At 41.8% G+C, this 72,089-nt stretch overlaps 2 long non-coding RNA genes across 6 annotated transcripts in view; one reads left to right on the plus strand and one right to left on the minus strand.

Moving 5' to 3' along the window:
• Window positions 1–13,006: 13,006 nt before the first annotated feature.
• Window positions 13,007–21,623, minus strand: LOC109022705. Its single transcript, XR_002001903.2, has 3 exons — window positions 17,802–21,623; window positions 16,304–16,377; window positions 13,007–16,182 (listed from the first exon to the last, which is right to left on the minus strand). It is a non-coding gene; the product is annotated as an uncharacterized LOC109022705 (long non-coding RNA).
• A 47,626-nt stretch (window positions 21,624–69,249) lies between these two features.
• The window catches only part of LOC107201832, a 339,704-nt gene continuing 336,864 nt past the window's right edge, over window positions 69,250–72,089 (plus strand). For all 5 annotated transcript variants that reach the window (XR_001520413.2, XR_004496131.1, XR_004496132.1 and 2 more), the window contains exon 1: window positions 69,250–69,321. This is a non-coding gene — a long non-coding RNA (uncharacterized LOC107201832). The remainder of the gene's footprint in view (window positions 69,322–72,089) is intronic.

Below are 72,089 nucleotides of genomic sequence, written 5' to 3' on the forward strand. Positions count from 1 at the left end.
CAAAACAACCTTCCTTGCTCATCCCTCTCACCAGCAAGCCAATGTTGTTTTGTACAGACCTTTTTCTAAACACCAGCGCTGCTGGAGCAGCTGGGAAATCTACTGCTGTGTTCAGCAGAGCCAGGAACTTCCCTCAGGTGCTCTGAATGCAATCCTGCAGATGCAGACTTTCTGCTGTGGGAGAAAGAAGACAAGAGTCTGACCCAGCTGGGCTGCTCTGGATGCTGCGGGCAGGGCCTGTGGGTGCTGTCACCCGTGTGGACACCAAACACCACTGCTTCCCCGTGACCTGCAAGCCCCAGCTCTCACATCCCTCTGCCTGGCTAACAGACACATCTTCCATCCTGGACTTTCCATGGTAGGAGTGAACTTAGGGTGCATCCTTCTTTCCTGGACAGGGGCAGTGCGGTTTAGCTCATACTGGCAGGATGCTCTGAACCCTCTCTGCCTGATGGGAAACCCTGGAGCCTGGGAGTCAAGGTCCGTTTTGCAGCAAAGTCAGTCTTGTGCTGCAAGAAGGTTGTTACATTAAGTAAAAGATCATCAGATATCTCAGAATGAACCTCTCCAGTTAGATCTCTTACATAAATTTAATGAGGAATGGCTGGTGGTTTTACAAAGCCAGCTGATAATTATCAGTTGAGTCTGACATTTCTGCTAATGGATTAATACAATTTATTGTACTGTGGAGAGGACCTTCTGTGTAGAGAAGCCAATTTCACTTTTAGTTCTTTGTGAAAGATAATACCCAGCATTATTTCTAGAGACATCTTAATTTAAAGTCACAGATAATTTTAAATGAAATTCAAATTCTTGCAAATCTTTGCTCTTCTCCCTAGTCAAAAAATATCGTTATTTACTTAACTCCACAATTAAGCTGAAAGAATTTCTTCTTCTCTTCAAAAGACTCACTGGCCTTTAGAGGGATAAGATTTGAATTCTGACTTCATTAATTCTTCTTATACACTCTCTCCTATGAAATACATTTGAAAAACACACACATTGCACTTTTTTTTCCTAGCTATTATATATTCTACATGCTCTGGTCTGCAGTTCATATCTGGTCTCTCATCTTCCTTATGGAATGGTGTGCTGATAGCTTAATTTTGAACCTCCCTTCAGTACTGGGAAGAGAAGAAAACTCTTCTAAAAGGTTAAAGTGTTGCCATAGAATGTATTTTTTTTCTTGTAACTGTTAGTGATATTAAGAAAGATCCCAAGGCTGTGGCTGCAAAGGAGTTTTAAAGTTCAACTTAAGCAGATTAAATGTTTCAGTGGGAAGAAGGTTTTGAATGGAAGTGGATAAAAACCTGTCAAATAATTATCAAAAAAAAATAAATAATAGTTGTCCTATGCTCTTATTAAACTGCTATCTACTTATACCAAGTGATGAATTGCCCTTGCTGGAATCCCAAGGCTATTGAAAAGCAAAGCCCAAGGAGTCTCAGCAAAGCATTAAGTATATGGTTATTCTTAAAATAATTGAAATTAAAGCATTAATGTTTTTAAAACCTCAATTAACCTTTGATACTCTAAGATATCTTTACTAGGCTGTTAACACCAGGTGCATTTTTCTCTCTGTGGGCAGTTATTTTTGCAATGAGTTTTCATTGCTGTCATGTTCAGATGCTGTGGAGGACTTTTTAAAATACAGTTATTTCCTTGAAATTCCTGCTGGCTCACACTCCACAAGCTTTGTTGCACAAGTTTGTATGTAAGGACAAATTAGATTTACAGTACTTAAAAGCAAAATAAGCAGTCCTTTTCTGTTCACATACTGTGTTTTTTTGCCAGACTATGTCTACTAAATGGGCAGATTTACTTGACATTTCATGAAACCAGGCAACTGGGCAGCAAATGATGAGTCTATGAGTCTACATGAAACAAACCACCCCTTTCTTTTTCTCTTGGAATTCCTACAAAGCACATACTTGAATGGAAATGCCTTACCTGTTTGTGTGTAAAGACACATCTTTTTCTGGGCCATCCTGGCTCCTCCTGCTCACCCTGCCAAGTTCTGTGATGAAACAGCACTGTTCTGAATGTGAGGTACATGATACAGGTGCACCATGTTGGCAGAAGAGTTGATCCAAAAAAATATGCCCATATAATTCAAATTAATGCTTTCATCCAGATGTGGCTGGTTGGCCAGATGTCCAAACACTGTTTGTCTAAGAAAATATCTTTTTTGTGAGACTCAGAACTATCCTGAACATCTAGCTTCTGGGACTGTAGTTTCATATTTTGAGGGTGACAGATTATAAGGGACTCAGATGTGAAGCCCAATTTTTTTTTCTCAGTAAAGAGGATTAACTAGAGGAATCAATGAATGAAAGGAATGATGGATTTGCCATCCCTTGATATCTTCATAGCCAGTGTGAGTGCCCCTCTGAATGCTGATCAGAGATGGGTTGGTTGGGTCTGTGGAGGGGTAGCTGCGTGACTCTTGGTTCTGTCTCATGAATAGGCTGAGCAGAGCTGCTCCAAATGCTTCTTTTAGCCCTGAGATGCAGGAGCTAAGGACAAGGGTCCCTATTGTCCCCTTTTAGGAGTGTCACTTTGCTGGCACAGTGCCACCAAAGTCTCTGGGTGCCCAGCTGTTGGGGGCAGCCCTGGAGGCTCCTGGGCCAGGGAAGAGAGGTGAGTCAAAGGACTCTGTGCAGCTGTGACTGGGCTGCTTCTGCCTGCTCGGATGTGCTGGCTCTCTCTGTGGAAGAAGCTGTGTCACCTATCTTCATTGCCCTTCCAGCTGCCTCCACACTGTCCTTATCAGTGCCCTTTTGTCTTAGTGTTTTCAGTTCTGTCCTTAATCATCCCATTCTCCCAGCTGATACAGCTTTCTCTTCCTGCACCTTCCACACTCCACACGTGACTCACCACTTTCACCCTCCTGTTTCTGTCTGGACTATCTGGACTGTAGATTCCCCAGGGTCCTGATACTTTGAGGGTATCAGGGAGGGTTGGCTTTTAGGTTAGTGCTCTAGGAATTCACAGAAATATATATTATCTGATGTATTTGCTCCTGTGCAGAGCATGTAAGTGCTTGAAGTACAGGTAGGTAGATCTCATTTATCTATATTAATGCTTGGTCATCTGCTCATTAATCCTTGATGCCGTAGCTCCTGCTGTAGAAAGTGTGATTAATATAACAACAACAATGATTTGCAAAGATTTTTATTTTAGGGAGAAAAAACAGTGAGAATCTAAAACTGATAGAAGTTATTGTTCAGATAATAGGCTGAAAATTACATTGAAATTAAAGATGTGATGAAAAGTTTTTTACCTCTGTACTGCTCTATCTTTGTTTTTTCTGGGGTCACAGTTTAACACCTGAAGCCACCACCATGTGAGGACTGTTTCCTCACGGCCATACACTGGCCTATTTACCTAGCAATGAGGAAGGGAACAGTTTTCAATATGATGCTTCATCCTGCAAAATTTCCTTGCTGGACCAAAAGGAGGGACCAAAAAGTATAGCATCACAAGCTGGGATCCAGGGCTCCTTTTGTTGTGGCAGCCTGACTACAATTTCTGCATCCATCAGGCAGAGAAAGAAAAACAGCATCACTGGTGCTCCACAATCTGGTCTCACCCCTGCCAGTCCTGGGAATGAGGGATCCTGAAATGCTTTCTGAAGCACAGTGGTGATTCTCTGCTGCCAACTTGAGCAAGAGAGGCAGCATGGGTCACTCTGGTGTGCAGGACTTCTGAGGATGTGTGTGAACCCTTGCTGAGAGATGAGGGAGAGAGAAAATCAGATGCTCCAGCAACAGTGGCTATATTTCCATTTCCTGCTAATGTCCTCAAACAACAGCAGTATTTAAATATTAGCTGCTCAGTCAGAGTTTTTTATAACCTCAGTATTTTTCAAGCTGCAGATCAGAGCCAGAAGACTTCTATTGTTTCTGAGCTGCTTCTGAACTATTATCTAAAGTAAACAGTGCATGTGTGTCCACTGCTTTGGCCTCTTCCTATCCCACCTCTCCCCCTCTTCCCCCACCCCCTTGGGTGCCTACTGGCTGTGTCTTATCTCTCACTGAGGGGGACAAGGGACTTGCTTTAGTCAGTTTGGGAAAATAATTGACTTTGGACTCATGACTGGCACTGTGGTGATCATGTTTGATCAACTTTCCCTTCCAGGAAATGAACACTGTAGAAAAGATGTGTAAGAGTTATTATTTTAGCATTTCAAATGTTGATTAGAGAGTGAAAGAAAAGGGACTGGAAAAAAGAAGAAAATTACTGCCCTCACAATATATATATTTTCTCTTGTATTGTTTGCTATGTGTTTTGGAAGCTGGGGGATTAATTTCCTTTTTCTAGTGCTGTTTGCCAGAGTGAGGCAGGTTGTGCCTGGCTTTTCTCCTGTATTTCAGTGGCACAGCTGCCAGTGTATCCCTAGTTTCCTCAGCATTCACTTTTCATGCAGTATCCTTGATAATACAAACAGTGATGTGTGCAGCTCTGGAATACTCTCTTACTGTGGCAGGTAGGAGATTGCATGTCTTTGGGAGAACACAACTGCTGCTTTCTTCTTATTTATTGATTTATTTTTCTTTATTTTTTTTAAATGCTCTTATCTCCATGTATTGTTAAATGTATTTTCTTCTTTAAATGGCAAAAATTTAAGAGAGGATTTGGTTCAGATTCCCAGCCAAATGCAGTTCTGACGCTGCAGTTGTTTAAATATGTGTACCCTGTGTGGGTACAGTGATATTAACAAACACTTTGAAGTTAGTGAAACTTTCTGTGCATAGTTGTAAATTGGTTTAGATTCTCAGAAGATTTTTGATGCATCCTATCTTTAAGTCTAAATACAGTCAGGGTATATGAACTGTACAGGAAACAGGGGTACACACCAGCTAACTATAACTAGCTGTGTTCAGACAGAAATTTGCATCTCTGGGGTCTCTCTGTAGTCGTTGAAGACAGAAATATTATTCAAGAGATGTTTCAAAGCACTTACTTGATTTAAGCACTTTGGTAGACACGTTTTCTAATTCAGGTGCAATAACACAAATGAGGGTGGCACGAATAGCCCTGCCTTTTTTAACACCTGGATTCAAGTCATTCAGAAGGTTTTTGGCAAGTAAATTAATGACAGGAGTGGTAACAACACCGGTGGCTCCAACAAGGACCTCCCACCCCCCCATGATAGCTAACCTCTCCATCTCCATCCTGCAACGTGAGCGCTCCGGGCTTTGCAGGGCTTTAATGAGCCGTGCTCATTAATGTTGGAATGGCATCTCAGACCCTGTGCGGGAAGGCACAGGGGGAGAAGAGCAAGTGTTACTGGCGGTGGGTGGTGAGGAGCATCATTTGGGGGCAGGAGCAGGGCTGTGCATGAGCTCAGCCTCCCTGCCAACAAGGAGAGCCCTGGCCCCGGGAGGTGATGGCTGTGGTTGTCCTGTGCAAGGCTTTCCTCTACAAGGAGCAGGAAAATGCAGCCATGCCCCAGCGTGCCAGACAAAACCTGCCTCGGTGTCCCTGCCCCACCCCAGACAATCCCACCTGGGTGTCCCTGCCCCACCCCAGACAATCCCACCTGGGTGTCCCTGCCCCACCCCAGGCTGGCCATGGGCTGTATCCCGGGGGAGCCCTTCAGCACGCCAAATGCCAGAAGTGCAAAGAGATGACTTTGCTCTGCAGCTGCATCTCTCATCCAGACAGGGACAACTCTTAATGAGTTTGGTGTCTCTGATACAGCCTCTAGCATGAATTTTTTTGTAGCAGAAAAATATGGTGGCTGCTGTCGAGCTGTCACAACAATGGCACTGGGGACCAAAACCTGCTGGATGAGGGGCACAGTGAAAGTTTATTTCTTAGTGCTGCAGACATACAAATTAAGTATTTTACTCTTGGAAGTCCCCTGAGCAGAACAGGCAGGACTCTGCACCCAGCAGTGATCCTTGCTGCAGAGCTGAAGGTGAGTTGCATTTTTTTTCTGTTTTCAGCCTCCCAAACTTTCATTTTTGTCAGCTGACTGTGGAAGGTGTTGGTTGTCTCTGAAGCAGCATGGGCAGGCTCACGCTGCAAGACTTTCTCCTATGAAAGGATGAGTGGGAGGACTGGCACAGAGTTGAGCTTGATTAGTATTGAGTGTAAGTTTTTCCTTGACAAGTTTTTGGCACATTTCTGATAACTTACCTCTTCTCTGTGCCAAGTCCTTGCAAGACATGTACTGAGTGTCCAGTGCCAAACAATCTTTTTAAATATTAATCACTAGGAAAGCAGTAAATTATGTGGTTCAAAAATTGTGTAGATGTCATTTGATCTAAACCAAAACAACTTTGTACCATGCTTGGTTTCAATTTATTGTTTTTTGTGGTTTAGAGCTTTCTCTTCCTCTGTATAAACCACTTATCCATGCAGACCAGATTAATGCTGGCCCTTGCTTGTCTGTAAACAAATGCAATTCTATCATTAACCTCATGCTAAGGGCAGCTTAATTCCCAAGCTTTATGTTAGGAAGGATGGCAAGATTGAGTGGAGCTGGATCAGGGCTTTCAGGGGTCACAGGGTACCTGCTCCACAGGTAACTTCACGTTTCCACCCTAGCCCTGATGAATCTGACCCCAGATGACAAAGCTGCATGAGACCCTTTCTTTGTGGTAATATCTAAACAGAAGCAAGGATGTAAGGGATGCCTGTAGTCTTTATTTTGATGCTGCTCTTAGGGATGAGGTTTGACTGGATACCTGAGCAAAGATTTAGATGTGGCAAAAAATATAGGACTCTTTTGTCCTTTCCTGTCTCAAACAAACAGCTTTCAGGCTTCACTTACCCTGCCCCAGACTCTGATCTTGCCTGTTGGCGAATTGCTTTGCCTTCCTAAACTGGCTTATTAAAAAAAAGAAAAAAAGGAAACGCAAATAATGTTTTCTGCTGTTTTTATATGTGAGGGAAGAGTCATCTTGTGAATTCTCACCGTGAACCTTACAGCTGAGCAAGGTTTACTCTGGTCGGGTTCCATCATATGCTCTTCAAATCTTGATGTCAAGTCTGGGGGAACAGTTTAGAGAAAATCTCAGCACAGAAATCAAAGGATAAAAGGTTGAAATGGATAAGGTGAACCTTCCTGCATTGGAAAGGAATGCATTCACTGGGTATGGTTGGTAAATAGAAGATGCCAGTGTTTTCACTTCTCTTTTCATTCAGATTGATCAACTCTCTAGTGCTCCTTGAGGATAAGACCTGAAGGCAGTGGCTCCACCTGACCCGAGGCACTTACAGCCGCAGCTGTGGAAGGGGAAATCAGCAAGTAACTGGCCCAATTTGGAGAGTGGCTGAGCTGCTGCTCCCTGTTGTGAATCATCAGTGCCAGGGCACGGTTCTGATGCATTCTCAGAATTGGGTGGCAGGCACTGAAAGTTTCAGAGCAATGGTGTGCTGCCTGCACAGACAGTGAGTGGAGAGATGTAAATTAGCAGTTCCTGTATCACTTCTCATGTCTTCCTGTTCTTCCTATTTCAAAGGCATTATTCAAACGTATTTCACAGTTCCCCATGCTCTTTGATGCCCTTGGATCCACTTCCTCTAGGGACGCTACAGAAATCTATAGCCTATTCCCTTTATTTCTGCTCTCTCATATTATTTGCCTGTAGATAATAAATTTTTTCAGCTTCTCTGTGTGGGCAATGCCTCTCATAAAATGTGAAATAATTTCAGCCTAGTTTTGCAAGACAAGTGCAAATTATGTCACTGAAAAAGAATATTGATTCCCCCACCTTTGTTGTCTGTGTCTGGAGTCTTCTGTAAAAGACTCAAAACTTCTCTTTAAGTTGGAGATTTCATCCTGATTAAAACATCCCTTTCCGCTATTGACCCATAAAGCCTGTCTGGGAATCTCACATCAGTTCACATTCATCTTGTAGAAACTACTGCTTTCAGGGAATCACCTTGTTGTCAACTTTCAAAATCTGCACATATTGAAATTAAGTTTTAGTTTGGTCTTAGAACAAAATCCAGGAGTTTCAAAGTGTGACTTTTAAAAAAATTTGGGGTGGGACAAAGTTTCTAAATTTTTAATTTCAAAGTCTAGAATTGTGTTGTTTAGTTTTTTTTCCCTATTTGATACTTTCATTTGTACTTTGTTTTGATAATTTTCATTGTGATCTGCCAACAGTGACAGTGAAATATTGTGTCAACTTGTTGTAATGTCATAGTAGAGACGTTCTAACCTTTTATTTTTTTTTTCCTAGGGATAACGCCACAGGTGAACCTATATGCAACTGAAAATATATAGTAAACTTCCAACTATGACTCATAATTAAAGTGTTTAATTTGAAAATGGCAACTGGGAATTCAAACCAAAAAGACCATGTTTGGTGGATGGGTTTGTTTTTGTTTTTAGGGGTTTTTTTTCCTAATGGACACTTCACAGTTTTGATTTTCACTGAAGCAGCCAAAGAAAAGTGCAGATAAGTGGAAATAATGCATATCTATTTTGGGCAAAATTTGACTGGCTCTTTCCAGCCAGCCCACACAATAGGTAACTCTACACTTGCTTAGCTCTGTACAGTTGTTAAAGTTACTATGATAGCAAGGTGATTCTTTTAAAATGTGGTAACCATGGTGGGATAAGAATTCCAAATGAGTTCATTATGGAAATTCAGGTGTCCTATTTGTTGCCAAGAAATTTATCCTGACTTCTGTGTTGTTAAGTGAGCTTAACTCACGTTCAGGTTTCAAAGTGAACTTCAGGCTGCCGAGTTGATGGAGTTTGCTAATACTGTGGATCAGCAGTGGGATCCAGCTGTTCTATGTGGAAACCCAGGAGCAGATCATGTCATATTGTATTTGGGTCTGCAGAGCTGTGCTTTTATTTGGGACTGACACAGTGTGTAAATGGAATAATTGTTGAAAAAACTTCAGAGTGCCTTGCTGAGTCTAAAGAGCATTACTTTCTTGCTAAAATTAGCTGTATTTGAGGGTAAGAAGGGGAGAAAGAAGTGGAATTAGTCAGAGTAATGTCAGCTTTGGGTTAAATCCAAGGGAAATTCAGTGAAGCATTTCTGTACCTTTGTGTTTTCCAAAGGCTGTACACTACTTCCTCGGAGAAGTTAAGTATTGTAATTCTTTGACATCTCCAAGATGCAGAATTAAATTAAATCCATTCATCTCCACTGCTGAAGACATTTCCCTTCTTGACACCCTTCCAGCTGCTTGACCCTGCACCGTGATTATGGGCTGAGTCACTTCCCTGGGAAGAGAGGTGGCCGTTCAAGCCACTGGCAGAAGAGGAGCTGGAAATTTTGGGAGCAGTTGTCGGTCTCTGCCTCCACATCACACTGAGGATGGCCATGGCTTTCGGAGGGCTGAAGGTGCCCAGCCTCAGCCAGAGCCCTCGATGGGGTGCCCCAGCCTCAGACAGTCCAAGGCTGTAGGGAGAAATCTCACTTTGAGCAGCAATGTGATGTCAGGGAAGAGATAAACCACCCCCTCCTCCGCCCCCTGCAAGTAGGCTGAGTGCTGATCTCTTTCATGTCTCTGATGTCTTATCACATTTCAGATGCTGTCACTACACCCGGCTGGGATATTTTCAGTGGAAGTACCTCCAGAGAAGTGAGAGCAGTTTTGGTAAAAAAACAAATATCCTGAACTCAGCCTCCTTTGCATTGCAATGTGATGGGATTTGGAAAGAGTAAAAAGATGTGTGAAAGAAAGAGCTTGTTTATGCAGGAAGCTGCTGTGAAACAGGACAAACCAGGCCTCATAGCTCTGTGCTGCCGTGCTTGAGCTGTTTCCAGTGTTGGAGTTAGTCATTTGGAAACCACCTGCAGTGTAAAATAACATCCTTTCTGCTGGGGCTTTCTGAGCAGACCTCTCACCGGTGCTGCCACGAGACAGGCAGGCAGCACCGGTCCCCAGCCGCTGCATGTGGTACTACAGACTTTCTCACTCCTTTAGCCAATGTCTACTTAAAGTTATTGATCTTTGCTCTACTACATGGCTGGACTAGGTATGCCCCTACTTTGCAAGTAGTTTTCAGCCTATAATGATTCACACAGTGAGGATGCTGCTGTATATGCACAAAATGGGAATATAGTCCCTCATAAACAAGGCAGATGGAGCTAGGGCTCTGCAGATGGAAGATTGTTTGCACCTATTGGTGTACCTGCATCCCTCAGAAGGGGCTTCCTGTTGAGAAGGATCTGCAAAAAAGGCCTGGTGGCCACAGCTGGGTGCATCAGCTGTTCTCAGGAACAGTCTCCTAAGAGGAAGCATAAACACTGCAGTGCGTATAGGGGCTTTTTTCAGTCTCCATGATACTTCACTTGCTTTCCCTGATTGTTCAGAGCATTGTGAAAATGGCTAGTGCTGACTATCTAAGTAGGCACTTGGTAGAAAATACTCTCATCTCCACAGATACCTGTTCCGTTTGCACCCTTTTCAACCTTCCCATTACCTTTGTGGCATTGACATGTGCACATGGCCCCAGTGATCAGTGGTATTTGTGCTCCTACTCTTGTGAGCTAACTTCTTTTGGACGTGGGGGCACATCCCACATTTGCTACAGCAGAAGATTTTGTGCCTGCCAGTTGCCTGAAGACCCCACATGCTCTGAAGTCCCACCGTAGCCCACCTAGAGAGGTTGGTGTTTGCTGGCCGTGGTGAGGTGAGGTCTGTGGTCACCTTGCAGAGGCAAACAGATGGTGAGCACAGCCCTGCCAGCTGCTCTGCTGACTGGCTGTGTGTCTGTCCTCCCAAACCACTGTCTTTCAGACACCAGTTATGGAGTTATGACTTCCAGAGATGCTGGCCAGGAGATGGTTATACAAGAGAGCTTGAAGACATCACTGGGAACAAGGACATGTTCTTCAGAAAGATTGAACAACTGAATAAGTAATAGACTTTTTTAATATAAAATGGCTTTCCTTCTCCAGGTGGTTGAGTGTCTTTCAGAGAAGTTTTGAGCTTTGTCTAAGCCTTGCAAACCTGGTAGAAACCAGACCAAAATATTGTGTTGCACTTAAGAAGCAAATCAGCAGCACCAGTATCTGCCCTCTTACTGCAGCAGTTTCTGTAGGAAGCTAAATAATATTTACCAGATTTATATGTCTGTCTCTAGGGAATTCTAGAAATGCTTTCAGAAGTACCTGTCCCTGTTTCAATTATCTCTGTTCAGCAAGTGGCACTATTGCCACTCAGTGGGGTCTGAAACATTAATGACATATCCCAGCAGGGGCCCAGATGGATAAGACAAAGTAGAAAGAATTAGTTTTGTCACAGAAAAAAGCATTAAAAACAAAAAAATATCAAATTTATGCTATGTTTTTAAATTTTATTAGTTAATTTAACAGTTCACTTAACAAGTATTAATAATTTTTAAAACTAACTGTTCTCTCTAATTAAAACCACTTCATATTATATTGGTATTCTTATTTAAACCTCATGACTATCTTTCAGTTCTGAAACTGTAAATTTAACCATTCACATTAACCTAAGATCTTCACCATTTTAAAAATAGTTTTATAATATGCTTCTTAGATGTGCTATGTAATTAATATTCTTGAATGGACATGATCTTAGATTTATCTGTGAACCTGAAGAAGATCTTTAAGGTATGTGTCATTGAGACAAATTACTCATCCTATATTATTTTAACTGGAATGAGCTTTCTAATTGACTCTTCCAAGTTTCAGTTCATGTTAAGACTTTGGAAGAGAAGATATTTATCTGTTTTTTCAACTGAAAGTGATCCTACTGCACCCTACCCTAGCCTACTTCCTGGAGTCAGGATGTAATACCAGAAGGATGTTGACAGTACTCTGTTTACTAACATAAAACACTTACTGTAAGTTTGTTCTCTCTCTTATCCCCTCTCCCCACAGGGAGGATTGTTTGAGTTATTCACTTTCTAAATTACAGCAGATTTTTTCCCTTCTATTATAGGTACTTGTCACTTGGTTCTTAGGGAAAGGAAAAATAATGATTGCAGATTTGCACCTTGCAGTAGAAGCCTAATTTGATGGGGTCTTCAAAGGTCTTGGATTTGGTACTCACACATAAAACAAATTGGAAAAAACCCTTTATCTTCACATAAGTCAGTCCTTGTCCTTGTGCAACAAAGCTCTGCTGTGCCTAGGAGCTGGGTTTCCTGACCTAACAGTGGCAACCAAGTCTTTAAGAACTTGATTGTGCAAAATACTGGTTGTCCTGAGCTTGTAGGGAAGGGAGCAAGTTGTAGATGCTCAGTATTTAACAGGGTGAACACTTTCTGCTTTTAAAGCAACTACCCATGTGGTTGTCTTTTTTCTTTCCCTGGTAGTTTTAAAGGCTTTCTGTCTCACTGTCATAAATACATTATTGAAAAATCACTGTCTTTACACTGATTTCTCCTGGATTACTGTGGAGAACACAGCATACTGATTTTTTGCTGCTGCACAGAGGAGGGCCCAGAGCCATCCCATCCTGTGGCTCTGATCACCTCCTCATAGAGGATGAAAAAACAGAGGTGGGAATACAGGGTCCTGCAGTTCTGTCCAAAGCAAGGAGGACTGAGGGAAAGGAGCCTCTGGCAGCACTAAGCTGAGATGTGCAGTCATTGCTTGCTGACCATTTCATTCTTTACTTGACAATAAGCCTGAAATTACTTAGGCTTGGTGCTGAATTGTTATTGAATGTTCACTCATTGATGTGAAGTTAAAAAGATTTGAAAAGGTGACATATGGACCAAGAAATTATAAGGACAGGATGCCTCTCACTTACAGAAATACTAGGGAATTGTTATAACACTCAGAAATGACATGGAATTTCTTGAAAACATGCCTTGTCTTTTTTACCACCTGCAATGGGGGTCAGGATAATACATCCCAGGGAAACCTCTCCTTCCATCCCACTACTTCGCAAAGGGAATTTGGTTGGAAATGAACCAGTTCTTGGAATCCCAAAGTTGTCTTGGCTCCCAGCTCTCTGGAAGACTTCTTTGCTTAGATATCTTATCTCTGTGGAAGTGCAAACACGCCACTTTTTTTTTTTTAGAATCATTGCAATCACTTTGAACACTAGAGATGCATTCAGATAAAAAAATAGTAATTCAAAGGGTTAAGTTCTTGATTATTTACTGGCAGCAAAGTTAGAATAGAGAAGAATGAAGAAATAAATAAATGCAAACTTCAAATATACTTCACACCTACAATTTCTCCATCTGTCACACAGGATTTCTTTGTGAAAGCTGGAGACATTTCTGTTCCTGTTTCAGAACTGTTCCTCAGGCAGGGCTTCTCTGTGTCCCTTCCCCCTTACACTGCAGGCAAAACTGTTTGTTATGTCTGCTGATGAGTGCAGAGGAGGGGCAAATAATTCCCAAATACTTCTGAGCCTCTGTAAGGTTCACAATTGCCTGTCTCAAACACGGTTTAAATCACAGAAGGACTTTGCCCTGACATAAACACAGAATGTCTTTAACTCCAGGCCTGGTGAGGTTGACTAACACATCCTGGGTGATGAATCCAGACAAAGATTCCCCAGTTGTGACAAAATGTGTGGAGGGACAACTGCCCCTAAGCATGTTGACAGTCAAATGAATATCAGCCCAAGGTATAGGACAGCTGAGATCTGTGACCACCAAAGTGTCCCCCTGGCCCCTGAATATGCCTTTGGATTCCTGAAACTTGGACTGTCACTTAAGGCACTTGGTGGGAACTTGAAACAAGATAAAAGTGGTACCATTTTCTGCACATTATCTCAGGCCAAGAGGGGAGGTAAACAAGCTGTGGGGAGAGGAATTAATCATTGCAAAGAATCCCCAAGGGAAGAAAACTCAGCAACTGCTGAGGGCAGCTCCTCTTCCTGATACGTAAGGCTTTATAAAAGAGAGGCCTTGTAAAACCATGGCTCAGGCCTGTTCCTTTGGCTAAGTAGAAAAGGACTATGGGAAAGACACTCAGCTGAATTAGGGCTACACAAACAAGTTATGTAACCATTCTGTGTTCACATCATGGTGTATGGTGGTTGGTTGAATTATCTTTGTTATGACTTAAAACCATGTGGCTAATGACCGGCTACCTGCCTAAAAAGGCCAAGTTTTTCCCATAAGGGGGCTCTCCTTTGCACTGCCTGGGGACTCTGTCACTGCAGACCCTCACCCCACAAGCTCCCGCTGGCTGGAGGTGCTTCTGGCAGAGGGAGATTGTGCACAACCCACGGAATCAAAAAACCCACCTAGTCAAAAGAAGAGAAAGGCTGAGCGTGGGACTGATTAGCATTGGAATTAGCAAGAGAATCATTTGACTGTTTGAATCAGAGAGCTCTGTATCCACTAACTCCTTTGTTTGCTAAAATGTGTAAGTAGTGAAAAGTTTTGAAACCTCAGGAAGTTTTGCAGCTTTGTGAAACCCATTGCTGACAAGACCAGGGTGAAGAAAGACAATGGGATGCTGCTGGATCCATGGGTGGACTCTCTCTCTTCTCCCCTCCTCTCTCCCCATCTGTTTTTTCTATTTCTTTCTACCTCTCTCTACCTCACATTTATGAGTAAATAAAATCTGTACTATTGACTTTGGCCTATGGTCTTGTTTTCACCTTAATTTGAGTGGAGGCATCTCTCTGGTAAAGGGATCATAACATCCCCAGCCACCTTCTAGTTTATTTTGTTTTTAACTTCTGATCTTTTAGCTTAAACTGCTCTGCATTTAAGATATACAGAGAAATTTTGTAGTGCTTATTTTTCACACTTACCCCTTCCTCACTTGCAGTGTGGCTATGCATCTATAACATCTGTTACAGTTGTCCTAAGGCTTCTCAGACGGGGTTGGGTTCTTTTGAAAAAAAATTATGTTTATTATTTTTCCTTAACCTTTTATGACATTAGGTTTGACACAGATGCAAGGAGTAGGTGGCATAGAACAAGTAGCCATCTCCAGTGATGTTAAATTTAAGACGTGGTTTTTTAAAATCTAAAGTGGCTCAATAATATATTATTTGCATGTTTTGAGGATATTTGGATCTTGCAGAGAAATCTTGTTCTTTATGATGATGCCAGATCCTGGTACCTTTGTGATGCTATCATAGCATTACAGATATTTATGGCCTAAAAAAGTATTTTTAGCATTTCATGGACCTTGTAGGAAACAAAATATTGTTCTGGACTTCAGTTAGAAATCCTGATCGCCAGGAAAGCATTTATTTCATTTTCTTCCTATGTCTACATGGCTTCCTACAGTACTACATCTCTACTATATCTGTAGTTCTGTAAAAAGAAATTTACCAATGATGTCACCAAAACTTTGTTAATTAATACATATTCACACCATCTTTAAGAGCTGCTAGTAAATCTTTATTCCTTCAGCACATAAATTTGCCACACGCTATGTAGTTCCTTTCCAGAATAGCTCAGACATCTTGCTTACAACTCACTTACAATCACCCTTCCAGGCTAGTTAAGGTAAGACATTTCAAGATATGATTCATCATGATATATATGAGATTATGCTTTCAAATTTGTCCTTGGCTCTGTCTCTTAACATTTTAACTAAATGCTGAGCTGACAGCTGGTGTCAATGCACAAGCTTAGCATTTTTCCTTGCTTTTAGGAGGCTTTACAAGATCTCTGCAATAGTAATAGTATTTTCCTCAAAAAAATAAAAATAGTGAGGGAAGGTGATGGAAAAAGTAGTGTGTTCCTGAGGGGTCAAAAAATAAATGTTGATAGAAAAAGGATCTGATGTGACATGTAGACCATTCTGCACAAATCAGCTGTTACTTATCTGTCAGAAATAGTCCTTCACATTGGAGAATGAAGCCATGATTTGGGAAAGGTGGAGAGACAGGTTATCTGATTATGGCATAATTCCTTCCAGGAGGAAGTGTTAAGCCAATTTTAATATACGTGTGCTCCCAGAAAATTTGACCCTGTTAATAACATGTTAATGAAGAGACAAATATGAAAATTGAAAAAACCCACAATAATTTGGAGACAAAATATCTCTTAGAATAACAGTTTTGGTATTATTAATAAGTGATTACATCTTGGAGAGGCACAAATATACAGAAAAATCAATGATAATTCATTTGGATCACTCAGCGACATTAAATATGATAGACTACAAATCCATGCTGGGCTCCTGGTGGCTCTTCAAGTGGCAGATATTTCTGTGCTTCAGTTACTCTACTGATTCCTTGAAATCTCACCAAAACATAATCTGAAGCAAATGGGGATTTTGACGTGAATTTTTATTTCTGGTAAAAAAAAAAAATAAAGACAGTTTTTTATTTGGCTTTCACAGGTACTTAAAAGTTGATAGAGAAAGAAAAATTCTCTGTGCTCTCTTCAGTAGGTTTATTTGTCACATTTCCTGACCTTGGTAGGGCTCTGTGCCATGGGTGGAAGTTCATCAAATCATTCAGCATGCTGATAGCTTCCCAGTAAGGGACCTGGAAATGGCAGAAGATTTCTGGTCTTTCTGCTGAAGTGGTTTGAAGCCCTTCTTTCTCTGTGGGATTGTTTGCTCTTTTCAGACACAGTCAGAGGCTGTTGCTTGTCTGCCTGTTGATACACGAACTCACAGCTGTTCTTTTTTCTAGACTGTCTTTTCTATATTTAGCCATGCATCAGTAATCCTCAAAAAGATTGGACACCACCATAGCTAGTGCTGAGGAAAGCTTAGAAGATTTGACTAAGCAGGATGTGGGTGGTAGACTTATGTGAATACTTCTCAAATTGGTTAAGAACAGATTTGGCATCTGCATTTTCTCATGGATTAGTTGAGCAAATATCTTTGGCTTGTGAGGTTGTTTAGGAATGCTTCATTTAAAAAATTTGCACTGGGTGCTTAGGTCATATGACATTTTATTTCCCTTAGGGGATTACTGAGATGTTGCTGGTTTAAAAACTGTGAAATGAAAGCCCAGTGACAACTGTTAACAACATATTAAACTCAATAAATCCTTATGAAAAAGACCTTGCATCATGTAAGTTTTACTCAGACTGACAGATCTGTCCTTGGTATCAGTTGTTATAATTCTACTGACACCAGTGTTGTTATGCTCTTCTATACAATCTGAAGATCTGCCCTTTAGAATAAGATTGGTGTGGTGTGTTTTCTCCTTTTCCTAGCCATAGTTTTTCTGTTGTGAACACTGAATTGTCTGTATGAATTTTTTAGTTAACTATTAATCTGTAGCCAAGCCTGTGAAACCCCTGGGGGTTTAGTTACTGATCCTGCTACTGACACTGACTCAAAGACCATGACCCACTCTAGCAGCTATTACACAGGCTTATGAAGAGTTTGCAATGGGAAGAAGGAGCTTGCAATCCTGGGCTAAGATGTGAGACAACTGATAGCATACTGAGAAGCCCAGGGAAACAGGCAGGCAAAGTGGCTCAACAGTGTAAGTGATCTCAGCACATACAGAACTCAATGTTGACTTATTTTGTAGACATCAGGCAAGAGAGTGCTTCAAGAAGGCATATAAGCTTGTCTTTTGTTGCCTTTTTTTTTTTTTCCCTAGCAGCAATAGAAGGTGCCTTGCTGAAAACCTAAGTGGAAAACAAAACTGGTATCTTGGATGAGGTGGTGGTAAGATACAGCTATTGATGCAAAGATAGTGGGGAAGGAATAAACTGAAAATGGTTTAGAATTTTTCCTGTATTTGAGAAAGCTGAATTTCTCTTGTATTTGAGAAAGTTGATGTTTAGCAAGACCCAGAAATAGCAGCTGGCTGAACACAAGGGCTGTGTTAATTAATTAATTAATAAATACATTAATGAATCATATTTCATTAAACCCATCTAGCTCTGTCCAGTGATAAGAGTGAGGCAGGAGCTTCCAGCATTGATTCTGCTTAGAGAGACCTACCTTCCAGATGACTTGAAGATGCAGTTCAAGGTAGTGATTTGATGCTGACTGTGATTAATGTGTTGGTACTCGTAGATCACCCTTCCTCCCAATTTCACGGTTGAAATAAGGAATGTTTCAGCTGAGGTTTGAAGACTGGTATCCAGCATTTGAAGTCAGTTCTCTATAGCTCTTACTGCAGAAGGTTCTTCCTGCTGTGCTCTGGCAGAGCACAGCTCTCACTCTTGAGGCATAAGGCAAACTTCTCTCCCCTGAGGTTTTTCATGTACTGTCAACTGATTGAACTCCTACAAACGCTTCCCATATTTTGCTCTATGTCAAGTTTTTCTGGAAATGCTCCGAGTACATACTTATCACAAACAAAACAGCTATGAGAATTTTTAAAATAAATGACGAAATCAATGCTTTATGAAGGCCATTTACATTAGACAAGCACTGACTGATCTTATGCCAAAGCACTCTCTTTTGGACTATTAGCAAAATAAAAGGTTCATATGTTTCAATATCTATGGTCTAGCTAAAGACATCAGGCTGAAATATGCTGGAGTTAGATATAGCCATAATATTTTCATATGGGATACGTCAGAAAGTGCAAGGACTTCAGGAAATGAAATAACAAGCTTAGTAATGGTGGGAGATTAGAGGGAGAATATGGTTAATGTAATTAGAAATAGTTTCAATCAAGGAACGAGTTCATCATACAAGTGTTCTTCCAGAGAGAAAGCACTTTCCATGAAGGACTTTTGCTGCCCTGGCTTCTTGATCTTCATGCAAAATTAAGACTCATCAAAATTACATGGCCTATAAACTAAGCTGCTTCAGTTTAGTGTCACCCAGATGAAACACTGAAGTGTGACTGTGGCACTTGGTAATAAATTAATTTTAAAAGAATAGGTAGGCAAATCTGTGGTGCTGAGAAAATAAAAACCAATTAAAATCTATATATAAAAGAGGAATCAAAAGAAGGAATCCACTGAATGACAGGGAAATTCAGGGATGTAAATGAAGAAAGAAATGTCATTCTAACCTTTAAAAATATTAAGAAATTAACATATTTGAAATATAATCAACCCCCAATCCTGTAAACAGATCTATATTTATAGGCCTTCATGTTTGTCTTCACAATATTCCTTAAATGTGCAAAGCATCACTGTGGTGGCCTAAGGAGGACCTAAGAGATGATGTGAGATGAAGTTACAACCACTGGGAAATGGATGCTGAAATTTCCATATCCTCTTTTCCTTCTGGATTACACTTTGGATTACATATAATTTATAACCTAGGATGACACCTGGGAAATGCTTCAAGAAATTATACTCTGAAAAGCCTCTTTACAGCTGACACAAATCTGTTTAGCAGGCGTGTTTATCAGATTTACTTATGTTCCTGCACAACTCAGAGGTGTTGATAGATGTAATAGAGCTGGTAAGTTCCAAGCTCCTGCTTTTTGCTACTGTAGCAGGCATGGATGGTAGCTGGTAAAATGGAAAGGACTGACTGGTTGATCATCAGATCTGACTATTTCAATTTTTTTTAATGTGAATATTTATGAATATAACATTATCTATGTGATCATCTTTGAACAATGGTCCCAAACCATCAAATACTGCTGGTGCTGTCATCTGGCAACTTGCAGACAAATTCTGTTGAAAATCCAGTGAAAAACAAGTTTTAAATCCCTAGCTGATGCTGTGAAGTGTCATGTGGCATTTGCAGTAGTTATGGATGTAAATCATTCATAATCCAATATCAAACTGAAAAGAGCAAATGAGTTTGCCTCTGTGGTTAAAAAGAATAAGGTATTGATTACCATAACAAATTAGCAACTTGAAACCTGATATATACCCTCTGAGTGGTGAGAGCTGTGAGCTGGAACAGTCATGTATTACACATTGGCCTCATGAGATTCAAAAACAATTGTGCTACAAAAATAGCTAGTTATTAAAAGAGTTCTGTAAAAATTATTTTAGTGGCATTTTCTGCAGGGCTAGAACAATTACCAGCTTGCAATCAAGCTAATAGCTTTTCATTAACTAAGATAGTTGAGCAAGACCCTGCCTTCACAGATGTTTTGTGAAAACTGATGCTGGGTGTATTTTCGGTGGCAGACAGATGGGTGACAATGTGAACTATTGCAGGATGGCAGAGGGAGTTAAAAAGCACTTGGCACTTCCAGAGGCTTCTACACTGAGGTGGTTAGAAAATGAATGGGAAAATGAACCTAAAACATCTGTGTGTTTGTTTGGGGAAGAGGTTAGGTGAAGTCCCTACAGATAAAGCATTTAAGGGTTCTTCTATCTGCTTTGGATTCTGTTTTCCTACCCTCATTGCAATGAGTGAGATTCCACTAGCTGGTATAATAAGATGACAATGTGAAAGTGCACTAGCTTGAATCAATATCCGGCTCTAGCCAGCAAGCAGCTTTCAGGGTAGTACCTCCAACTGATAGAAGCCTGGAAACAGCTATGGAACAGGGTGAATATTCATTCACATTTTTAAGGAACTTCCCTTTGACTGTACTCACATTTACTCCCTTTCTTGTTTACTCAAATGTTTTTGTAAAGTAGTTTGCTGGCAACAGTATTCATGGAAATTGAAAATTATAGCAAATACTGCAAATGATGATAGATTTCTTTTTTTCGGATCCACAGCAAGGCTTGCAAGGAAAGCCATGTATTACATTCAGAGTCACGGAACAAAAATGTATTGCTTTATTATAGAGTCATGGAACAAAAACGTATTGCTTTATTATTCTGTAAACCAAAATGCTTTTAGCTGAAGATGCTCAAAACTGGGAAGATATATCTTGCTGATCAGCTAAAAGATAAAAATCCTACACAGAGGCTATTGTGACTACCTCACTCTGCAGATACTGTGGTATGCTGCTGGACAATTTGAAAACAGAAAAAAATATGATTTGTTTGGTTGTTGAGCTGTATGTTTGTACTGAACTGTGTAGCTGACCTTATGAGGGACATAAAGACCCTTTCTGCTTTATTTGGTATTAAAATAAACAGTTGGTGGATCAATGAAGACAGGGAACCTCCCGTAGGCCAAAGGAGAGATGTTTTAGGTTTACAGCTAAAGGTTTAAGCCATTTTGGCCCTCCTTTCATCCTGCAGTGTGGACATGTATGAGGCAAGTGGGAGGAGGGAGGTTGTTCTAGGTGTCCGAAGGCAAAAATTTGGGTTAGTATTTAATCCACGAGGAACAAAGCAATGTACTGCTACAACCAATAAAGCTGATTTTTTGGTGTGTTCTGGGGAAAAGCAGGACATGATGGGGCTGGAGAAGCTTGGAGATACTTTGCTGGGTTGAATTTCTCTTTCCCTTTCCTCTTTGCAAATCCCCTGAACTCCTTATCTGATCTGACCTTGCTTGAGTGGAACATCTAATGGTAAATTGTCATATTGACGTTTACAATGTGTGTTCATAATACTTCATATTATATGAATATAAAAATTACATAAAACTTCATTGGGATCCATGGAACATGTTGCAGACCCCTGTAACGATGTACACAGATCTAGCAGCACTTGGAAAAGCAGCTGCTGTGATTTTAAGAAACTTAAATGCCCTGCAGTGTTATTTATTTGGTGACATATGACAAATTGTTCTACAAGAACTAGATGATTGCAACTTCAAAATAAATTAAAGCCCCTCTCTGGGTGTCCTGCTCAATTTTGATATACCACATGCTAAATAGGAGTGTCTGCCTGGGATGTGCAACATTTAAAGAATCAATTAACATTATAGAACTCTGACAAAGTTTCCCAACATTATTACTGCTTCTTCACTTTGTTACCTTGTGTTTTGCATCTTCCCTCATGCTTTATCTCTTGTATATCTGTTTCTAATGTTAATTAAAGCAGATTTAGCCCTCTGTGTGTGGAAATATTTATTAGCGTATTTGCTTGTGGCCTGATGGAACAATGACCCTGCTACATCCTTCTCCTCTTGGCCTGGCCACTACACCAGGGGTACAAGTGAGGAAGAGGAAATGGCTTCTACACTGCTGGCTTTCATCCATGGATGAGCCAGTCCCATGATCAATGATCATCCATGGATGATTCAGACTGCAGGAGCTTTGTCAGCAAAATTAATCTGACTTTGCTTCTACCCCTACCTGGATAGCATCACATGCCACCCCAACACACAGAGAATTAATATTGTTTCCTGTGGCTAATCCTCAATAAAAGAAGATGCTGAAAGTGGATTAAATGTTCTTTTTCACTATTGTCTGCAATTGGAAATAAGAGATTGAACAGATCAGTTCAATGTAAGCACTTCTTTTATACTTGGAATTGATTTGGAATGACATTATACGCAGGAGAGGTTTTGGCATGGTAATGTTCCCATTCACACAATCTGATAAGCTACAAGGGGAAAGTGTGGGGCTTTATTTTATTTATTTATTTGTTTATTTATTTATTTATTTATTTATTTATTGGTAAGAAGATCACCTTGCTTTACTTTTTCAGTATTTCCAGGGGCTACTGCAGACTGGATGAGGCTTTGGCTGTAGCAATAATATCCACACGGCACAATGATCCAGTTGTGCACGGTGAATCCTTCATTTGAGGCTGCAGCCTTTGTGGATTAAGGCACTGCTTGGTGGAGTTGCCTTCCCTGTGGGAATCAAAGCACCCACTCATTTCCACTTCTGGTGAGGAAATTAATATCCTATTCATGTAGCTCTATATTGCTTTTAATTGGTTTAGTACTAAACGACCAACTGCCTGAATGAAATGTTGTGGGGAAGTTAATTTCTAGAAGGCAGTTTGTCTCTGGACAATTAGAGAGTGTTTATTTCTGTGTTACTGAATCACAGGAGGGAATATCTCCTGTAGAAAATGGTATTTGCAGCTAAATTAATGACCTTTTAATAAAACAACGAGCTTTTTTTTCTTAAATAAAATTACTGATGAGAATAGTATCAACTTGGGTGGTAGCTCATCTGGCCAATAAAAAAGTGGGTAAATATTTATGAATTACACATCAGGAGTAATCAGGGAAAACTGGCAGCTTAAAACATACAAATAATATTTTTTTAGCATTACAAGCCCCTTCATTAGCTTCTCAAAACAGAGACTGTTAGGGGCAGGAAGCCCTTGGAGGTGGAGTTCTCTCCTTGTATCCACTTCAGCTGTCAGCCAGCTCTTGTTCCCTGAGCTTTGGGCTAGAAGGCCAAATGGAAGAGGCTCTGCCAGCTGCTGTGGAGTTGTGCTGGAGGAACAGCCTTTACTGTCCTTACCTAATGACCGAGTTGATGTGGAACTCCCACATCCACAGGTTTGGTGAAGGGTGCAGCTGACAGTCTGGATGGGGCACAGAGGAGTGAAAAAACTGCAAATAATCATGAAAAATACAAGATTTCCTCCCTCAGTATCTCTTTCTTTTCTGCTCTCCACTCAGGAGGTGAATATCTCCATTTCCTCCAGTATGGATAGAATAATAAAAAGAATAAAGCAAATTCCACTGAACTTTCTCCATGACTCCATCAAGATCTCACAAGGTGCTCAGATGCCTGATATAATTGGTGTCTGCTGGATCAAACTATTCCATGAATGTTTCTGGTGCTGCTGTAAATTATGTTGGGAATTCAGCCCATGATACTGCAGTGAGAGACAGTGGAATGTCTGTCAGTATGGCATCAGGACCCAGTGCTGCTGTACAAGGTGAAAAGCTGCTCTCAGACCATCTGTAGCTATCAGGCATCCCATGGCTTGTTCTGTGAAGTGCAGGAGATCTCACAATCCTTGCCACATCTCAACATATGTATGCACATCCTGGGAAACAAAGTCCATCCACAGTGTTTTCAGACCCGAGGAAGAAGGAATACATTAATATTTTGTACTTAGGAGGGATCTTGACATAATCTGCTAAAACAACTGGGACTTGCAGGTCTGTCTATGTATCTCACCCTGACACTCCCATAGAGATCCCAGTAAAGCCTGTTTGATAAATCAGGTCTCTAGAAAAGCATCTGCTCTGCATTTAAAGACCTCAAGACACCAAGAACATCCCCCACCACTTTTTCTACTGGTTAATATCTTCACTCTTAAAACCGTGTTCCTAATTCCTGATCAGCCTCAGCTTCCAACCATTATTCCTTTACATGCTTTTTTCTGGTGGATTAAACAGTCCTCTCCCACCTGGAAAAGCTTCCCCCAGAGGTCCTTAGATACTGTAATCCAGTAATGTCTGAGTCTTCTTCCTGGCAAGCTTTTAAAATGCCTTGTGGTGCAATGTTATCTCCAGCCCTGGAATAATTTTCGCAGTTCTTTTCTGAGGTTTCTGCATTTTCAAAATGCATTTTAAAGACTTTGCAGGCGTCATGGGATGTATACTGGGGGGAGAGTCATACATAAATACATACTACACAAGTGATATATTTTGGACTGATTTTATGGTAACTACTACATGGAACAAAACGTAAATGTAGCTTTTTATGCATGAGATAATATTTAAATGTAAGTTTTCCACCCATGGATCTGAAACAAATGTCACATCTGTATGACTGGAAAAGGTGCCTCAGAACAATGCTAATGAGATCTTTGCTTTTGTAACCAACCAACAAAATATGGAGAAATTCTTGTGGTCTGACCCAAAATATATTTATTTTTCCTTTTGGCAGCATGTATTAAAAGAAACTTTCAGGGCAGCCATGAAATTTTCTGAGGCAAACAGTTTTGTTTAAAAAATGCTAATGCAATTTTACACTTTAAAAGTTTTTTCCATTTTCTACTGCAACTATTTACAGGGTTAGTTTCCAAACAGACATGCTCACCAGTTGATAAGATTTCTTTTACATTAAACAAAGGAAGTTTGTGCAATTTAATACTTAGTCTGGTATGAAAGGTTGCTTTGAAGACAGAGGTCTCCTAAAGGAGGGTGTAGATGGGTTCTGGGGGCATGATAGGGGCAGAAGACATCTCCCAGTGCCCTGTTCAGGGTGGGCAAAAGGGGCTCTCTTGAGTTTGAATCTGAAGACAAAGAAGCAGGCAAAAGGGGAGATAAAAAGACTGGGAGCAGAAAGAGGCAGAAGGGAAGGGAAAAAACTCTCTGAGCAGCTCAGCAAAAAGAAAAAAGTTAAAAACCTCCAAGCATTAGCTTTTCAGATGATGGAAAACTGCAGTTGAGCTGGGTCAGGCACTGGGAACATCCATTGAGAAGGAGATACAGAGATTCACCAGACAAGCGGAGGGGCTTCAGCCCCAGGGGGCTTTAGCAAGGCTTTTGGTGCGCCTGGGGCTTTGGTGGGGCTCAGGAGGAGACAGAACCAGGGAAAGGAGAATGAGGAGGGCTCCCAGGGCCTGGGCTGCATACGGGTGTGGCAAACAATGGGAAAGGAGGGATGGGCTAGGGGAGGGGACAGAAGGCTGAAAGTGGGGTTTGAGATTTGGTGGGCACCTGGTAAGACTGGGAGTGATGATCAGGCAGGCTTAAATGTAGGGAGGTGGTCAGAGCCTGGTGGCAGAAAATAAATAGCAGATCCCCATGAATTCAGTGTGGCAAATCCATGACTGTTCTGAACACTTAGCTGCCATCACATGCTCCATGAATCACTGCCCCTGGCTTCAACTGTGACACTTGCATCTGTCAGGCCTGGGGGTGTCGTGTCACACCAGCAAGGAGTGTGAAAAAAACACCATTAGGGAGAATGCAACTGACTTTAAGTGACTTGTCTGATGCTGTGTCAAAACTGCAATGGGAAGCAGACACTGACAAATCCAGTTCTTTGGCCAAGCTTGTATGCCCTCAGCTGGGCTGAGGTCAGTGAGATCCACAACAAGGAGAAAGCTCATTTTAGGTTTTGGGATCGCTAAAGACTCAGCAGATTGTAAGCACCCAAAGCACCCATCATTACACTGTGGGTGTTTCCTGGGCACTGGTTGAGCGGTGACTGCCTCTGGTGCAGCATTTTGTGTCACCCGTACCTTCTCCCATTGATTTGATAGATTCAATCATTATAATCTTATTTCCTAGGCAGGGTGTAGTTTGCATAGCAAAAAGGCTGCTTCTTCAACTGCACTTTGCCCTGGGTATCATAGATTAGCACTGAATCCTGCTGAGAAGAGGGGATAGAGGGCTTTAGAGAGTTGCCATCCATAAAGGAACCAGTGATTGCATTATTCCCCTTCAAACCATCCTCCGCACTCCCCAGCCAGCTGCTGTTGCCTAACTGGGTCCAGATGGTTTCATCTCAGCTTGATGGTTTTTCCTAGTGTGCATTTATAATGCCTTCAGCCCTTACAGCAGCCAACTGTTGTGATTGGGCACTGTTCCTGTCACTGCCTTCCTCTGCCTGGCACACGGGCTGGTTATGTTTTGTCCCAAGTCAGATTGCACATTTCTTAGGGTTTTTCCCTGTGCACTTGGAATGGGTCATTGAAACTGTGCTCTGTTTCTGCCTACAGCTGTTTGTCCATAAAATTAGCCATGGTGGGAGGGGCAGGACAGGGGACAAGTCAGTCTTGGATTTTCTGTACTGCCCCCTCCTCGAAGAGCGGGGACTCCCGGTTGAAACTGGAGCAGCAGGAGGTGGCTGGGAGAGAAGGAAGTACCTGAAGGCTGAGGTGGAGGAGGAAGGAACTGTTTCATCTGAGTTCTGGAAAAGGCATGTGCTTTGTGGATTTAACCTAACCATCTCCCTCCTGTGGCTTCCTTCCTTTGAAGGGATCTCTTCTGGACACCACAACAGTGTGTGGGTGAGCTGAAAGTCTTGCACACACTGTACTAAACTGGATCAGGAACCCCTCTCCCCTTATTTCCATTCTCCCTCAGGGGCAGCAGTGAGAAGTCAGAGTTCTCCCATGACAATAGACATGTGAAAACATGAGTCTGCCTTCCTCCCTTCAAGCAACCAGTGGAGGAGTGTGCAGGAGCCCAGGAAAGGCTTGGAAATACAGCACACTATTTATTTGGCTCTGAGGCTTCCTGCTGCAGTAATCAAGGAACATATTTGCCTGATTATGGTCTTGTTAATTCTTTATTTGACATTTATTAAAACTCTAAACTGTGCTTAGAAAATACCCATGATTAATGATCACTCATTAGGAACCAAGGAAGCCTGAAGGATTGTTCAGTTACTTTTGGCAGAAGTAGCAGAGATTTTACCTTTTTACAAGCGTCCTGGTGGAAATGACAAGATTTGAGTTATCCAGTTATTTTGGATGCTGTGGTAAGGAATTTTAGGGTGAGGGTGTGAGGACTGTGGCTGCTCTCCATGGCTGCTGCTACTTTCTGGATGATGCAGACTGTTTTCAAGGTCCAGGCCACTTTAGCAAGTCACTACAGCTACTTTTGCAGCTTGATCCTGACTTGGTAGAGAGCTCATGCTGTGCAATCATCATTGTAATACTTCTGATATGACAATACTTCTGGTATTCAATCTGTGGCCCTTCAGTGTGCACAGATGGGAGAGATCCTTGCTGGATAGTACTTACAAGGTGCTCTGCCAGGGGAATGTGCTTTCTCATTTCAGAGAATTAAGTGGGCTGCTGATTTTGTTTGTGCTGCCCTGCTGAGTGCTGGCAGGACAGCCATTGTACCACCCTTTACTCCCTTCACCCCATCCCTTCTCTGAAGAAGGGCACAGATGAGTTTGTTTTGAATGCAGATGTGCATGGAAGTATTGCCAGGGAGCAACAGTTTTCAGAGTTATTCAGGAAAATTAAAAGTGAGACAGGATAGCTATACTGACATACCTTGGTTGCACTAAAATAGGGGAGGAAGCCCTCAGCATCTGGGAAAAAATGCAATATTCTTCATTTCCAAATAAAGGTGTGCTATATGTATATGTATTTGTTGCATGTATTTGGGAAACACAGTAGTACAAGTTGCATTCTGTAAAAAAAAATATGTTTTTCTGTTAAAATAAATGATGTTTTTCTACAGAAGGCTTAACTGTAATATTTTCCCTATTCCGTAGAGAACATTGCATGGAACAATAGACATTCCTTTGAGCACCACTTTGAAAGAAAAGTTCTTTAAAAGAAAATACAAAGAAAAGGAAAAAAACTCACTCTCCCTCAATCTTCTCATAGGCAGCCAATAAACCAACTTTCAAAGAGACTTCTGAGACTGACTGACAAGAGGCTGCCTTTGGGCATGGTAGCTACACAAAGCTGGCTCCTGATTGTAGCAGATATCTGTTGGAAAAAGATACTTTGCTTTCTGTACAGGAAAGAGGGATGAGTGGAAAACCAGTGAGATGATCCTCGGGAGTGATGAGCTATGCAGGGTTTGAGAAGTTGGAAAAAGCTAGGTACAAGCTTGGTGTCTGGCATATTTTGAATATCTCTCAGCATTACAGCTTGCAGCAGCTGCAGAGCACAGTTTCTTCTCCCAGGGTAGAGGGTGGTCTGTCACCAGCACAGCACATCTATCACCCCCAGTCCCAACAGACCCTGTGGGTGGAAGGAGTGATATCTGTGGGTTTGTGCATTGTGACTCCTTTGTTTTTATGTCTGTTCTTTTTTAGTATTGTGACATCGAAGGGGAAAGGCTGCTCCCTTGATCACTTTTAATGACAGATACTTGGCAGGTTTCTAAATCAGCTGTGATCCAGCTGTGTGATGAGAGATTCCCTAAATCTCACCCTGAGGTGAGCTACATATCTTTAAGGAAGACATACACACGATAGACTGTCTTTTCACCAAAGCATAAACCTTCATCTCACCCACACTGGTTTCTAACACCATTTCTTACAAGTCCATGGGTACTGCAGGACTGTGTTTGGTCAGGCCACCAAAGATAAGCACAAATGAATTGATGCTTCATGGTAAAACTTGGACATTCATGTATTTCAAACCTTCCATACCCCACTTAACAAATGCCATATGGATTGAAGACTAGAGATCAGTCGTGATCAATGATACCCAAAGTTTTCTTACCATGGTCCCATTTCTGACAGGTGTGGGGCCTGCCTAAGCTTACATTTACAATGTGTACAACGACATGGTGTTATTTTTCTTGATTTAGTGAGTCTGATATGTCTGTGCTATGACTTGTGCCAGACATTCTCAGGGAGCAGATCACCCTGAGTACCACGTGCTTGAAAATAGGGGATCAGGTCAATATGGGTTTATGGAAAGCAGGTCCTGTGTGAGCAACCTGATTTCCTTCTAAGACCAAGTGACCCACTGAGTGAATGGGGAAAAACCTGTGGATGTTGTCTATGTAGACTCCAACAAAGCCTTTGACACTGTCTCCCACAGAGTTCTCCTGGAGCAACTGGCTGATGATTTGGATGAGGGGATTGAGTGCACCCTCAGTAAGTTCACAGATGACACAAAGCTGGGTGGCAGTGTAGATCTGCTGCAGAATTGAAGGGCTCTGCAGAGGGGTCTGGACAAACTGGAACGATCAGCAGAGGACTGAGGTTCAATAATGTGTGTCAGGTCCTGCATTTGGGTCACAATGACCCATGCAACACTCCAGAAGGAGGTGACCTGGAAGTGTTGGTTGACAATCAGCTGAACATGTGCCCGGGTGGCCAAGAAGGTCAGTGGCATCCTGTGACCAGTGAACCATGGCAGTGATTGTTCACCCATACTTAGCATGGGTGAAGCTGCACCTCAAGTCCTGTGCTCAGTTCTGGGCCCCTCAGTTTGAAAAAGGGCATTGGGGTACTGGAGCATGTCTGGAGAAGGGCAGTGGAGCTGGTGAAGGGTCCAGACAACATGTCCTGTGAAAGGCAGCTGAAAGAGTTGGGGCTGTATAGTCTGGAAAAAAGGAGGCTCGGGGGAGACCTCATTGCTCTCTGCAATAACCTGAAAGAAGGCTGTAGCCAGGTGAGGGTCATTCTTTCATCTTGTCTCAGATGAAAGAATGAAAGAAAATGACCTTCTGTTTCACCAGGAGAGGCTCAGATTAGATATCAGAAATTTGTTTTTCACGGAAAGAGTGGTCAGGCATTGCAGTAAGTTGCCCAGAAAAGTGTGAAGTCACTATCTCTGAAAGTGTTCAAAAGACATTTGGATGTGGCATTTGGGGTTTTGGGATGATTATGGTGGTGCTAGGTTGGAATAGATGATCTTGAAGGTCCCTACCAATCTGGGTGATTCTATGATTCTGGGATTCTGCTGAGAGTTCTTGGGGCATTTGCTTGTAGCAGGAGGGTCTGAGATTCTGCAAGGCACAGCTGAGAGAGGCTTCTTGCAGGGAAAGCTCCCACTATACATTGCCTTGCAGATGTTGCATTTGCTCACTCATGCATTGATGCTTCAAGTAGGTTAAAGATAGGGTAAGAGCCTTTGGCGTGGATACAGAAGCAGCAGGTGGCTGCTCTCAGCCAGCACATGTGGGAACCATATAAATACAAAATGAAATATTTTTGGGAGACACCATTTTCCAGCTCTTGATTCCTACAGGAGTCCAAATTCAGCAGGATGGAGCCTGGTTTTCTCTGAGCCTTACTCCATCCCTGAGTTCATAGTAGCATCTTCCATTTTTGAGGAAAAACCTTTCCTAGCTCCCATTGTATACTCACTATGACTGTGCCACACCTGAGATCTGCAAACCACTGGACTACTGGACTGAAGCTGGCAGAGCACCACTTTCTCTGACTTCTGTGAAGGCTGCTGTGACTGGTGTGCTTTGAGCAAGACAGGACTGACTGCGACTGACTACAGTACTCAGATGAGGTGGACATCAACCCATCAAGACATTTGTGTGTCAGCACTGACAGACAAATACTGAGAGCACTTCACTGCTAGATCCTTCTGGGTCTGAAACTGGGAGTCAGGGGGTGGGGAGTAGGAGTGGGGACTTGATGGATCTGAAGTTTAGTCTTAGGTGTTCATCTTGTTTGTGAGCATTTGACCCCACAGTGATCACAGTTCCTGGAGGAGCCGTTCTCCACAGGATGTCTCTGCTGTCAGAGCTTTTCAGATTGTGTAGTGGTAATTTTCCTGGAAATGCTCCAGTACCAGTCACTTTGCACAGCTAAAGACTTTGCCCTGTTTGTATAGCCGGCAACTTCAGCAGAGTATAATGAAGTTGGAACTGCCTTTTAATTTTCTTCGGTAGTCGGGCTAGAGTTACGATTATAATTTGGACCTGATTCTGAAAAGAATCTTAGGTCTTTGTGATCAGACATATGATTTAATTCAGTTTAATTTAATTTTGACACCAGCAAGATTCTCATTTAAAGTGCACTTTTCCAAGTGTATAAATCTATAGAAACGACACTGGCTCAGAACCTTTACCAAACGGACTGTCATAACTAATGCCTATTAGTTAAATTAATGTAACAATGTGCACTTTTAGTACTTAAGAAATAATCTGCTCCTCAAATATAAACCACAAAGACCTGAAAATGGCTATTTAATTAAACTCATTTATTTTCTTTTCAGATGCTTTCCCTAGGATTTCTTTCTTTCCTTGGGTAAGGTGTTCTTATAAGACAATGTGAATTTAAAATGCTAAAATCAAGGAAAGGCCAAAATATGGCATAATGAGTACATTAAAGCTTGTCCATACTCCATTCTAAACTCTGTGAAACTCTATTTCTAATACAAAATGCAGAAGAAATTGAATTAATTTGAAAATGTTTCTGTGGTGAAAGGTGAACAATGAAGCCTTCCCTGGCAGCAAATATGTATGAGTAGCAAGTGGGAAACAAGTTCTTGCAATCACTTTCTGAATTACCTGTAAGTTCTGTGAGTTGTTATGTCAGAGCATCTTAACTTTGATTTCATTTTTTGGAATCTGTCCATTTTGCTTCTCAGTGGTCTTCAAATGTTTCTTGTTTCTAAATGCTTAGGGGTGGCCCAGAAAATTCTGGGTGTCCCAGTAAATCTGGACATGTCTGGAGTTCATGTGATGTTGCAGATGCAGCCAACAGAGAGAGCACTGTGAACTTCTCGTCTCTGCTGCTTAAATCCCCTGGTGCACAAGAATAAGAGCTCTACACTTGTGTGCTGTGGTCTTGGTTGAAGAGCAATATCTGCAGTTAACCACAATGCTGTTTGATGATTAATGAGAAAATGCTTTTGCCAGGGAAACCAGAGCAGATACGCCTACTGTAGACTTGCAGTTGTTGGAATTTTTAGCAGTCAATTAGCAATAAGTATTTAGCACATTTAATAAAGGGTACTATGGACACCATTTCACATTTCCTCAAAACAATAAAAAAATAATGCTTTTTACATAAAGATTAGAAGATCCATTTTGGGCAAGAAACAGACGTCTATAACCATAAATAAATATGTAGCATGTCCATTGTGGGCTTTACAAATGTGCTAAGTACATTGAGTTAATTGGTAATTAATTCGTGGTAGAGTCTACAGATAGTCTAAACATATTGATTGCCAGCTCTTCCTTTTCCGGGAACACAGAATCACTGTGCAATGCTGAACTGAATTAAAATAAAAGAGCACTACAGAATATAATTTCTGCTGCAGACTGAAGATATTTTAATGGCATGGAATGCTACTGGAATAGAGTAGTCACCAACCGCTCTTTAGAGCATGCAGCATATTTTGTGTTCTAGAAATCAGGGAAATCTGTAGGGAGTACATACAGTTGAAGAATATAGGGTCACAATAAAACTGTGATTTTATTATAATTATAAATAGCCATAGCCAGAATAAACTCTCCATATCTATTAAAAGACTGACTTTCAGGAAGAAAAAGAAATAAACTGGCTATAGAGCACATACAGTCTGAATATTAGATGTTCAAACTAAGGCATTAGAAACTGCAAGTAGCAACCAGTGCATGCTCTGAGAAACTACAAATGCCAGAGAAGACATACAGAGGTGATTCAAGAAGTTTTACATTATTCTGTGAGTTTTTCCAGGAAGAGTGGGTATTTGGCATTTTCCTTGTAAATGGACTAGGAACTATATGTGGCTCAGCTCAATAAAACATAGGCTGATGAAAATTATAGTTATGTTGTCCTTTGTTTTTTGTCCAGCAGTTCTTTGCTGCATTCACATTGAATCATGTGCAAGTCTAATACAACTCAGTCACAAAAGGCGACACTCTTCTCACTTAATTTTGTAAGCCCAAAAAGCAGAAGTCTACATCTGATCTGGTTGTCTGGCTCCTTTATGGCTCTGGAGACAACAGAGAGTCTGGAGGTGCTTCTAGAGAATGATTAATCTGCTCTGTTTCAGACATCTGTCTGAGGAGGACATGAATTATGCCCCAGGAGCACCTATTCCTCCTTGAGCTGGACAGCCAACCCAGATGAAGATGTCTGTGCTATAATTGTCTAAGACCAAGCAAAATGAATCCCGTTGAGGGGACACAAATTAACACCATGTGCACCCTGGCCATGGCACACATCCAAAATCCTCCTGCTCTGCAGCTCCAGCACACAAGTGTGCAGAATCAGCTGGCTCTCCACTTCCCCTGCTGCTGGTGCCTGAGTTTCCTCACTTTCCCGTGTAGGCTTCAAATGCAAACCCCCATGGGCACCAATGACCATAAGATTGCTGGCTTGAGGAGGCCCAGCCCACTCCTGAGGCATTCCCTTCCAGGGATCCTGGGGCTGGATCCCTTCCAGCCTGCAGTGAAAGAAGGGGCTTCCAGCACCTCTTCAGGCGATGGTTAAACCATTGTGGGCACTGCACAGTACCTGTGGGTTGCCACAATTTTCAGAGTTATCCACTGGTCCAAACTGTCCCATATTGAGTAGCTGTCACCATCCTGAAACAGCATCTGTAAAATGTTTTGAGAGAGCAGGGTTTTGAAAAGTTCTGTGGGCAACAGCAAATAAAATAACAAGCAAAACAGAACTTGTCTGCCTGACTTTTCAAAATATACTGCTAAGACATCTGAAATAGTGTCTCTTGCACAGCCCTGCTCCTCTGAGGCATCCAAAAAGGAGTTCATTTTCATACTCAGTGTGTACTTTTGCTGCTTGAGATATTTTTTTCTGCTTCTTATTAATGCCATTTTCAATCCCACAGGGAGAATGCTAGGTAAAGTGATCAAGAAAAGCTTTCTTGATGGTCTGCCCAACTTCATGAAATATTAATGCTTATTGTATTTGAGCCTTTTGTTTATTTAATATTTGCCCAGGGACAGTATAAGCTGTCCATATTGTTTTCTATCAGAGTTACTAATGCAGGAAAAGGGTACCCTATAACTTAATACCTATCTTATTAATATTTTTATTACAACAACAAGCAAAACAAAAATAGTCCAATCTTGTTACAGATCATTCTTGTTTATATGTGCATTGAAGATGAAAGGGTGAATGTTCAAGATGTTTTCTTTCTGTGGCTACTGTGATCTGTGGATATAGTTTTCTAGATAAATGCTGGAGTGAGGTGCCTACAATGAAAGGGCTGAAAAAGCCTTCTGAGTACATGGTCCTTCCTCCAAGTGGGAGAACACTCCATGGTCTTTTGGCTCCTTGAGAAACTTCACCATGTGCTCTCTCAGAGACAGTGTGGTGCTCTGGGAGTTGGCACTGCATTCCATAAAAGACCCACAGCAGAAACATAAGGGTTTCAACACCAGCTCTGGTCTCCATTTCTTGGTGAAGATGAAAGGCATCAGCAAAGGCAGCCTCCTGGAAATGTCCTCCTGGAGGAGTTGATATCTATACTTTCTCCTGCCTCCACTGGCATTAACAATGAGCAATTCCCAGGTACACATTTAATTGATCTGTTCAGGCCAGAAAAAAGTCTGATTCCTTCTCTCCTGAAGGAAGATCTTCTTTTTAAAGGGACCACCTTAGAAAATGCAAGGTCAGAGATTGGATGGTGTCTTGGACACCTATCCCTCCATCAAATATCCCTAGTAAATGAGCATGGCAAAGGAGAAGCATGATGAGCAATGGGTGACAATTAAGTTTCCTGACTTTTCAGAAATCTTGGGCTTTCTGGAGAATGCTTCAACTCTAAAGAATCATTGGAAGTAATGGTCTTCAGTACTTTTGGCACTGAAAAGCCAATTCAACTAATTCTGAAGTCAACCTTACAGTTACTGACTCTAAGAGGATATACTTTCTTTAACTACCTTCTTTTTTCCCTGTGTTATGCACATCCTGATCTACTGCCTTGGAAAAAGGTCTGTCATAAAAGAAAGCTTTGGAATAATTTTAAATGAATGTAATTGCTGGGATTCCCAACCGTGGTCAATTCTTACCCTCATCATGCAAGAGCTGCTTTTTTCTGTACATAAAACTTTGAAACTTCCCATGCTTTGGGTGTTGTAATACTGGTGTTATTATTAGCAATAAAAACAACAACAACAAAAAATTAGAGTGATACTGTCTGAGCTAAATATGTCACTGCAATTGAGGCTTTCTATTATTTTTATGATATAAATTTGTGTATAGTCCTCAGCTGTTTTCCCCAAATAGATGCTGAGCTTGAATATGAGGGCCAGTAAACTTGCACAGTTTCTCCAGCTGCCTTGGCAAAAATATTACCTGTGGGAGCAAATGAAACATTTATTACACATTGCTCCTACTGTGCCTACAATGACATTTCTCCAAATGTGGCTGTGCAGATTGAAGATATATTTATTGGTTTAGTTTGCTGCAGTATTACTATAAATTAGATTATCTTGTGCTATGTGAAGTGTGATAGAGTCTGGTGAGTAGTTAAATCTTGAAAAGTTGCTGCATAGTGTGTGCTTGTATTTTCATTGCTAGCTGGGGCTGAGGGTCTCTCTCTTGTCTGTGTCTCTGCAGCATCTTGTGGATGGCCTGGGACCTACAGGGTTAGTGAAGAAAACTAACAGAGGTTTTCGGTGCAAGAACTCCCTGGAAGTGGATTTTTTTACAATTTGTGCTACAAAGGTGTGCTAAAACACTTGCAAGGTGCTGTAGGTTTTGGGTTTTTTTTTTAAGAGTGGTTCATATTCTTAAGCCAGCAAAGGAAGGAAAAAAAGTAAATTCTAAGATTGCGTGAAGTCAGTGGGAAAGAGCATGCACTGTAATTAGTAGGAAGTGAAAAGTGAAAGTGAAAATCTTCTCAAGAACCTCAGGATCAGGAGTCTGTGAGGGGAGAGGCAGTTTCAGTAGGCTACCAGTAGGTATTGGCTGGGGAAAAAAGGGAAAAAACCCATAATTGGAGGGAAAAATAAAATTATTTGCTCAGTAGTACTTTGGTATTCATAAGATAACTTGCCAGTCACAGAGCTTGTTGGAAAAGTAAAAGAAGAATTATTGCATAAATGATAAAGTGAGAGAAACAAATGCATTCCATCCAATGTGCCCATCAGATGATACTGTCATTTTGAAAAGGAACAGTTTGGGATAATAAGAAATTGCAACAAAACAAAACAAATTTCTTGTATTTATCTTCATCACAGTGGACAAGGGAGAAATGCTCTAGAATGTCTTTATTTTTTGTAGATAATAAAAATTAGGAACAATTTAAAAATGAAATTAATAACTAGGGCCAGATAGTACTCATCCATGAGTTTTGAAAACATTTGAGTGCTTCATCTGTAAGCAAAAGTACACAAACTATCACTAAAGCCAGTCACCAAAAAGGAGGACTGGAATTTTGCAAGGGTTATAGTTCCCTTATTATAAAGAAACTTTACCTGGCTATTAGATAAATTATTAAAGAAAATAATTAGGGACATGTACGATGCTTAAATGATCACCACAGGCAAAATGTGTCTTCCAAATTACTTAGGGGAATAGAGGATGTGGTAGGTAAGGGTGAAATGGCACATGTGAACTTCTGAGTAACCACTGACAAAACGCTGTGCTGGCAGGAGAGAGGCCAAGTCAGTTGCAATGTAGAAACTAATTATGCCAAAGTAATTAGGGAGAACGGGAACAAATCTTCAGCTCTGCAACTGGAGGGCATCGTACCGAGTCAGCTCCAAGCTGATTTAATAGCCTGCCACCATTGAAAACTGAGAAGTTAAACAATTAGCCCATCCACTGTGTTCTTGTCAGCATGAAGGTGCCCCTGTGCCTTTAGGGATCTAAAATAGTTTTTATTCACCATCTGATAATATACATCTGAAAAGTAAAGATTAGGGGGAAATAGGTGTCCTTGAACACATATTTGGATTTTGGGCTGCAGTTCATGTTTTTGACTGGAAATATTTGCACAGCCTCAGGTCTCCTGTGAAGCAAGGCATGTTGCTGGCAAAATTTTGCCTTCTTCTCACCCCTTGCTTTAGCCTCCCTGCAAACATTTGGATGCAGAGTGCACAGAGAATGCTGCCTGTCAGGTAGGTTGCACTTTCTCAGATGCATTTTCAATTCCCTAGAAACTCACCTGTAAGTTTCAGGTCTGTGCCTCCTCCTCTTATTTGACTGAATCCTGAAATCCAGCCTATTTTTAAATGAGGGTTTGGCTCTATTTGCTAGTCACCACTTGCTTTTTTCTGTATGCTGAGCAGGCTTTCTACTTGCCTACATTTATATAGGGAACATGTGGAGAATAAAACCCATCAATGATAGAGAAGCATTATGTACCAGCCAGAAATATCTACTGAATACCTTCTTCAGGGATATTGTCACTTTCTTTTTTATTATTTAACCCTCTTCCTCCACGTTTTTTCAGCTCTTCAGCACTGCCATAAAGGTTAGGACAGTACTGCTGTCTCTTGTGTGACCTGCTCTGTTTTGTTCTCCCAGCATCACTGTCTTGGTGAGACATGGGAGATGCTGTGGCAATGCCATCTTAATGAATAACTCCTTGAATACTTTCCATTTTCTGGAGAATCATTCCCTTGCCAGGAGAATGGGAGAGCAGAAGTGGCAAGGTGTCTCACTTCCATTTGAATCTCTCTGACAGGCACCAGTAGTGCCTGTCAGTGTTTGGATTCCTGGTCTGTGCCCGGGGGGACAGGACAGAGCCCAGATGGCAGCGAGGTGGACACCCAGCAGAGCCTGGACAGGCTGTCTCGGCACAGCCTGTGCTGTGTCCTCCAGATGGCCTGGTCCTCCAAGTCATGGTTTTGCCCAGCTTGCCCTTTGCCTCTGGTCTTACATACAGATATCTTTCTGCCCATGGATGCCAAGGAAAAAGCACGTGGGCCTGGAGTATCATAGGATGGCAGTCTGAGGCAAGGACAGGGCTGTGTTGACTGAGGGACTGTCCTCTACCAATGTCCTGGGGATCCCCATCCTCCACTGCTGAGTCCCTTTTCCTGGGCAGCCACAGCAGTGGAAATGGCATCAAGAACACCTCTCTGCACCCTTCTCCAACAAGATACCCAGGGCCAGATCTCCTTTTGCTTATCTGCACTCTGGCTCTAGAGGCCATTGTTTACTCAGGTCAGCAGCACTTTTTCAAGGATGCATGGCATAGCCCTGTGCACAGTGCAGACCAGGGTGATGCTGCATAGACATCATCAAGAAGGTGAAAGAACACACTGGATTTCTCAAAATATCTTGATTACAGACTGTCTTTTAAGGGTGCAGAACTGTAAACAACCAGAATTGTTTAGCTGGTATTGTATGTTCCTCTTTGCTAAGCTATGAAAATTAGCACCTACAGAATGTGATTACTGTTTGATCTTTCTAAAAAATTTTGCTGTGGCAGGGACAGGCCTCTGTATGCAGTTGAGCCTAGTTGTTTGTCCACACCCCAATTACGCATTCTAATTATAAGTAATTACAGGCGCAGGCATAAGCTGTTTTCTGACATAGATGTTCCAACAAGATTCAGGCATATTGTCAACATGTTTTAGCAGTTTAATTGTAGAGCTGGAAAGCAAAGAGCTTTATTCTTAGTCCTGGCACATCCCTTACATCCCCCTCACCCAGCTGTAGCTGTCTAAAGTTTAGGGGGTCCAACCCAAGCTCATCATGGAGGTTCCTTCCACAACCAAGGAGGAGAGGAAGGTGCCCTCTGCACTGTGGATCAAGGGAGTTGGGATATCTGGCTTGGGACAGACACTGAGCTTTTAGGTAGGCAGCTCTGGTGGCACAAATGTCCCCCTCACACTCATGGGTCTGGAGCTGTGCTGTCTTGCTGCTGTGCCTGACTTTTGCATCATTGCTGCTTACCTGCTTGTGCATTGTGATGGTGCTTCCTGATGTTTCCCAGCTGAGGTCTGCTCACCAAATGGGCTCTTTGACATTAATGACCTCTTAAGTAGCCTTTGAGAACAGTCCCCAGAGCTCCCCAGCCTTCTGTACTTCTTCCTGTGGATATTTTTCCAAACACAAAGGAGAGATATTTCCAAAGGGAGAGTTTTTAAATTATCCTCAATCTGATGATGCCTTCCCTAATGTAAAAATGGCATGCCTGAACATAAATTCTGATCAAGAAATATGAAAAATAAAACATTTCCCAGTTTTATCAGTGGCAGTCTGTAATGGAAGTTGCCTGTGCCCCTATGCTCTGTATTCCTGGTGACTGGTGCATTGCTCTGCAATCCCAAAAGTATCTGCCTTCTCCCTCAGCTCAAACGAAAACCATTTTAAAGTTCATTTTCATATATTTTCAAAACGTATTTGTGCCAGTATGACTGCCATCCTGCATTTACAGCAAGGTGTCTTTTTTGTTTCATTTGGATTTGGGAGGGCTTAGTTTTGCTTTCTTACTGCTTTGTCACAAGTCATTGTAGCAAACCTGCAGTTACCAAAATAATGGATGGCAGCAAGCACAGGAACTGCTTTTGTTGTGCTTGTTTGCCAGCCTCAAAATTCCTTATTAATATCGACAAGATCCCAGCTCTTGTGGTACTGATGAGCTTTTCTACCAACATGCCCTACAAAAGGCTCTTAGATGTATAAATTATGCAGCATGCTATGATCAAGTAGCTAAAATAAAAGGCAACAGTTTCTGAAAACAACCTGCACAAAGCTGCACTGTGCCAGTTTCACAATGGAATAGTGAGACTTAGCAGTAATTAATTAATATTTCATACACGGCTTCCCAAGCCTTGATGAAACGTTTCATACTGAAATGACGGACGGACACTCCTTGCACAGCACTCTTCTGCCATCAGAAACACAGCAGGCACACCTTGGCGTGAACTCCTCCATTAAGGTTTAGTTTTCCACAGTCTGCGGCACTTTATCTTTCTGTCTTGATAAGATCAGTAAATGTTTTGCTGCAGGAGAGGGCAACACAGCTGTACAGAGGTTATGCACTGAATCCAAGTGGGAAGGGAGAGGTAAAGAGTATATATAATGCATTATGTACACAGAAAGTAATCAAATATGTAGTCATTGTGGGCAAAGAGGCAATTCCAGCTCTTACTGGGCAGGCATCAAGTGCGGAACACCTGCCTATTGCATCTATAAATAAAATCTCTGCGGTTCTTCCTTTCAGCCTGAGCAGCCGGAGCATGTGTTTTCTGGAGCAGCTGTCTGCTCAGGGAAAAGAGCAGAGAGTCACCCTGCGGTGGTAACTGTTTAATTTACATTGGTAACGACAGCCCTGGCACAGGCCGTCCTCCTCGCCAGCTCCCAGCGTGGTGGCGAGGGAATTCAGCTGCTAGCGCTGGAGAGAGGAGATTCCTCCTCCTTTAGAGTGGTTTCCCTGCAGCGCCGAGGAGCGCAGAGCTCCTGGAGCTGGCTGCTGCTCCTTGCTGTGTGCTCCCAAAGGAGCATTCATCCCAGCTGGGAAGGTGTGTCCGTGGGGTCTCTGTCCCGAGGAGCCCCCCACAGCCGTGATCAGGATCTCCAGGCATCCACCCCAACAGGGTTATGCCATTGCATAAATGGCTCTTTGCTGTCTCACTTTACAGCTCTGTGTCTCCAAAGACAGTATGAAACTTCTCCTTTCCCCCTCTCTGGTCAGTGCAGTGCCAGAGAACCACTGTGGACAGCGAGGAGGAGACTTCTCTTCCTTGTCCTTCTTTTCACCAGACTCTGGGAGGGCACCAAGGAAATCTCCATTTCTAAAATGGTTTTATTTGTCTGGGACAGTATATGCCTATACCCACACCTACCCCTACACATGTACCTATATCAAGGTTGTCTCTAGGTTTTCTTTCTGACAGGTAAATGTGAACTCCACTTTCTAGCCTCTAGCACAGTGCCCAAGAACAGGAGCTCACACTGGAGTGCTCAGTGCAGAACCTTCAGTATAGAACTGAAACACTGAGCTGTGATTCTGAGGTCACATTATTGGATCTGTTGTCATGCCAGAATGGTTGGAGGGAGTATTTGAAATCATCTGTGGTAACAAAAATAAATACACTTGGAATTTCTAATTCTCCATCCTTTCTTAGCCGTTTTTCTTCTCATTCAATTTGGATGTCAGCCAAACAGGTAACAATATCAACCTCATATGACTCAGATGACCATTTATGAGCCATCATGATTACCAACAAGTAGCAGAAATGAGCAAATTTACAGGAGCTCTTAATATTATTGTTGACTTTTTGGACAGCATGTTATTAATAACACAATATTTCATGATAATTGTGATTTATGACTGTGTAATTACCAGTCAAAAAGAGAACTGGAGTCTGTGAGGTATGTGAAGATTTAAATAATTTATTTTACCATGGTATTAGAAGTGACATCCTGTACATATGTCTACACTGGAAAATACATGAGTTTTATTGAATTTTCCCCTTAGAAACAAGTAGCACAACAGAACTGATTACAGAGTTTAGCATTCAGGCTACATTTTTCCTAAACTACTAATAAATAATTCTTAAAAATACAGGCCACACCACATAAAATTGAAGAAGTCATATAAACACACATGCTTATTTAATTCAAAATGTGTTACTCCATCTTTGAGTGTAACATATACAGATAAATGCTTCATAAAATTCCATCATTCTAGAAGAATTGCCTACCAAATCAATTAAAATATTATTTTTGTTTTCCTGACAGGGGAAAATCTGCCTTCAGCGGTATAGGTCTTCATTGATTCTTTCTTCAAATCTGTTTTCTGAGGGGTGTTTAATAGCCTCTAGAAAACATCACAGTTTTCTATGAGAAACAGTGTGTTTCATCAAAATAGAAAGAAAAAAGACTTTGATGAAACTGTGCCTGTGAAAAATGAGAAGCAGTGGCTGTTTCTCCTTGTGGCTGCGTCAGTGTGATACATCACAGGATTGTCCTAGACCTCTGCTGTGTGGTGAGGCCATGGAAAATACATTTTGGCTGGGGAAGAGTGCCCATCTGAAGAGCAGGAAGGCATGGGGAGTCAACTCCCCAAAGGCTTTTTGGCAGCTGGATGGGACAGAGAGATTCATGTTGACTCCAATCACTCCATGATCCTTGTGGGCCCCTTCCAACTCATGCTATTCTGTGAACTGTGAATTGTCTCTGTGAAAACAAAAAGTTTTATTTTGGGCCAGGGAACCAAAGAGGAAAGCTTTGGTTTTGGAATGACAAGAAATGCTTTATTTTAATCCAGATGTTCAAAAATTCCTTAATAATGGATATTCAAAATTTCTGTTCCTTCCATTCATACATGCTATTTTCCTGTGTCATTTTTGTAGGAAACAAATCCAGGGTGATTAGCATCTCCTGCAGCATGGAAATCCTGTGTCTTTGTTCTAGCTCCTCTGATGTTAAACGAGTTTCATGAAAGCACTTGAAACATTTTTATTTCCTAAAATGGAAGGAATGAAAAATATGAAAAGTTAACTGCTTGCACTAGTTTATTCCTTCAGACAGAGGATGTTCTGTTACTCTGGGATGCACAAAATTCATATTCCCAAGGCTGATAATACAAATTTGCTGCTGCCTTGTGGCACAGATGAGCTTGTGAGCAGTTAAAATTTCACAAGTGAATCAGTCCTTTTTTCCTCATTCACCTGCTGATGTCTTGAAGCACAGGTTTCCAGAGCCTGCACACCAAGCTTTATACAATCCACACAGAATAACTGATTGCCCTCTCAGGCAGTACAGAATCACAGAATGATTAGTGTTGGAAAAGACCTTCAAGACTGTGGTGTCCCACTCTGACCAATCCTCACTGTTGTCAACTACAACAGGGCACTGAATGCCTCGTGCAGTCTTTGGCTGGTGACTCCAAGTTCTCCATGGGCAGCCTGTTCCTGCGCTTCAAAGGCTTGTAAGAGAATGAAGAACAGTAATTTTCTCAGACTCTTCAGTTGGAGTGGGATGTGCTGGGTCTAAAAGACATGAAGAGGTCTCCTGAACACCTCCACACAGCTGGGTGGGAGTGAGCAATGACACTCAGTGAAACTGAATAGTCACACACTACACATAGAATGTGCCTCCATGGAAAGGCGTGTTTGTCAACAGCTCACACCATTCTAGCTTCAGAAAGGGTATTTTAGTCTCCTTTATCCAGGTAAGCTGAATACTCAGCAGTTTTCAGACTGTGTTGGTTTAAAAATACCTATGGGATACTTTGGCAGCATTTTCACACATTGCTTTTATGGGTGCATAAGGCCAGAAGGATCTTCACCTTCTGTCTGTTATTTCATCCAGTGTGTGTTGCATTGCACTGAGAAAAAATAAAACAACACAAGAAGGATTCCTTGTATCAGGAGAAGGATCAAATAATAGGACAGTAAATATATGATGGGGGATAGAGATTCATCAGCTGACATTAAGTCAGCTGTGTCTTCCTATGTTACATATTCCTATGAAGTCTGTAGGACTTCCTTTAACATGCTTCAGCTACTGTGGCAACAATCACTAAAATCTTTATTTCAGTATTTCAAGTGAAGGCACCATGCTCCTTAACACCTTCCTAGACTGTTTTTGGAGTAATCTGATGCCTAATGAAACTTCTGACTCTGTCGATCTTGGTGTGTGGATCTGATTTTTTCAGACCAGTTGAGTGACTGACTTACAGATAATGCCTAACAGGATAAGGAATCAAATTCAGGACTGGGGAGCACAAAGTGTCTTGCACCACTTTATATAAGGCAGGTTCACCCCAGAGCAGACTGGTTACATTTACATTGCACAGCCTCTGACCTTCAGACAGGCCTGCAGCCTTAAACTATGGGTTTCATTTCAAACATGTTTTATTTCAAAGTGCCTGAGATCTGATGTGCTCCGTAAGGTTTGTGCCACAGGCCAGTTGAGCAGTGGTACAAAGTGTGGCCGTGTGTGTCCAGTGGTCAAGCCTGTGCTGTGGACTCTTGCCCACACTCCCTTTGGGACCAGTCTTTGTCATAGTTCTTGGCCCCAGAACCTACCCAGGCATGGTGGCAGGAGTGAGCTAGGAGAAGGGTTTAGTTCTTCAGCCCTGGCCCTCTTCTGTGCAGGGTAAAGGTTCACAGTGTAAGCACTGCTGCAGTTTTAGATGCTCACAACCATCTGCTGTGATCTTTTTGTTCCAGAGAGTTATTTTTGTCAATGCTGATGGACAAATACCAGATTAGGTATATGATCAATATAGCCATATTGACCTTATTAGGCGTATGATCAAACACCAGCCTGGACCCCCTGTGCTAGGGGAAGCCAGTAGTTTACAGCCTCTGTGTTAAGGTCCATTTTTAAAATACTTTTTGTGATAACAACATAAACTTTAAATATTTTGCTTCTTACACTGTATACAAGGGTTCTTTTTTTTTCCTTTTTTTTTTTTTTTTTGGTGACAGAAAGTGTTTAAAGAATGAGGTATACCCACTGCCTGCCCAAGCCATGTATTGAACAAAAGCTTCTGTAGGTTCCCTTGAAATCCTTATTGCATTCATTGTGGAAAATTAGATTATTCTCATATCAGTGAATTTCAGCTGCAGATTTCTATTTAGTTCATTAACTTGCCTTGAAGTTGGATGGAATCAGGAATACATTTCTCACTTTGATTGAGTAATTAAGGTTGATACTTTTTTGCTTTCATGCTACTCCTTTTAAAACTCTTTCAGCTGTGTTTTTGAAAATAAAGTGAGTGAATTTATCATATTTAGACATCAGCAAGTACCACATGGCAGAGACAGCTACTCTGGAATCCTAACGGGCTCTCAAGAATTATCCTCTGTGATTATCTCCACGTCTGAAGGACCATATGTCACAGTCTCTGCAAATGGCATCTGGTTATATCACACAAGGAGGTTTCTTCTATCTATTTTGAAAGCAGCTGAACCCAAACTGGTGAGCAAATCCCTGAATATATTGAAAGGAACTGTATTCCTTTGAACTGTGTTATTGAAACTGATACATTCTATGAGCTAGATGTCTGTTTTCTCTAAAACTATCTAACTCTCTTATTATTTCATGTTGTGTCAGAAAGAACACTATGCCAGTGTACCTGAAAAATAATTATGAATGACCTTTTTCTCTTCTAGCTACAAATGTTATCCAGAAAGGGTACAACCCTTTCAGCTCCGTGATAGACCAGAGCATCTCTAATCTATCAGAGCAGAAATCTTTTAATGGGAAATTACTACCACCTCAGCAAACAGTGCCATAATTACTCAGTTACTATATTGATCTAAAATTTCATAGGCCAAGTGAATGGCCTGTCTTTGAGAGATGTGGGATGATGATGTTTTTTTGCAAGCTCCTTCTTGACTCAGTCTAGGTGATTCCACAGACCTTCCTGAAATGCCTTGAGGCACAGGAGCTGCATCCTCCACCAGGTCTGTGCTCTGATCTAGGCCCCTGCCTACATCTATCAGTAGGTGAAAACTCTGGTGATAATTCTGATGATCTAATCACATGATTCATGTGATAAAAAAACCCCCTTGAACCTTCATTAGGAAATACTTTAGTTCACATCCTCACTGATGAGAGCAGCACACTCAGCACTTGCTCATGTCCTATCCATGCAGCTTTCCTGAAGGCGTACAGTCATTGTGGCAGAGTTATGCCAGTGAGACCCCACGTTTTGGCCTGCACAGAAACACAGTCACTGTTTTCTAGATGAAAGTAATGTGAAGAGTAGGTCTGACTCACCTCTCATGCTAAGGTACATTAACAGGAACTCAGTGAGCATGCCAATATCCTTCCCACATATAGGCTTAAAGATGGAGAGGATGCAATGTTGTAAATCTGTGTCTAAACCAAACTGTGCCTCGTGAAAGCATGCCAAAGGGGAATTGGAGAGAAAACTGTCACTGTGATAAGTTTGGAGTATGGCTTGTCTGTTTGGTGGCACTCTGACATTGAGGTTGGGGGCCACATCCATCAGCCTTTCATGTTTTGTATTGTCCAAGTAAAATTGGAGAACTGGAGACTTCCAGAAGAAAATATGAGGTGCCCTGGTTGCACAGACAGGCTCTGCCATGTGCTCTAACATGAGTGGTTTGGCTGCTCTGATATTGGCACACCATGCAAACTGCGTCCTCAGTGCTGGGAAAGCAGCAGCATGGCCAGAAGCAGCTGTGAGAAAAATCATCCTCGGGCTTTAGGGCTGCATTTCAGCTCCAACCCTCATGCTGTGGTACAGCTGTACCCAACCCTATGAATCTTGTCTGCTGATCCCAGACTTGCCTCCCTGACTTGGTCCCAGAGGTGCCCTGTCCCCATGGCTGACCCCAGCCTGGCTCTGCTGGTCACTCCTGAGTGACCAGCAGAGTGTGGGGGACAGGGCTGCTGGGGGATGTCCCTGCTGCAGGCTGTCCCTGCCCCAGTGCTGGCCAGCCCAGCCTCACTGTGCTGACAGCAGGGATTTAGAGGTCAGTGAAGGTGGGAAAAGCTGGGTTGAAATGCAGTGAAAGGAAACCCACATGAACTGGGCAACTCCACTGGCTCTTCAGGCCTATGAGTGTCTGTGTAAGGCAGCAGCTATGGGGCTTTTAAATCTCTCTTTAGACGGATTTTGAAATGAGGAAGGTTATTGTAGCATTTAAAATGATGTATTCATAGAGATTTACATATTTCCTTAGCTCTTTCCTACAAGAAATATATACATATATGTGTATATATGCATTTACTTGCGGGTGGAAATATTTACTTTGCTCATTATTGTGAGCACCTCACCAGTCTTTTAGCTGTCATTGTATCTTGCAAAATGCTGCACTTAGCAGTAATTGTTATTTTAATTAATATTTGTCTGTATGTTGCCTCTTACATTTAATGTTAGGCTTCTGTGACTCACTGGTGCTGATAAGTGACCTACAGTTGCATTAACAGCCTGTGTAATATATGGCCTGTCATCACTAATACATTTTGATGCATTTTTCTGTATTTTGCTATTTTGGGGATTATGTCTGGTTTTACAGACAAATGGCCTAATTCTCAGCGCTTTGTCATTTATTTGTGTTTCATGCCAATTTTTTGCACAGATCTAAATTAAAGAAAGGAAAAAATATACTGCAGAACCTCAGTGTCTCATAATAAAAGGCTGAATCCAGACCTCATAACTCTCATTTCAATCAGTCACAAAGAGACAGGTTCAGACCACTCATTTAAAAATATTTGTCTTCTTCTCCCTCCTAGTATTTTCCTAGTGATTTCTTATTGTCATGAAGAAATTTCTAATATATATATTTGCTCCAGCATACACAAACCCTTCTGTGCAACAGGTTGAAATCTATCTGTGTTTACAGATAACTGGTCAGGCCCAGCATGTGTCCTCCCTCTGATGGGAACCTGGGAACTTCTGGCCTTACACTGTGATCACCTTTTAGTACAAGGAGCTTAGAGAGTCCATTCAGAAGTTATCTCAGAGGGGCCAGAAAAGAAGATTAAACAGCTTTCAAGCTTCAGGAAAGTGCCTTGTTTGGTGGGCTCAGGCTCAGCCTGTGGGGATGTATGAAATAAATTTTGTGGATAATTTTTGAATTGAAGAATTCCAGAGCTATGTGGAATATGAGTATTGTATACTAAGGACAGTTTTTACTTGAGAGCTTAAACAGTTTTAGTCTTACCTGGGAATTTTTTTTCACTCCTTGTCCCTTACTAACAGTCGATTATGGGTCTTGAAATTATCTCTGTGTCTGTGTGGGTGCATTTTCAAGCATATATAGTATTTATATATCTGCACATGTGTTTGTACAAGAGTTGTGATGCTGTGATGTAAAGTAAGAAAGGGTGGCCCTGAGAATCCAGAACTTTGATTCTGCTCATATGCAAAATCACACTTTTCCCTTCATTACCATATTGGCAACTCCCAGTTTCCAACCCTGCAAGGAGAAAATACCTAGTGTGGGTATGCTGGCTCCTGCCACTGGTTTCCTCAGTCCTCAATATCCCTCAGTCAGCTGCTGTGGGCATCTGGTCTGTCCTTTCTTACCATGGGGGTGAAAAAGTGGTCACTTAAATCTTGGCAGAGATAAAGGGTAAGATGAGTGGACAAGCAACAGCCAATGGATATCACTTTCAGACAGATATTTGTTGTGCTGTCACCAGTGGGCACTAAAAAGCTCAATGTGCCTTAAAATAACTGTATTATCTTTTTAAAGCTGCTTCTTGATAGATCTGATAGAACAAAAATCTTCAATTAAAATTCATGTTCATATCACAACATGACAATGGGAGGTGAAAACAGTGCTAAAGACTCTTCACCCATGAGACCTTCTAGAAATCTTTATAGAGAGGAGAATTTAGCCCATAAAGGATCAGCTGTGAAAACTGTTTGGAGTATGGCTGGAAATTCTGATGTCCATTGATAATGTATGGATAATTTGACTGGTAAATACTATACATTTGGAGCTTAAGACACACAGACATGCAGATGTTCTCACTGTTCATCTCAAGTGAACACATACATAGTTCCCATTCTGGCATACAGACACAGAAGCTTAATTTTTGCTTGTTCTGGAAAAGACATGCATATTGTTGAGGTAAGCCTTGCCAAATTAAATGCATCGCTTTGGGAAAAATAAAATTTCCAGGTCAAAATTTGAACTGAAGGTTCAGAATTGAAGGCCTCACAAATGAAGCATTACACACCTCCCCAAGTCTGTATTTATACAATAATCAATCAACAGGTTCAGCCAGATGAAGACTGAAGGCAATACCAGCTGATGAAGATGATCTGCAGAGCCATGACTGTGGGGGGCACACTCCAGGTCAGTCAGCTGAGCTCTGGTGTAAGTACAGCCTTCAAAGACAAGTTCAAGAGTGTGAACAGACTGTACAAGCAGCAGAGCTTCCGCTGGCATTTGCAGCAACAACAAGGTGATTATCAATAGTACACTCTGTAGGATAATCATTGATCACTGTCAAGGGTCAAAACATGATTCTGAACATCGAGGGACTCAACACTAAATCCAGAGCATGTGAGTAGGAAACCTTCCTTGCAATCCTCTGCATTGCCAGACTTTTGCCATCAAACTGCTTTGATGTTTGCAGCTTCTTTGGGAAGGAACAATCCTGTGAGGTGTTGAGTGGGGCTCAGCCCACTGGGACTGGGAAGGGTGATTTAGTCCTCTCTAAGATTTAAAAGCTCTTTCTTTTAAGCTGATTATGCATCATCTGGAGAAGACTGATGAAAACTTTCAGCTAAGATTCTGTAACATCAGTAAAACCATCCAGGAACAAATGTTTCAAAGTAAGTTCCCCATTTTCTAGAAAGCCTTATGTTTAAATGAGATGGCTTTTTCAGAAGCATCATGGGAAGGAACTCCAGTGAAACAACCATTCAAGATTCCACAATATGGCATGATTGGCCAATCCAGAAACATAATTAAAAAAAAACAAAACAAAACAAGAGAAAAAGAAGAATTTGCAATTCAAATTATTTTTTTACTCACCAAGTGCCTGGCAGCTAGCAAGAATAAGTGCAGGCTATGCATCTTGGCCTGTGAATATGACATCCCTTGAAGAGGTTTATTTGTGAGTCAAGCATCTTGTTCTGATACACTCCCAAGCTCTCTGATAAATTCATGAATACCATCAAGTTATGGCATTAGTCACTGAAAATCTCTTGCTTGGTTATGATGGGTTGCTCTGCTTTTTTGCAACACACTTTGAATCTTTGGATTTCTATGCTGTTTTCAGCCAAGCCTTTCTCTCTAAGAACTAAATGACTTCTGAGTGAAACAGACATCTCTGCAGTACATTCCTTTACTTTTCTGCCAAAGTAAATCTAGACAAACTCCACTGAATTTGGTGAAATTGCTAAGTCTTTATGAAGGAATGGAGACTTAAAATACAGGTAGTGACTATAGTATATGGTATATTGATGTATGATCCACTTTCAACGGGTGTGGGAGTATGCGAATCGCTGCGTGATGCTCATGATATATCTTGAATGTTGCAGCTGAAATCAAATGAATTATAATTGAAACACTTGGGCTAGGGGTGCTAGCTAGCTTACTTGCTAGCTATTTTTATTAACCAGTCTTTCCCTGTTTTTTCTCTTCCTAAGGAGAAGATTGATGCTTCCTTGAGAAAAAAAAAAATATATGAAGCTAGCCCAGTCCTTGTGCACTGAATTATGCATGGAGCTACTGTAATTGTACCAATCAGTCAATGCCTGCAGAAAAATGCAAGGCAGGGTGGGGAATGGCTGTAGGTAAACACACATTTAGCCTTACATTGGTTGTGGTAACTGAGTGTGCATTTTATATGCACAGTTGGATGGACGTTGTTATGACAGCTTTCACAGCTGGGTTCATTGCAGTACTGTGAGGTGCAGGAATATTGCTTTTCTTCTGGGACTGGCCAAAAAAGGAAAACTGCTCTTCTATTTCAGTCTAATGCTTTAAGACATGTTCTGTCTCAGAGATTCATAGACAACCAGAAGCCCGAGAAGCCACCCATAGTCTGTCCCCTCATAGATATGTTTACACAATTCTTGGCAAATGTTTACCCAGTTCTTCAAAACCTCCAGCATGAGAGGGCCACATCCTCCTGAATTACCAGTGCAGTGACTTGGGAACTCTACTGTTAGAAGAGTTTTCCCGCTATTATCCAGTCCAAATCTTTCTTGCTTTAATTTAGGCCTAGGCAACTTCCCCTAGGCACTATGATCATGGAGAAAAGATGGATTCACCCTTTTTGCAACAAAGCAAACTGCTAGTTAGTGTGACAAAAGTGGTGGGAAATCCTGAAGTCAATAGAGTAACACTAACAACTTCAGAAGAAAAGTGTTGTAAGCTCACTGCTGCTTTGTCAGGAGATGGTGGCTTTTTTCAAGCATCTTTAATCTTTAGGGTTTAAAGTTGTCACTCTAGAAATGTAGCAGGTAAATATTACATAGATAGACCTTCTTTATGCAAAGTGTGGGATATCCCTTATCAGAGGCTTCTTAGATGCTGGCTTATAGTAGTTTGTAAAAATATTTAGTATACATTTCATATACATTTCATATACATTTCATATACTTATGTCAAGATATAGACAGAGAGAAGCATCATTCCTTCACTGTAATAGCTTCCAGCAATTTCAGTTTAGCAATTCCCTTTGTGGGCACCAAATTTAGAAGCTTAATGTGAAATATTCCAGGCTATGTTTAAACTAATAATTAAGATAGAAGATGGAGAGTTGTTGCACACAAACTTCTTTCCATTGAGATCTCCCTCTGTTTTTTTTTTTTAATCTAAAGCTTTTTGAAACATGCTCATTGGAAGACTGCTAAAAGACAAGGGGTGACTTTGCAGTGCTTCCCTTGTGCCACCTGTGCCAGTGCACTGCTTGCAGATGGCACTGTCAGCAGTTCAGAGGGTTGTTCAGAGCAGAGTGGGGTGAGAGGGAGGGCAGTGGAGTTTGCCTGATCTCAGGGTGGGTTGTGGAAGCCTTACAGGAGTGGAAAAGGGCAATGCCAGGGAGGAAAGGTGGGATTAGGCAACACTGCTGTGGGGCAGAGAGGGCAGATATGCTTGCACTGGCTGCACAACAGCAACCTGGCAGAGCAAGATCAAAATCCTTGTTAATAAATAGTTCTAAGGCTATAATAAGGATTGCTGAATATATAGGATGAGTAAAGGCATACCAAGAATGGCAGAAACATGAAGTGTGTGGGTTGAGAACCAAAATGAACAAAATATGACATCTTTCTACAAAATCCCATCATTCATGAAGTGGGATATGATGCTGTTCAAGAAGCCTCTTCTCAAGGAGAAAGATGTTTAAAATTTTATTTCTGCTTGAGGCATTACGTTATGGTTTTCATAGCCTTTGTGAATGCAAATATCAGATGAAGGACATTTATGGTCATTCTTATTACTGAATACTCTAGAAGGATGGGGGTTGCCTAATTTCATAAGCGTAGTCTCCACTCATCCATAAAACTTTTATCCTACCCTCAAGTGGTTTGTCGCTTGCTGTATGTCCAGTCACTTACACTGGTGTTAATAGCAGCCTTTCACCCAGATGTGCTTCTTTAACCATCAGAATGTGTTTCTTCCCAGAGCAATGAGTTACCACTTCATATATTTGTTACTACATGGAATATTAATATGGTAATCATGTCTGTCTCCTTAGGGGACTCGTATTTTATGGCAGCAATTCAATACTGTTCACTATTCAGAGTTAAAAGAAATACAATAGTTGAAGATGTTAAAGACCTTTTCTACAAAACAGACAAAAAAGCATACCAGAAATCATGCCTTTAGTTCAGAAAAAAACTCCAACAGCCACAAAAAACAAAAAAGAAAAATATAACTCATGATCACCAAAACCATGAACTATTGTTCATGATTCCTGCTGTTTTTTTTACACAAAGAAAAAGTGTCTTCTAAAAGATACAAAGTGTTGTGCTTTTCTTATGGGGTCCTAAAGAAATGCACAGCCCCAAAGAGTTTTGAGATGTGTGCCCAAGGCCAGAGCAGCAGGGTGCAGTGGAGAATGCCCCCAGCTTCAGCCCTCACCCCTGGTCACTGTCGGAGCTTTCTGCAGCTCTGCCCACTCCTGCCCACATCTTTCACTGATTCTGAATCCCTGCTTGGCCTTGGAACTGCTTCATTCCCATGTCTGGGGCCACAGTCCCCAGTCCAGCTCTGCTTGCCACCTCTGGGCATTGGGATAGGGCTGTGGGGAGAGGTCCCTGCTCTGACTTGTCCTCTTGCCCCTGCCACCTGCCCTGACAGTGCTGCAGCCAGACCCTTTCTCCCTCTAGCTAAGGCATTGCTAGTGTGAAAAGGTAGCCATGACAGCTGTATAAAAAACCTCACAACTGATTTTATTCCCTTTTTAACTTTTAAAAGTAATTCTCAGTCAAAACTGAGAAAAAAAGCCATATCTGTAACCATTAGTTTAGCCATGGGCAAGGCAGCAACTCTCTGGGTCTGTGGTACCTTTGAGCCTTGATTCTGTAAATACTTACACATCTGGGTATCACACAAGGGATCCAAACTCATGCATATAAGAATATATGTGTGTACATATATATACATATATATATATAAAAGAATATATAAATATATATATATCTTCATGCCTATCTTTGCAGGTAGTAGACCTTGTTCCAAGGAGAATATAATGCCTGAATGGTCCCAGGCTAATCACTGCCAATATTTTAAGCTCATTTTGCTTGATGGCAGATGGAAACAAAGAGCTTATAACATTAATTTTCTTATTGGATCTCATCTGACAAAATCCCTGGTTGCTTTCATCTTGCAGGAACCATTATTCTTTTTTAGATATGTGCCTAATAAGTTTAAATTTTGAAAATTAATATTTACACTTACTAATGGCAAGGGATAGTTAAAATCAAACCTGCTGCATGGTCTTCTGGGAAAGTCAGTGTTAAAGCACTACTTTCAATAATCAATAAGTCAACCAAGCAAATCTCTAGACTGTCGTTACAAGGGAATCTGTAATCATGCAAAGCGAAGATTTGTCTGAGAAACTGCTAAGTAAATGCTTCTGCCACTTAGTAGGGGTATGGTAGTTTTTATTTGCTAGATTAGAGTTCAGCCATGCAGAGGTTTGTTTTGCATTCCAAACAGAAGTAGTGTCTGGACCAAAGCACCTGTATGTGGTCCTCACTGACCTGGATCAGTTTAAGGATGGGATGATACCCTCTGTATTCCCTGGCTCAAATTCTTCCTGTATTGCTTCCTCTCCCTTTTCCTCGTGTCTTCTTCATTTTGTATCTCTCAGCATTAAAATACTAGGATAAATTTACCTGACATTTTTACAGACTATCAAACAAATAAATGGTCTTACACCTCACTGATCTGTATCCACCTGTGACAACTAATACCCCCCAAAAGGGACTTCACTCCCTAATAAATGTCCAAATGCAAGGCAAGAACTTGAGCTATCTGTTCGCGACAGTATCATAATTTTCTTACGAAGTGTATCAGAAAACACTTACCAGAAAATAATAAAAGTCTCAGTATAATACGAAACTGAGCTTCATTTCTACAAAAAAAAAAGCATTGTGTGCTGCACTGTTTCTAGCTTTTACCACAGTGATGGCTCATTTCTTAACTTTGTTGGAATACGAGCTTAAGGTCTGGGACTTAAAATCCTTGGTAAATAGGTAACTGCCCCAAAGGGTCATGTTTGGTGGGTCAAACATACACATTCTGGTTCCCTCCAAACCCTCTCCATTGGCATTTATGTTCCTTTCTGCAGCTGCTGAGATTTGCCTCTGTCTCAGAGGGAATATGAATGACTCGTTGTTTATAAATCCCTTCCCAATCTGTAAATAATTCCTCTCTTTTCGGACATCCTTCCCAGTAAATGTGGCAGGTGCTGTGATGAGAGAATGGAGATGCAGATTGGATGTTAACATAAGGGTGCTGCTTCCAGCTCTTGGACACATCTGCAAAATGGTCAGGTTAACAGGGTGGGCCCCAGTGGCAAACACAAACTCTAGCATGAAAATTGTGTTTTATGCAGCCAGGCAAGCCCTGTGAGTAGTTGAAAATGGAGCTCCTTGTAGTTGTGACAAGTACTGTACACAGGGCAGTATTAAAAACACATAGATTCTGTGGATATTGTGGACAAACCAAACAGATTCAAAGATGTAGGCAGTCTTTCCCCTCCCAGGAGACAGAGAGGATTTGAATTGGGGCAGCAGCACCTGCATCCACACCAGAGCCCATCAATATGTAGCAGTGTAATGTCTCCTGTGATGGCACTGGCCTGAAATGTTTTTTGGTTGTTTTTTCTTGATCTGGGACCCTATCCTTTCCCCCCTCAACATCTAGCCTTACACAATGGCTTCGTAATGTTGGTATTTATCAGTGTCTACTTGCTCTTCCCTTCTGTTCTGCTTTATTTAATCTGTGTATGGGAGATACAAGCCCCTCTGTACACGACCTTTGCCTTTCCCTTGTCTTATATCATTAACACCCAAATACCCTTATCAGAAAAGGCTAATTCCTTTATATTGGCAAGGCCAAAGTTCTGTGAAATCAAAGGTGAAACTCACACTGACTTCAGCTGGAGAAAAAGTGGACCAGATAAATCACAGGACTTGAGGAGAAAAGCAAAACAGAAGGCAGAGACAGTAAGTTCATCCTGAAAGGAGCTTCAAAATAATTAAAGGCTTCCAAAGATCTCACACCTTCCTAGACATTTTGGTAACATTTAAGATGACGTATCTTAATCCATAATCTTATCCACTTAGGACTGAAGCCTGATACAGATACCACCCACCCCAATAAATGCTGCTCTTCTAATTATAAGTCTTCCTTCAAAGCTTTGTGGAAGTGCACTCAAAGGAGGTGTGGCACTGGTGGGTTAGCCACTGATTATAAAACAATTTTATTTTCAGTGACCTGCATTCATGGGTTATAATTTCTGAACCATGTCACTTTTCACCAGGATGACAAATGCTGGCATTTGGTGGGATGTGGTATTGATCACATCCAGCTCTGCCATGACGGCTGGCAGCAGAAGAACAGCGCAGGAGCCAGCCATGCCTGGCTGGATCAGATGGCTTCCCCAGGGTTTGTTTTCATCCTGCAGTACAGTTCTGACTTAGAGTGAACAAAATCACTGAAAAGGTAACATGCTGATTTGCTGAATTATCTATCAAGTGAACTGTTCAAAGCAGAGATAGAGCCAGCTGAGAGAAGTAAGAAGCACACTGCTCTGATGGCTGGGCTAATTCTCTGCCTATGAGAGTTTTATTGCCTACTGCTGCACAAGAGCAGAAAAAACTGAGCAGTTACCACTGGATGAATGAAAGAGTTTGGGGATCTTTTAGCAGGAAACATTGCATTTTACAGTCCCAACTTTTTTTTTTTTTTTCTTGCTAGTGAATGTGGCCATTATTTTTTAATTTCTCATAATTCTTTTAAACATATCATAATATAAGACCCTGATGGGTAATCCAAATAGCCAATAATCTTCTGGTATATCCCTTCCTGCAAAAACTCTGTGGTAAACTATTTTATGGAGGAAATGAGAGATGACCTCCTATGCCTTAAGACATTTTATATCATGAAAGACATGAGCAATTAAACTCCCTTCTGCCCAGAACTGCTAAAATGGTCAAGAAGAGAAATAGTTCTGGCGTCTCATATGAGGCCAGTTCTTTCCCATATGAGTCAATTTCTTTCCTTGCCTGACTGTTCTTCATCCAAATTATATATAAGACCATATATATGCTCAAGCTGTAGAGGAAATTTCAGAAAGTAAGTCCTTTTCAGAGAGATGTGTTACTTTCTGGATTGAAATTCTAAATTTTGTATTCTGAATTCTATCTTTAATAAAATAGAAAATATGTCATCTTTGTCTTTATGAGAGTGAGAGTGATCTTCCATACAAAGCTCTTTGAAGTCTGTTTATGAAGAGTGCCGCATAAGAAAGTGATCTTGATTCTTATTTATTAACTTTATGTATTTCTGACAGTTACATATTTTATTACCTTTAGATTGAATGACTAGGTCTCTTAATATCATGGAATCATAGAATGGTTTGGAATGAAAGTGACCTTGAAAATAATCTAGTTCTAAGCACCCTTCCAGGGCACCTTCTACTAGACCAGGTTGCTCAGAGCTCCATCCAGCCTGGCCTTGAACATTTCCAGGGATGGGGAATCCACAACTTCTCTGGACAACCTATTCCAGTGTCTCACCACCTTACCACTGAAGAGTTTCTTCCCAGTATCTAACTTAACCTATCCTCCTTCATCTTAAAGCCATTTCCCCTTGTTCTATCCCTACATGTGCCTGTGAAATGTTCCTCTCCAGCTTTCTTGTAGGCCCCTGGGGTACTGGAAAACTGCTAGAAGTTCTCCTGAGAGCCTTTTCTTCTCCAGGATGAAGAAGCCCAACTCTCTCATCCTGTCTTTGTAGAAGAGGTGCTCCAGCCCTCTGATCATCTTCATAGACTCCTCTGGATTCACTCCAGCAGGTCTGCATCCTTCCTGTTCTGGGGAGCCTGGAGATGAATGCAGCACTACAATTGGGGTTCATTGAGACCAGAGCAGAGCAGAACAGAGCAGAGGTGCAGAATCCCCTCCCTGGCCCTGCTGCCCACACTGCTTTTGAAGCAGCCCAGGACGTGGTTGGTTTCTAGGCTGGAAGGGCACATTGAGCTTTCCATCAGCCAGCATCGGCAAGTCCTTCCCCCCAGGGCTGTTCTCAGTCCATTCTCTGCCCAGCCTGTGTTCATACTTGGGATTGTCCTGAACCAGGTGCAGGATTTCACACTTGCAGAACATCATGAGATTTGCACAGATCCACCTCTGAAGTCTGTCAAATCCCTCAGGATGACATCTTTTCCTTCCAGCTTGTCGACCACCACACAGCCTGGCACTGCCACCAAACTTGCTGTCAATGTCCTTGTTACTGACAAAGATGTTACACAGTGCTGAGCCCAACACCATCTTCTGAGGAACACCACTCATAACTGGCCTCCACTTGGACACTGAAGCATCGACACAACTCTGAGTGCAACCATCCAGTCAATTTTTTATTCACTAAATGGTCAATCTGTCAAATCCATGTCTCTCCAGTTTATATACAAAGATATCCTGTGTCAAATGCTTTGCATGATATATTGCTAGAGGAGTTATTTTTCCAACATAATTTAATTTCGTTTATGTTTTCTGATTTTAAAATTTTCTTCCTCTTTTTCTTTATTTTCTTTTTAAAGCATGCAGATCTCTGAGATTTAGAAAGGTCTTCTGTACAATAATTATCTTGTCTAGAAGGAGATGAACACAAAGTTTGAGAATGAAAATAAAATGTGAAGGTGACACAAAAATTCCCACCTCTAAAACTGTGAAACTTTCTTTACCAAATATTTAACTAATTCTTGCTGATGAAAATTTACTTCCCTGTAATTTCCACATCTGTTGTCACTGATTAAAAGAGTATCAGGAGAGCTTGTGGAGGTAAATAATGTTTCAAGCATCATAAACTACACTTCACAAGGAAAGAAGGGAGCAATGTTCCTCAGTGAGTGAGCCCCTATGCTCTGCATGCCGCTGTCCCACCATAGCCAATAACTTTGTCAGGCTCTTTAACTCTTCCCTGAGGGGGATGAGCTGTGACTGAGGCTGTGGCCATCCATGGAAGTATGTGACACCCTGGGGAGTCCAGAGCTCTGGCACCTCTGCTGACAGGAAAAGCACTCACAGTGGGTGGTGGAACCAGCCAGAGAGGAACCAGCTTTGCATGGGTCTGCTCTTGGTTGCAGCTGGAAACACTCCAAAGTGTGGAGTGAACTAGTGAAGAAAGCCAAACACAGGACAAAAAGCCCCCTCCAAAACACAGTTCCTAAGTTATAGTAACACTGTGTATGGTAGCACAGTAATGCTCCATGTCATTCAAGGATGAAAAAAGAAAGGGAAAGGGGTGGGAAATTTGCCTTTGAGATATGTAGTTATTGAAAATTTTCAAACCAGCAAGAATTCTTTTCACACTCTGAAACGGAAAAACTTTATACATATTTTATGTATCCAGAGGCCATTAACTAATTACATTTTGGAAAACAAACCTGTGAATTCAGCAACTGGGCATACCCATATGAAAATCTGACCACGTTGACTTTTGTGGTACATACCAATCAGTGAACAGGTGCCTGTGATTTTCAAGAACAAGTCACCATTCCTCCTCTGAGTAATGATGGCCCATGGTTAATTTCAGGATGATTCTGGAGATTCGGCTACTGAGCCACAGTGAGACTGCTGTGCAAATACAACAGTTTTCCATTGAAACAGGTCAGTTCTCCAATATGATTAGCAGCCTTCTTAATTCCCAGACATTAAGCTAATTGGATTGTCCAGATACAAGATATAACAATCTTTTGTATTCTTAGAAATAACTGTGGAATTACAACTTTCCCATAGGTTTAGCAGTTCTCTCCCCCATCTCTTTCCATTAAAAGAATTCAATCCTATTTCAGAAGATAACCTTGAGAGAATGAGGAAGGTACAGGCTTTGCCTCTATCTTAATAAAAGTCTGATGTGAAGGTTTAATTAAGAGAGAGAAAATACTCCAGAATGAACACAGGATTTAAAGCAAAATGCACCTCAATTAAGTGAAGTAAGAATCACAAACATGAATCAAAAGGTCCCTGTGCTGAGACAGAGCAGAGTTTCTCACTGAAGCTTGAGATCTGTCATAGCTGTTTTCCATTTTCCATCTGTGATGCCAGTTCTTATGCTCACTTTTTCCTTGTTCTGTCTTTGCTTAAAAGGCTAAGCAGGTTTTTTCCAGCTTGTTTATTTTTTTGAGCTTGGTGGCACTTTTCTTGTGGCATAGTGGTACTAAGGTTTTGCTCTTGGGTATTTATTGTAAGAGTTTCAAACACCTGACATTCCCATTTGTCCATCTCATAGGCCTTTCATTACATTATAATAAGCAAAGGAGAAGCTGCTACATCTGCTATGTTTCCCTTCTATATTCTAATAGGGACACGGGGTTTTCTGTAAACTGTCCTACCAAAAAAAAAGAGTAGAGGGATGCAAAGAATGGAGAAACTTAAGTTCCCTGATCTGATGTCTTCTCTAATGATTTTGGAGTGGGTTTGTTTTGTTCTTCATGAATATATTAAACCTCTCCCACCCTGATAATTTTAACTGTACAAATCTCTGAGAAAAAAAAAAAAATCATAAGTAGATTGCACTCAGGGGATTTCAGAGCTCAGAAAGTGAAATCCCGCTATCTTGTTTATTCAAGAAGCTGGGAAGATGCAGAAGGGAAGATGCATCCTTCCCTTGCGATTCTGAGGTTTTGGCAGAAGGGCTTAGTGAAGGAGTCCTAGGAAAAATTCTGTCTGACATCATATGGCAGGTGTGACATTGAAACACGCTGCTCTTCATGGAGATGGTCTTGAAGGTGTGCATATACAATTGTATGCTCAGCCATTAGTCCTTCTTTCCAGAATTTTAGATTTAGTCTTATAAAATCTCTTGGCGTTAGAATACATTTACGCTTCCATTTGAGTCTAACAGCATTATAGTCACATTTTTGTCTGCACTGCACTGAAGATAATGAGAAGCTATTACCGGGATTCCCACATGATGCTACTATGATGCAAATGTATTGCTTGGTTTCCTAGATGATGCTTCAGTAGATATAAATGCTAGGAAATATTTTAAATTTATCTTTGGCTGACAGACTAGCTTGAAAATGTGGTTGGTCACTAAAGGGGATGTTTTTCCCAAGCTAGATTTATTTGTTCTAAGAAAGAAGTTTTAAAAGCCAGTGAAATATTCCCAGGATAATTCATACACAGCTGACTGAATAATTCATCATGAATAATGTATTTAGATTTTGCCTCTCTCTTCATAAAGAGATTAGGATATTCTCAGATACATTAATTATTCAAACTAATACTGAGTTTTCTCATCCTCCCCCTCCAAGGGTTCGATTCTGTCACCTTTACTCAAGCTGAGTAGCATTTTCTGTTGGGAATTGTGCTGATTTTAGTGGCAGTTCCTGCACAGCATGGTACAGGGGAGAGCATCTGGACGCAAGTGAAAAGGTTACAAGCACTTGTGAATATTTGATAGTTGTATTTGGAAGCTCCTCCTGTATAGGATTGCTATGCAAATCCTAAGAGATACTTTTGTTAGCTCTTGTAACTAACCATCGCAACCCCAATTTATTAAACATACAATTCAAATTTTGATTGCAGCTGAGAGGCAAGCTAACATCTTGCATTCCATGAGCAGTGGAGCTTAGCTTTGAACACTTTGCTGTTGACAGAAAGTGAACAAAAAAGATCAAAAATGAGGGCTAAAAGAAATGTGCTTGAGCGTGCAGTTACTCAGAACTTCTCTTGTTACCAGCATTGCTTCTGGGAACTGCCCACAGGCACTTTTTCAGCATTGAAAAAAATGCATTAATCACCTTTGTGTCTTCCTGTTCCCTGTGACTGCAGTTCTTTCTGGCAAGTATTTTAAATATATTAAAATATTTTAAAAACCTGGCCTTTGACTGGGCAGATGAGGTTTCCCTCTGAACCTCCAGCAGCAGCGGCTAAAAGAAGAGCTGGAAGTGCAGATTGAGGTTCACCACCACTGCAGTAGACCCTCACAGGTGCTCTGCAGCTATTAGTGCCACCTCACTGTGCTGGGGAAACTTCATCCTGGTGGCTCTGTGGGATGGCATTCCAGCTCCCTGGCTAGCTGTGCTCCCAGGTCACCTGCTGTTCCTCCCACCCAGCTAAGACTTGAAAACCCCTCTCAGCAAACATGTTTTGGTTAAGAGTTTTGTGTTTTATAGTTAACTATGGTGGGCTGAACGGAACATTCCATCTTTTTGAAAGAAAATTATAACTTTTATCCAAAAATCATACCATCTCTTCCAGTGACTAGGTCAGAAAATCTCTCTTTCAACACTCTGCCAAGATTTCTCCTTCTTCTTGGGTTAAAACCAAGAGTTACCTCAGAGGGGAAGACTTTGGACTAAATATAGACTATATTCTTACATAAAAATGTAAGATATTTTATGTAAGAAGATTATCCAATATTTTATACACCTACATTTTCTCCATGTGGGAAAATGAAAAGTTCTGCCAATGTGAAGTGTAAAACCTGTAATAAAACCTTTGGAGCAAAGTGCTGTGCATCCAACATGGGGATTGCAGCCTTCTGTATGATGGAACGAGGGCACCTTATCGATAGATGTATTCACAACAGATATCCTTGCAGTGTCTGCATCAAGAAATGGTTGCCTGCTTCTATTAAAGTTCAAGCCAGACTGGAGTTGGCAGGTTTAGAGTGCCCTGAATCTGGTCCAACACTAATTTGATGGACAGGGTTGGAATAAGGCAGTTTAGTCTGTGATAGTAAAACAAATACAAATAGTCTCCTGGCTCTCTGATGGTGTTTACAAGAGTATTAAAATGATTTCCCACTAATGACACACAGTTGTAGGGATTGCAGCACTATATCATGAGGGTAATGCTGCTGCTCTGTGGTGTGGATCTAAAGAGATCCAAAACAAAATGCCAGCAGAGGCACTGGACAGCATACAATGCCAGAAATTACATTCTAGCAAAATAGAGTCAAAGTATTGCTGCTATACTTGGTAAAAGAGAGGAGATAAATGTAGGAACTGTGCCTCCACACCTCCACAGGCTTTGCCTGATTCCCTAGTGATGTATTTATTATTATTTACCTGGTATACACAGACCTGGTTTTAAATCTCCCCCCTGCATGGCTTATGTACCTTACTGCATATCAGATTCCTTATTTTTTGTGTTAATTCATGGCATGCCTTCTATATAAAAGACCTCTTATAACACATTTAAGTTCAGAAGGATATTACAGAGCAGTTGCAGATTTGCTAATTTAGTCTTGATACTATAATTTATTTTTAAAGAAAGTTTGATGCCTGCTTTTCTATAACCACCACATTTTTCCCCAAATGGAACAATATTTAGAAGTAGTTATGCATACATGCACTTTGCACAAATGCTGCCTCAGAAAGCAGGGAATTTTATATTTACCCCTTGGGCTTTTTCTCTGCCATAATGCAGGTTCTTGTGTGACAGCAGTCCCCCTATTCCTTGCAACCACCAGCACGCATCTGGTTCAGTGGGAATGTAGAAACCCCTGATTTCTTTTTTTTCAGGACAGAAGTTGTGTTAACCTTGCAAATGCAGTGAATGTCAAATCAGTAAACTGCTGACTTGCCTAGCATCTGTCTTTTCAGCCTATTCATGCCATAGCTGTATGTTAAAGAGCACCATAAACCACTTATGATCTGACCCATCCTGTGCAAACAAAGCAAAATCTGCAGATAACACAAACCATAATTCCAGATGTCAGTAGGCTGCGGATTGCTTGCTTAGTATTTTTAATGAAAGATGAACAATAAACACTCTTTTATCTCATTAATAATCTGCATATTATTCATATTAATAGAACAGGGACCTGCAAACTCATAAATATCACTATATACTGTGATACTGGCCTTGCTGTGAGTGCTTTATGGGTTATAAATTACTTTAAATTATCATTAGACACAGGTTTCAGTAGAGCTGCACTGAAAAGCCCTCCCTCCCTCCTAGTTTTTAAAGGCATCACAAGGCTATAATGATGCTGAAAACTGGCAGTGATGGAATTGAAAAACTGTAAAATTGGAATTGATGTGTGTCTTGAAGGTTCAGATTGTGTGATGTTTCCCTCTTGTGCTTTGTGCAAGAATTCTCTGGTTTTCCTGCTTCAGATTTTTAATGTGATTTTAGGGGTTTACTTTCCCCTGGAGACTGAATTTTTGAGAATCTTTGCAAAGATTCTCAAAAACATGGTTGCTATGGAGGCTGTGGAGAGGAGGTATGGAGTGGGGGAGACATTTAAATTGCTGTTACTAGAGCTCATTTGTGTACCTGATCCATTCACTTCCCACAGCATCTGATTGTAACACTGATGTCCCTATGATGAACAAGAAAGGAAAGGATAAAACTAGCACTAAACTTATCATTAAAAATAATTTAAAAGTTAAGTTTCATAGGGTTTAGAAGATGACAAATGTTCAATTGGACAGGAACAGGAAATTTCAGAATTTAGGATTCCCTTCCTTGTCTTTTCCTTCAGTGCTTTTGGGTTTGTAAGGAGTGTTCTGGATGTGACTTAGGTTCATCACAGGGGGGGAAACACTAACAGGCATGATTAGTCATACAGCCAGTGGAGTTTCAGCAAATTTGGCAACTGAGCAAACAGGAAAAAAAGTAAGGTTTTAACTGAATTTTTCTGGGCTAGCCTAAGGTTTATTTACAACGACATCACCCATCAAGAGACTACTTCCCCCACTGCTTTTCTGTTAGGCACTCTGCCCCGTGCCAGCTCTGGTGGCTTCACCGGGCTTCTCATGCTGTTCCAATCACTGTGCCCTGTGCACGGGAGGAGGCAGCCAACAGCCCATGACGACACCTGCTTTTTTTGGGGCCAGAAGCAGAAATGAGAATTAACTCTGCATCAACTTGTATTTTGTTGTTTCAAAACCCCAGCCTGGGGCACATTAATAAAATTTCCACTTGGAGAAAAAACAAAAAAGTCTGCTATTACCCAGGAGTGTTATTTTGGGTTCTGTGCATTCTCACTGCTTGTAATTGTCAGGATTAAGAACAGTTCCCAGATTCCATCTCTATCTAGTTCAGCTTGTTCCCAAGATTTATACTGCACTAAGTTGCTGCAGTTCCTATTCCCCTTGCTCTGTTTCCTCCCCATACATTAACCAATCACCAGGATTAATGCATTCCTGAAAGGTAAGGAGCAGAAGCCTGTCTCCTTGACAGCAGGAGACAAACACATAATAAATACATAAAAATAAACATAAATAGTTAGAGCCAGCAGCAGATTGTGTTGGCAGTAAAGTAGGGTTTGCTTAATGCTTTATGGAAATGAAAGCTCTATCTTCTGCCTTCACTGCTATCATTATGAGAAACCTTTTAATCTGCTCTCTGAACATGATTATCATTTCTCTAAACATAAAATATGCTTCTTTAACTCTAAGTTCCCTCCCCCAGATTAGTGTAACTGAAAGTAATATCTATTAAAATAAGAGATTGTCCAGGCAAGCACTGCAAGTGCAGATTCAGAAAACAAAAGAACAGTAGTTCAGCAGCTGATATGACACAGGCAGGAACACCATATCCAACAGCTTTTCTCCACATCAGTTGCTCTTCCTCTGGCACCTGGCTGGTGATGGAACTTAGAACATGTGTGGCCATCCAGGGTAAAAAAATTATTTTGAATAGGCCTTACAGGCCCTCTTATCCTATGGGACTTGACAGAGGTGACTGATCTGAAACTGGCAGAGTCTCAGTACAGCAATATAACATGGTATATGAGTTATTGAAATATGGATTAAGTGCTATATATAGATATAAAACGACTAACTGACTGGCTGCAATTGTTGAGCTAGGAATAAAGCAAGTAGAATTCTGTGTGCTAAGTTTCATCTTACTGTCTTAAATTATGCATCCATGTAGCTGAGAAGCAAATCCAACATAATGGTGATATTGTCCAATGAGCTACCAACCTCCGGGACAACCTACCAACATGCCAAACCTGATCACGGCAACATCCAGCTGTCTTCTGTGCTAGATAAAATCATTTTCTGACCCCAGGTAGGCTCCTGAGGGACCACTGGGAGCTTCTGACTTCTGTGAAGCAGAACATTTGAAAACTGTGAATGAAAGTTCTATGCTTGTAGACATTGCAGCTAGCCATGCTCGTAGTTTGTAAATGTCAGACTCAGTGCTCAGCTTCTCTATGAGCTCTTTGTGTTTCTCTGGGTGCAGGGCAAGAGAGCGTTTCTGGTGTAACTGGCTGCTCCCCAGTTTCTGCGCCGTGGCAAAGCGGAATCCTGCTGATCTGGGTGGGTCTGCAGGAGCAATCCTCTACGCCCCCATGAAAGCTAGGGAGTGTCATGGATATGTTGGAGCAGAAGAGGCTTCTCTGGAATAAGCTATCTGTCTATGCCTTTTAGGCCATCTTCTTAACATGGTAAGAAACTGAACAGCTTCTGGAGTAAAAGCAGCTGAGAGCCAGGAGGCAAAGTGAGGAATCAAATTACCTTTTCTTGACTTTTCCTACACCTTCATTTCCACTGGCAACAGCTAACAATTGGCAGCAGTTTAAGTTACAGTTTTAGGTTTTTATATGTTTACTTAGCAGTTTACTGGTTTCAGATCAGATGATTTTTTTTTACACCTGTGGGATAAGGTAGCTTATGGTAGAGATAACACTGAGTAACTAAGTAGCCTTTCCCTTTCACAGTCTTAGGGATTTGCTCAGTGAACTGCTCTTTGTAGGCAGAGCATTCATTTCAAAAAATAGACTGCAAGAGTTTCCTCTTCTTTGATGGTCCAATTCCACTGTTAAGTGGCCAAATAATTTTTACAAAAGCCTTTGTTTATTTAAAGAATAGATGTTCAGACTATTTTTCCATAATTTTTCCATAATTCTGACATTTATCCTAAGTATTCTGTTACTTGAAGGAACTGTGTCATGGTAAACAGCAAAAAATAGGGCTGGCCTGTGAACATCCTCAGAAGACGTAGGCTAGGACAAAGCCATAGGTGTAAAAGGAGAAATATATTCTCATCCCGCCTTCTTTCTCCTGTTTTGGAGTACCACATTTTTAGCCCTGTTTTTGTTGTTGTTTCTCTCCTCCACACCCCAAGATGGGTGTACCTGGAATAAAGAATATTTGAGGCAGTGACACAAGGAGAAGTTTGCCTGTGTCTTTGCAAAAGCCACTGGCAGCATGAACAAGCCAGTGCAGGAACAAACACCTTGAGGTGGGCTGTACCAACTTTCTGCAGAGAGCAAGGAAGACTTGGTAACTACCTGGTCCTTTCTTTGCTCCAGGAATAGTGCAACTACATGCTGTCCCTTTCCTTGGGCAGATGGTGATTTGGATGGCAATCTTGCAGTGAGTCCTTCCTGCTCAGCTTGTTCATGCTGTAACTGGAAAGTATTTTCCATGTGCGTGCGCTGCGCTGACTCCCAAATGTGTGGAAAGAAGGACTGTATTGAGATCAGATTTAATCTAAAAACTTAAAAATAGCACTGGGAAGATAAACCTGGAATAGCTCCCTCCATCTACCGTGCACTCTGCTTAGCACTTCCTTTCACCCTGCAGCCCAGCCCATCACTCCCATGTGGTGTCACCATCGCCATAGCATATGTTAGTTACTGGACTGGTGCCACTGGTTTCCAGTGAAGTAGCATGTAGTTTTTGCATATAACCCTTCCGATAAAATTCTGCATAGTTTCTTTGCTGTGACTCAGTTAATGGAATCTTTCTTGTACAAGAAAAATGAAAGAGTGCATGTGGTGAAAGACCAGAATATCTAAATCTTGCGATGTTCTGCAGGTACCCTGTTTAAAAATACTTCAGACTTGGTGCTGTTGTTGTATGTGAGACAAAACGGCAGTTGAAAGTGCTTATTACTGGTAGATTTCATAAGGTCAGCTCTCATCTGAATGCCAGCCACAAAGAATCAGCATATTAAAAAACTATCATTAGTTCTTTTCATACCCCTTTTAATCTTCATTTTACTCCTGGCCCGATTCATGCCATGAACTGTGAGTTCATGCAAGGTGACAAGCTGAGACCTTAAAAATGCACCATTTCTCTGGTGTTACACATACACAAGTTTCATGAACTTTACAATAGTCATGGCCAAAAAGCATTAGAAAAAAACCTCTAAAGTTACTTTGTTTTCTGTATTCTTCAGAATTAAGCTATGTCAGGTATTTCTGAACAGCACCCATTGCAGTTTCACTGAACTGAGAGAAAACTTCGGGTTTTTTCCCACCCTCTATGTGCTTTTATTTAAAGCCCGTCAAGAAATGACAACAGAGAGAAGAGAGGCAATCTTATATTCTGGAAAGATAATTGCCACAACTGTATATAAGGCTCCTCTTTTTTGGCTCAGTAACTTGAATGCTTGAAGAGGATGGGTTTTAACTGCCCCCAAGCTCACTGAAAGCCACTTCAGTGGGTATTTATTAAACTGAAGGTTCATCTCTCGCACTGTATGTGAGAAAGGTGAAATAATTATACAAAGAAGCGAGGAAGAAGGAACTACTAATCATTTATTAGTGCACATGCTACATATAGCATGTGTCCTAATTCGCAAAGGAGCTTTTAGTCTTGCTCAAACAAGGGAAAAGTACAGGACCTTGTCTTTTGGGTCAGTGTGCAGAGGGTCTGAAGATCTGATAGACTGAAAACTACTACCTGTGGCATATCTTGACACAGAAACTGAAAGGAGCCCACGGCACGGGTGCTGGGCTGCCTCTTGTTCAGCTGATGCCTTTGATGTTTTATGACAGTTTTTAGTGCTGATGTGGCAAAACAACTTCAGAATGTGCAAAACCATAGCAACTGCTGCAGGAGGATATATCTGGAAACAAAATATCCTTATCTCTCTAATTTGACTGCATTTCTTCCCTTCCAAGACAGCAGCAGCAGTGCCTCTATAAGCAGTTTTTGTTAGGATAGGATTGGTTTGGAGTTTCAGAAGAGACCCCAGCCAGCCATGGGGGAGAGAGGGCACACATGCTGAAACCAGATGTGATTTTCCTGAGATAAGGGAGTGCCAGCCACTGTTTAATACCATACTTTTTATGGTATTAAAAGGTCTATGGGGCAGAAACCACTATTGCCCAGAGTGTTGGGGTCTCCCCAGTACTACTGTCAGAAGAATATGGAATTGTAACATCTACTTCTGGGCCTCCAGAGCCAGGACATGGCCTATGCAGAGGCTATCAATCTGTCTGTCAGGTCTTGATAAATTGAGTAAAATCATACACATTTCTTGCTTATTAACATATCCAAAACATATACAGTCATACCTATTTTTTGTTTTTTGAAGCAGGAAATATATAAAACCACTGCAAACTTCTCCTTGGATAGGAGAATTTCAAGTGCTTGTAAGAAAATTAATTGTAATGAATATATGATCAGAAATTGCCAAATTAATTTTTACTTTTATTGCAAGACATTACTTTAGTTTACAGGCAGAGTACTACAGGACTTTGGAAATAAAGGAATACTACAAGGATCCAAATTGAGAGACCCACCCTTTCTGCCACAAAAGAAAGATGCAAAGGAGAAGTCTTCAGCCAGAGAGGGCCAGGAGCGGCACAAAGGGCCAGCCTAAAGGGTTGAGTGGGTGCTGGCAAACCCAGCTATCTGCGGTTACCTTAATACACAGCCTCCCTCAAATTCCTGGAACTGATTAGTTGTTAACTGCAAGGAAAAAATAGTCGTGCAGCAAAAGGGAATGGAGGCAATTTTTGAGTGGTGTAATTTCTGTGATCTTTTCCTCCACACTGGCATGCCCTTATGCTACGCATAGAACTGCAGCTGAACCAGTCAATGCAATGACATCGCTCTCCACTGTCAGAAAGCCAAAGGAAATCCGCTCATGATTTCTCCACCTGTTCCAGAGTCCTGCATAGCAAGGCCAGGACACAGGAGCCTCTCCGGGCACGCAGGGGCTGGTGGTTCCTGCCCAAATCACAATTACTTTTTCTAAAACAGGCCCTAGCTTAACAGACCAGCGGGTTTATTGTGCCCAAAACCGAGAGAAACCTGCCCAAAGACAAGCTCCCAGCCCCTCGTAGAAAAAAAACCTGCTTGTTAAATTTCCGCCGCCTCCACGGCGCCGCAAGCGCCGCCGCCCCCGCGCCCCTCGCCCCCTCCGCTGCGCCGGGGATGGCCGCGGCTGAGGAGACACCTGGGTTTCCCTGGCAACAGGTGCCGCGCCGGCCGGGGGAGCCGGGGGAGCCGGGAGAGCCCGGGTTTCCCCGCTCGGCTCCGCGCCGCCGGCGGCCCCGGGAACGCCTCGCCGCCGGGCTGGGCCGGGCCCTGCCCCGCGGGCAGCCCCGGGCCGGCCCCGCCGCCCCTGGCAGAAGCAGCCGGGGGCCGGGCGAGCGGCGGCCCCGCCCGCAGCGGAAGGTAAGGGGGGGTCCTGCCCATGGTGGGGTCGGGGCGATGCCGGGGGCCCGGGGCAGCTCTCGGGGTCAGGCACCGGGGCTCGCCCCCGGCACTGCGCGGCGCACCTGCCTCGGGGAGGGTGCAGCTCCTCAACACAGAGCTGAGCCCTGTTCCCCTGGGGCTGGGGCTCGCAGGCTTCCCCCTCAGTGCCCTCCGCCACCCTGCTTTGGACACCCGGGGCATCTCCCTTCCCAGCCTCGGCCACCGCGCTTGGCCTCGCCGACGGCCTCCTCGTGGCTGGGCGGGTTTTTCCGTGCCCACTTCCGAGCCCGTCCCAGACACCCGCACTGCGAGTGCCCTCGGGGCCGCCGTGCTCTAGCGTGGGCCTGCGCCCACAGAGCTGGCATCTGCCCTTTCATGCTTCAAGCAGCCAAGGCTTGCCCGCTTCCCCGTTTATTTCCTCCTGTTTACAGTTGTCCTTAGCGAAGGCTGGCCGGTCACCGGCCTCGCCGGTGCCTTGTGACCCAGCGTCAGCGGGGCAGTGGCGGTGCCTGCTCCGTGCGCTCCCTCCTGGCCCTGCCCGGCGCTCTGCCCGGGGTCCCGGGCACGTCGGGGGGGATGCGGCCGCCTGATCTCGGCTCCCTGTGCTGGGCACGGAGCATTGGGCTGGGCACGGGTTTCTCTGCTGAGGCTGTGTGGCTCCCGAGCAGAGCTGGCTGCTGCGGGGGCGGTGAGCTCATGTCTGTCTGCGCCTGCCCCCGGAGGCAGACAGGCCCGCGGGCCAAGGCTCTGCTCCCTCGGCGGGTTGCGGGTCCCCTACCCGTGGGGCATCCCCCGATTTTCACTGCTGGCTGAGGTCGCACGGCCGTGGGCAGTACTGTGAGGCTTGCCACGTTGTGGCCAAGTTACTCCTTTCCTACTGCTTTATTTTCTTCCTTGAAAATCAAACCTAAGGCACAGTGAAGGGCAAAAGAGAACTGTGCATATCCTGGTACATATTCTTAAAAAAATATCCCAAACAAGACTTCTACAAATGCAAAAAATATTAAAAATAGTCTTTAGGAAAAGTTCTTTAAAAAATTAGCCCCACTTAGCATTTGCCTATTTGTTTTGTAATAGTAATGCTTCAGTGGTCCTTGCTGCTAAGGTTAGATGTCAAATATTGTCTTCCCATAAAATTTATCAAGAAATTGGGTCCGATTGGTGATTTTAGGCACTGGTACAACAACAGTATCCCAATTGAAGGTACAAATTGATCTTGAATGTCAATTAACAGAAGGTTTTATCCACAATTTTTAATTGCACACCAGATTTCTGGACTCTTCTGTGTCCCTGTGTTCCCTTTGAGTTGCGTTTGCAGAAAAAGAAAAGAAGCACAAAGCTCCTTTTACTTTACTAAAGCCAAAAGTTGTTTATAGTTTTGTGGCCAGTGTGATATTTCCTGATAATATAAAATTCAATTGAAAAAGGAAATAATGTGCTGCCTTGCATTGTTCCTCCAAATAGCTGAGAGGCAGATAACTTGATAAAAACATTTCTATCACAACCTCTGGTTAGTTAAGTGCTGCTATTATGGTTCCAAAAATAGATAATCCCTGAAAGTGCCTGAAATCTGCAATATGGAGGTGAGTTCTGCACGCAGCCTTTTCTGCCATGGTCATTCTGCCTTAAAATTGTCACGGTCTTCTCCTCTATTTCTTTAATTAACCCATAGTTTTTCATTGTTCTATAAAATAGATGCATATATGAAATCAAAGAGAGACAAGCTTGTAGTCAAAAAGTATCCAACAATAGCTGTTTGATGCAATAAAAATAAAAAACGTTCAGTGGTTTGAAATAAGGAAAGTTATCACTTTTAAAATGGCTTCTGGCAAAACTCCATGACTAACTTTCTTAAGAAATGTATCTACTAAATAGTGAGTAACGAACCAATACCTCTATAAACTATCCACAGAATTGCTGCTTTGTCTTATTTTTCAATGACTTATAATGTTTTGGCTTTCCAGCATTATTGATACTAAATCAGCTGGCTGACTGCGGGTATGTCTTTAGGAAGAGAGTGGCCAAGAGTTGCACAAAGCTCAGGAGGAACGTGCTGGGGTGGGGGTTGGGAGACTGGGGCCATTTCCAGAAGGAGCAGGATGCTTTTCCTTGTGCTTAGCCTCGGGCACAGACACGGCTTACTCCTTCCCTCAGTCAAAAAAGGAACTTCAGAGGCTTAAGCATACACCCGGATGGCTGCTAATGAGACTGTTCTGTCTCTTCATATATTTCAAAATCTACATGCCATATTTCAGTCTCTGGCCTTCTGGGTGTTTGTGTCTAATTAGGCTGGAGGGCCTCCAGTTCAAGATTACCTATGCTGCTTGGTGCCCAATTTCTTTATATGACTTTGGCAATAAAGCAGATTACCGTGGGTTTATGTGCAAGCAAATTAAGGACAGATGTTAGCATTCTTATAAGCCCTGTTCCTGCTTTCTTAGCATGAACTGAATTCCACCATCATCTGTTTCTTTCTACAAAAAATGTGTAGTGTGCTGATTGTAGCATATTTATAACTGGGTGTATGTACTCCGTAAGATGTGAGACTTTTAAATCATTTTCTCTTGTTTTTTTTTTGTTTTTTTTTGTTGTTTTTTTTTTTTTTTTCTCAAATGAAAAACAATACTGCTTCAAGAAAAGTTTCCCAGTTCCAGATCAAAATACTGAACAAGAGAAGAGGACTTTGGGCTGAGTAGAGCTATACATAGCACAAATAGCAACAAATGCTTTAAGTTTGTTTACATTTT

The sequence above is a fragment of the Parus major genome, chromosome 1 (genome assembly GCF_001522545.3).
Source record: "Parus major isolate Abel chromosome 1, Parus_major1.1, whole genome shotgun sequence".
NCBI classification, from domain to species: domain Eukaryota; kingdom Metazoa; phylum Chordata; class Aves; order Passeriformes; family Paridae; genus Parus; species Parus major.